General features: G+C 46.0%; 2 protein-coding genes and 1 long non-coding RNA gene across 25 annotated transcripts; 2 read left to right on the forward strand and 1 right to left on the reverse strand.

The window, feature by feature from the left end:
• The first annotated feature begins 11410 nt into the window (after positions 1-11410).
• On the forward strand, positions 11411-20632 carry LOC109736229 (protein CHROMATIN REMODELING 35). The gene is made up of 6 exons (XM_040398490.2): positions 11411-11575; positions 14297-14880; positions 15202-15501; positions 17343-17510; positions 18337-20173; positions 20268-20632. Exons 1-5 carry the CDS (start codon positions 11533-11535, stop codon positions 20098-20100), a joined length of 2859 nt encoding a protein of 952 aa, XP_040254424.1. The 5' UTR covers positions 11411-11532; the 3' UTR covers positions 20101-20173; positions 20268-20632.
• Positions 20633-35468: 14836 nt separating this feature from the next.
• LOC109736228 (uncharacterized) lies at positions 35469-40318 on the reverse strand. 2 transcript variants are annotated; one of them, XR_006669638.2, is made up of 6 exons: positions 39619-40318; positions 38613-38751; positions 38136-38197; positions 37514-37652; positions 36389-36635; positions 35469-35818 (listed from the first exon to the last, which is right to left on the reverse strand). XR_006669638.2 is itself a non-coding variant. In XM_020295437.4 (5 exons), exons 1-5 carry the CDS (start codon positions 40194-40196, stop codon positions 36498-36500), a joined length of 1056 nt encoding a protein of 351 aa, XP_020151026.1. In that variant the 5' UTR covers positions 40197-40318; the 3' UTR covers positions 36380-36497. The 2 variants fall into 2 exon arrangements, 1 of the variants encoding a protein (XP_020151026.1); XM_020295437.4 differs by lacking the exon at positions 35469-35818 and having other exon boundaries at positions 36380-36635.
• Positions 40319-43502: 3184 nt separating this feature from the next.
• On the forward strand, positions 43503-49973 carry LOC109736226 (uncharacterized). Of its 22 annotated transcripts, XR_012202106.1 has the most exons (6): positions 43503-46549; positions 47056-48358; positions 48656-48741; positions 49000-49138; positions 49228-49317; positions 49395-49973. It is a non-coding gene; the product is annotated as an uncharacterized lncRNA (long non-coding RNA). The 22 variants fall into 22 exon arrangements; XR_012202105.1 differs by lacking the exon at positions 49000-49138 and having other exon boundaries at positions 43507-46549; XR_005767296.3 differs by having other exon boundaries at positions 43513-45396; positions 45621-45708; positions 46426-46549; positions 48656-49973.
• The last annotated feature ends 22116 nt before the right edge of the window (positions 49974-72089 follow it).

Raw genomic sequence — 72089 nt, forward strand, 5'->3', positions numbered from 1 at the left:
GAGGGTCGCCGCGAAATGCATGTCGACTTCGAGGGTCGACTCGCCGACTTTGAAAGAGCAAACCTAGTCGCGCTACAACACATAGACGTGGTCGATCCTTGGGTGGTAGAGCACAAAACCTTTATTAAGAAGACGTACAATGACCGAGGCCAACAGAGGACGGACGGAGATATACTCAAAGAGCACAACTCATGTTTCACGCGTTGGTTCAAGCAAAAGCTTCTGTCGTACCCTTTACATGAGGATTCTTCCGCGGAAGAACAACTCATATTCGCCTTGTCACAGGGCGCCGAGCACAACCTGATGACCTATGAGGCGCGTACGATATCAACGGCTACACATTCTACACCGAGGCCAAGGACATGAAGAGCGATGGTTATCAGAACTCCGGGGTAACGATGGAATCCTACACCGGTAACGACAAGGACAGATACTACGGAAGGATCGAGGAGATCTGGGAGCTGAGCTACGCTGGAGAGAAGGTCCCGATGTTCCGTGTCAGATGGGCCAAGAGCGTCCTAAAAGAAGACCGGTATTTCACCACCATGGTTATACCCGAAGCCAAATCCAAGACCGCAGGCGCAAACGTCACCGCGAAAAATGAGCCATGGGTACTGGCTTCCCAAGTGGACCAATGCTTCTTCATTACCGACCCGTCAAAGCCCAGTCGTGTTGTCGTGAGGAGAGGCAAAAGGAAGATCATCGGAATGGATGGAGTAGCCAATGAGCAAGACTTCGACAAGTACGGCGACCCGAGAATCGAACATGACGACGATGATGAAGTAGCAGCATACACCACAAGAAGAAGCAGGACCACCCTACCTAAAGGACGTCCGTTCCACAGAAGAACTCCATTTGCGAAAAAGAAGGGCAAGAAGATTGTGAACAGATAGCTAGCTAAGATCGATTGTATTTAAATCGTAGCCTTCATTTCTCGATTGTATTTCATGGGCACTTTTTGAACTATCATGAATATTTTTAAATTTCATGGACACTCGATCTCGATCCCCCTCCATCTCGATCGCTAGCTATCCCACCTCGCCAGATCCGGTCCCCCTCGCCGCCGAGCACCCCCCGGTCCACCGCCCCCCCGCACCCCGCGCACCCTCCCCCGCTCCACCGGCATTACTGTTTGATGATATTTTAAAAAAAATTATTAATGTCTTATAAAAAATATTACTGATATGATTTAAACAAGTTTGAACATATTTAAACACAAATAAATATCAAACAGCATTTTAAATGCATAAAAAAATTGTGGAGCCTGGGAATCGAACCCAGGACCTCCTGGTGTGAGAACTGGCTGCTGACCAGTCGAGCTAGTAGAGGGAACTTGGTGTGGATCAGGTCAGGTGGAAGATAACCTGTTGGCTCGAGCAGAAATAAAAAAAAATACTAATGGCGCACCAGGGTGAGGTGCGCCATTAGTATGGATGTACTTATGGCGCACCAGGGTGAGGTGCGCCATTAGTATGGATGTACCTGTTGGAAGATAACCTATCCCCTCTCTCCCTCGCCCTCGCCCTCGATCCCCTTCCCCTCTCCTCTCCCGACGTCGCTGCCCCGCCGCCTCGACGCCGCCCCGTCGTCCTCGTCTCCGCCCCGACGCCCCGACGCCGCTGCCCCTTCCCCTCTCCTCTCCCGACGCCGCTGCCCCGACCTCCTCCTCGCCCCTCAACGTCGCCCTCGATCCCCTTCCCCTCTCCTCTCCCGACGCCACCGCCCCGTCGTCCTCGTCCTCGCCCTCCTCCTCGTCCGCGCCACCGCCGCGCCGCTCCGACCTCCTCCTTGTCCCCTTCGGCCTCCTCCGCCTCCTCAGGTACTGCCCCCACCTCTCCCTCCCCCTCCGGCCTCCTCCTTCCCCTTTGTAAATTTTAGGGTGTAGGGTTTGCAAATTTTAGGGTTAGGGCAATAAATTTTAGGGCAAATCTAGCACAGTTAGCAAAGTTAGAAATCTTTTAGGAAATTAGGGTAGTAGCAAAAACAGTAGCAATTTAAAAAAACAGTACCAAAAAAATTAGGTATAAAAACAGTAGCAAATAAAAAATATTAGAAAATATAGCTAGGGTAATTTTGTTTAGGTATAAAAAACAGTAGCAATTTCAAAAGAATAGTAGCAATTTTAAAAACAGTAGCAAAAAAAATAGGTATAAAAACAGTAGCAAATAAAAAAAGAGTAGAAAATATAGCTAGGGAAATTTTGTTTAGGTATAAAAACAGTAGCAAATAAAAAAAGCAGTAGCAAATTAAAAAAACAGTAGCAAAAAATTAGGTATAAAAACAGTAGCAAATATAGCTAGGGCAATTTTGTTTAGGTATAAAAAACAGTAGCTACAATTTGTAAAAAGCATGAGCAACTGATCTGATTCATCTCATCCTCTCTCGATCTGCAGGATACAAGTGGAACAAGGCAGGGGCGTAGGTGCTTGCTACTCAGGCACGGCGGCAGAGCCAAGCACACCCTCCTCTCCCAAGGTACCAACCCCTCTTCCTCTCCCCCTGTATATACTGCTGTCCAGTACATTTTTTTGCTCAATTTGCTGCTGTCCAGTACATCTTGTTAAAATTGTTGCTGACCAGTACATCTTTGCAATATATGGTGATGTGTACCATTCTTGATAGGATGTATCAATTGTAGTAGATGGTCAAGAAGATGTATAGAAAAGAAAAATGATGGTTAGGGTGGTGGCCTAGTTGTATAGGATGGTTAGGGTGGTGGCCTAGTTCTTTGGGCTGTCTTTGGCTGTACTTAGAATAATCCGCAGTTCAAAAAAATACCATGTCAAGTGTTCTTTCTCTGAGATGTTATTAAATAGACATTGAGAAAAAAAATGGAACTAAGTTACCTGGAATGATCATATTGGCCAACTATCTTGAAGTAGAGTATTCATATTGGCGAGCTAGCAAGTATATATGATTGGTTCCCTCTTTGCTTTACTTGGTTCAAATTTCAAACTCTGCGTCTTTTTAGTGACAAATCCCAATACGAAAGGCGGAGCGTGCATGCATATTCAGCTCATTACACTTATTCATTGTGGTTGGGGAGTTTTCAAGTGTATATGATGTGTTTACTCTTAGCAGAAATCATTGATAGTTTTATTAATACATCACTTTAACATTGGTATCGGAGAGAAAATACAACTAGGCCACCACCCAACAGTGAGAAATCTGCAATTCTCAGAAAGTAATGGTGGAGATTTTTATTCTTCTAGCCAGCGTAGCTCGAAACTTCCAGCGTAGCTCGAAACTTCCAACTAGGCCACCACCCAACAGTGAGAAATCTGCAATTCTCAGAAAGTAATGGTCAAGAAGATGTATAGGATGTATCGGAGAGAAAAACTTCCAGCGTAGCTCGAAACTTTTTCAATCTTCAATTCTTTGCATACATTGGCACACACCCGACGTTCGTGAAACATCTCGGATGCCACCAGCAGTAACCTGCGCGTCCCTGCTACTGCTACCTGCAGATTGCACAAGTCAATTTTCTGTTTTATTTGCTTTAACATAACGGAATAACTAATGGTGGCTGCCTAATGATGACAGACTAAGTTTCTGATTTATTTTATTATAGAAGTGTAGATTCATTGGTAGCAATTGTTTTCAGTGTCTCATGTTGCTTGTAGTGTTTTGTCCAAAATGTTGAATGATACTGCTTGGAGATGCATATATTGTTTCACCTCTTCACATGCCAATGTATTTTCCATGTTGTGATGGAGGCCTTTTTTGCCTTGTCCACCCGAGAGGCCCTTGAGTTTGCCGGAATGTCGATTAACTTCCGTTCCGGCAAATTCGGGTACTCCATATGTCCTATTTTTAGCAAAGGTCATGCTGAAATTTTCCGTGAATTTTAGCATGACTTTGCTAAAAATAGGACATATGGGGTACTTGTGACTAATGCATGGGCCGGGGTATCTTAGTAGGTAATTAAGTAGGATCAAGTGCCCCGGCATACTTGTGACTAATGCATGGCTTTTAGGGTGCCTCGGTGTCGATAAAAACCGAAATGATGAAAGCTTAGGCTTTTAGGGTGCCTCGGCGTCGAAAAACCCTCAATGATAAAAGCTTAGCTTTTAGGATGCCTCGGTGTCGACAAACCCTAAATGATGAGACCATGATCTTGTTCCTTGACAATAACCAACTTTTTGACCAAACTTTGTTCCTATTTAGAGAGAAACATGGCCAACAACGATGAGGCCGGGGGTTCGAGCGTCAAGCCATTCTGGAAGCTGTCCCAGGAGATGGAGGAACAACCTCACTTGTATGAGGACGCCGCCTTCCCCACCGATCCTGAGACCACTGATGGTACCGCCGAGGATGACCCCACTGATGCCACCACTGATGGTGCCGCCGAGGATGCCACCACTGATGATGGCGGCTCATGCACAGATGGCAGCCAACCGAAGAGGCAACGGAAGGACCAGCGCCCGACCGTGCTCCGCACCCTCAAGGAGGAAGTTACTGAAGTGGACTCCGACGGGAATCCAACGGCGCCCGAACGAATAGTCAAGGGGTACTCGCTTCAGCTCGGGTGCATTCTTCGGAGCACCGTCTCGATCAACACCGAGAACCTGAGGCATCCTGACCGAGGGAATTTGCGCAACCTCCTCTTCACGAAGCTGCACGAACGATACAAGTTCCCCGCTGAATTTGAAAACACAAGCCTCAAAGGGAATAAAGTGAACAATGTTGCCCTCACGAAGATGAGCAAGGCCCTGTCTACTTGGAAAAGCAATGTGAAGAGAATGATCGAGAAAGGTGAGAGTTATGAGAAGATCAAGGAGAAAAATCCTTCGATCACCGAAGATGACTACAACGACTTCAAGATCAATTGCTCGAGCACCGCAAACTCCGAATCAAGTAAGTGGGGGAAAGAAATGCGGGAGCTGAACTTAGGGGAACACACACTCGGTCCCGGCGGTTACAGAGTGGCGGAGCCTATATGGGACAAGGAGGAGGCGGACCGTGCCGAGCAAGGCCTACCGCCCCTCTTCGATAAATACGGTGACAAGCAGACCAGGAACTTTGTCAGGGCCCGGTACAAGAAGGACCCGAAAACAAAGGAGCTTACCACGGATCCGAAGACCAGGGCGCTTGAGCTTGTTCTGGTAAGGAATACACCCCCTCGTAATTAGCTCCATATGGTTGCATTCTAATTAATGAAGCCAAATTTCTAAATGGTTCACATTCCTTCCGCAGGCGACTGAAAGCAGTAGCGCGGGGTCGACTAAGAGCAACCCTTGGGACACCACTCTAAATAGGGCGTTGAATGTAATGAAGAACAAGGATAAGCTCAGTAAGCCAACGTCAGCTGGTCGTGTGGCCGGCAAAGGCTTGTCGACAAAATGGTCGTCATACTATGACACTGCTGGGCGAAAGGAGAAAAAGACCAGCTCGGAAAGCCAGGCGCGCGAGGTTCAAGAACTCAGGGCACAGGTGGCGCGGATTCCGGAGATTGTCCAAGAGCAAGTGCAACAACAACTCGGAGCGACGATCACCGCCATTGTGCCTACCTTGATCCAGGGGATTAGTGCGTGGATTGCGGGCGGCCAACAGGGGCCGCCCCCGATTCCTAGCTTCACGGCCAGCAACTCGCAGAACGCGATGGCGGGGCCATTGGTGTCTCCGGCGGAGGCGGCATTGGTGTCTCCGACGCCGGCACGGGAGCTTAATGCACCCGGGTGTACGCCGGCCGGCACCTCTGCAGCAAGCGGCCCCTCCGTCAATTGCACGCCCGCCGTTGGCGGTGCCTCGACATTAGCCGAGCTCGACGCCATCATCACGGTAACTAATTAAGCCTCTCTCGGCCGAGGACTTCATCTCCTTGCCTTTGACTGGGCATCCCTAACGCCCTACATGTTTTCGCAGGGCGCCGCCGACGTTCCGTGCACTCTCCTGCACTTCGTGAACAACGAGTTGGTCGATGTCGCCAAGGGCAAAATCGTTCAACCGGGCAACCCCTTGTTCCACGGTACCCAGATGCCACCCAACTTGTTTAGGGTTCAACTGGTTCGGGTGCTGCCAGGCTGGGACGAGGTGTTACCTCCGATTCGACCCATCGGGGCCGACGATGATGACGTGATGAACCTCAGCGCCTGCCTGAGCTGGCCCCTGCTTTGGCCGAAGAGCCAGATTCGTTTGGGGGCGGGGGACACCACCCCAAAGACAACACCGCCAGTCGTGCCGGCGCCAAGTCGGCCCCATGGCAAGACCGCCGCAACGGTGCCGGACATCCCTATGCCACTAGATCCAAACATGCATATGGCACAGGATCAGAACGACGACGACGACGATACATTTGCCAACGTCGATCAGTACTTTGCCGATCATGGGGACGGTGGCGACTTCATGGGGCCTCCTTCTCAAGAACCCAACCCAACAAAAGACGTGTGCGATCTAGCTGGTACCGCGGAGAAGCCAAGTTGCAACAGGCGTCGTCTGCAGTTCAGCTCTCAGGAGACGCCTCCAGTTGCCGACTTCACCGAGCCTCAGATAGGCGAGGTGCCAAATATGATCAGCCCCAACACACTCAAGAAGGCGGTCTGTGAGCAGAACTCGGTCCCATTACAGGAGATCAAGAAGAAGGCACGCAAAAGAAAGACTAACAAGGGTGCGGGCCAGCCGGCACCGAGTACGATCCGTGCTCAGGACGGGCCACCTTCAACTGCGGATATCTCGAGGAGGGTGCATGTGGCGGGTAGGCCGATGCTACCGAGAAATATGCTCGATGCTGCAATCGGTGCTATGCGGAGTCTGCATGACAGTGTTCTTTCTTTGGAGAAGCGGCGTCTCCGAGAGAAGGATGTGGCATACCCGGTTTTCGCGGCCAAGGTGCCAGAGGGCAAGGGCTTTGTGGATAACTCCATCGGGGGTACGATCGTCCTGCGGTTTGATGACATCCACGCTATGTTGAACCTTCATCCGCTGCACTACACCTTCGTTCGGCTATTTTCGCTGAGTATGGAGATGCGGATCATTCGCGACAAGGCCCCGGACATCGTGATAGTCGACCCCTTCTACATGCGTGCCAAGATCTTGGGCAGCGCTGGGGACCGGCAAGTCGCGAGTTCTTACCTCGAAGGCGTCATTCTGGCAAACCAAGATAAGGATAACTTCCTCGTGCCTTACTTTCCCGAGTAAGTCCTCCCCTCAACCGCCCCGTAACATATGAATTCTTAGATTTCGATCGTTTTTCTTTTAACATTCCGTGTTTTCTGCAGTGACACACATTGCACGCTCATCCTCCTAAGCCCCAAATATTCCATGGCCACGTATTTCGACCCGGACCGTCAGTCGAACGTAGACTACACAAATGTCAAGAAGGTTCTTGATGATAATCTCCCCGGCTACGTCAAATCTGGAGGCACCTTCACCAGGCCTATTCGTAAGTACGGCAAGCACGTGTTCTCCCACAATACGACGTTCTGCTGCGTCAAGCAGCCGCCTGGCGGTTAGAAGGGTGCCTACTACGCCATCCATCACATGCGGGCGATCGTACGGGACCATCATCAACTACTGCTACTGAGTAGACTCAAAGATTGGGCCGCGAGCGTGTCGGCAATCCAGGACGCGGACATCAGACAAGAATTCTTTCGCATCCAGTCGGAGTTTGCGGAAATCATCCATCAAGATGTCCTTCGTACCTCGGGGCAGTTCTACCTCAGAAATCAACCGTCCAACAGTGACATCAACACAATCCTACAAATGCAGGCTGACAACGCCCGTTGTTTCATGACTCCCACGATAGACGGCGGCTTCATCCACGCTCCAGTCCCTTGAGTCGAGTCGAAAGCAGTGATGCTGTGTCTAGTTCTGAAACATCGATTGGCTCATGTTGTAATTAAACTTTAATGAACTTGTAGTATGTCTCTTTGGTTTCGAGAGTCCTTCAACTTAGATGTAATCGATGCTATTAATGTCTTGCTTTTCTCTTCCGATCGTTCTGTTGCATACTTATATATTGCTTATGTATTGTCTGTGAATTGGTACTAACGTTTCGTTTGGCTACTGCATAGCGATGCCGTGGTATGTCGTGTACAAGGGTAAGGTTCCCGGAGTCTACGACGACTGGGAGGAGTGTCGGAGACAGGTTCACCGATTCAGCGGTAACAGTTACAAAGGGTACGCCACTAGGGCCGAGGCCGAATCTAGATACGCCCGCTATCTAGCGGCAGAGGGGAGGGAGCGTTGGAGGAACCGGATGAAGATGAGTTTCATCGTGATGATGCTCATCGTGATGACCGCAGCTCTCTTCTATGTGATGGTAGTTTAGATGATCGATATCGACTTGTAATGTGAAGACAAACTCGCGGTCTCGAGACTTGTAATATAATGTTCTATCTTTGTTCGGTCTTTTCAATTCGGAGACTAATATGATGAATTGTATTCGGAGACTAAAATGATGAATTGTATTCAGAGACTAATCTTCTATTGTATTCGATGAATCTGTTGTTGATGTGTGCTGTCTATATTTTGTCCAATTATACATTTTGTAACCTGTGCAAAAAACAGAAAATTAAAAAATAAAAAAACCTAATATTCATACTAATGGCGCATCACATCATAGTGCGCCATTAGTATGCCAAAGGATACTAATGGCGCATCACTAAACAGTGCGCCATTAGTATGCCGAAGTTACTAATGGCGCATCCTGTTGTTGTGCGCCATTAGTATGCCAAAGCACCTGGGTATACATGGCCCCCTGGGAGGCATACTAATGGCGCACTGTTGTATATACTAATGGCGCATCTGGGGTGCGCCATTAGTATACCAGATACTAATGGCGTGCTACTAATGGCGCACCACTAATGCGCCATTAATGTCCAAATTAGGTGCGCCATTAGTAGGCCTTTTCCTAGTAGTGTCCCCTTATATAGGCTAGATATGTTAGGGTTTTATAGGGGGAGATGCGATCTAGGCCGCCGCCCTTCTTGTCTTGGGGGGTCGTGGGAACATAGGTGGTTCTATGCCTCTAATATCTCCCTCGACTATCGTGAGACCTCAATGCCCATTTTCGTCAATGTCCCATCTTGGCAGAGGTTGGATGTTCGAGCTGCCAGATCCAGATCGAGATTTGAGCCATGAAACTCAATTTTGGGGTGGGATTGTGAGATTTTGAGTTTGAAATTGATGGGGGAAATTAAAAATGGGGCTAGGAAACCCGAGGGAAGGTGGATCAAATCCAACAAAAAATCACGAAAACAACAAATCACTCAAATATTGGTATGTCTATTTTTTGTGTGGATTTTCAAAATTGGCAAGAACGCAATAAATTTAGGCTATAAAAGTGAGGGGAAGGGGTTCCAATTCATGATAACCTTGCTCATGATACCAAATGATGTAGGGCCAAGCCCTAGTTTTCCTGATCTTCACCGATTGGAGGCGAAATTTGGGAGAGATCAAGAACAACACAAGGGGGAAACACATAAGAGGAACACCCTATTGGACAAGATCCACACACAAGCACTCAAATCACAAGGCAAAGGGATGAATCTCAAGCATTCAACAACAACAAAGGAAAAGATACAAATGTAGTTCATCAAATCTCTATGAGATATGGGTCTTGATGATTCACATGGGGAATCCTTCTCCCATTAGGAGGCCTTGGTAACCACGGATGGTTCTTCTCCCATTAGGAGTTCTTGTTCTTGTAAGAGGGGATATAGCCCACAAAGGGGAGGTACATGAGCTAAGCTCTATGGTTGGAGTTCTAATCTTAGCTAATCCTATAAAGGAGGTGGAGAGAGGTACATATAGGCTGTTCCACAAAAGGGGTAAGTGGGAAAGGGGCACATGGGCTTTTGGCCCAAGACTACACGTAGGAAGGGGCCGGATGCCCGGATTTTCAGGTAATGAAGGGTCGGATGCCCGAACCGACGTTCAGATGTCCGGGTAGGCTCTAGTGTCTGGTCTCCGTGGGGACGTGTTCCATGTGCCAGATGTGTGGACTGGTGGGGGATGTCCGGCTAGATGATTTGCTCTCTCGACTCCAACCGGATGCCTGGACTGGTGGCTGGACGTCCGATCACTGACTTGTAGTGCATGCATCTTCTTCCATTCCCGCTTCCACACTCCCCTCTTGGTTGGTTGTCGTCCTCTTGTGCTTGCACTCCTCGATACACGTGAAGCTCTCCTTAAACCCATACATGCATGAGAGGGGGTGAAGTAGTATACCATCCAAGAGAGCACCAAGTAGACACGCATAAATGATAAAATTCACCTTAGTATATGTGATGTGTGTCTCCCTTGATGAATGGAGCCAAGTCCATGGTGATGACCCTAGGGTGCTCCGCACCAAAAAGGAAGCAATGTTATTTGACCATGTATTACAATTATATTGACGAATTTTTTCTCAATATATATTATTTTATGGTAAACAATCTGAAAGTGAAATGGTGAACCGATGGCACAACAAGTGATCTTACTGGAAAATACTGGAACCAAAGACCCAAAAGATAGAGTTTAAAACCTAGGTCACCTAAGGAGTAGGCTGAAGCCCAACCTAGGCCTTATAACTATCTCAGCTCAACTCATTTGTTGTAAGAGAATGAAACAATGCTATTGAACCATGTTTTACTATTTGGCATACATTATTGCTCAATATATCTTTTATGGCAAAAAAATTGATAGCAAATCAGCAACACAACTTGTGAAAACCCAAACCGATAACCTCACAGGTTTAATTATCAGTCCATTTTCTTAACCTATGATCTAAACCTACTGTTGTCTTAGGACCATAAGTGCGCATGAGATGGTTGATCACACGAAGTGCAATGGCATCCATCCCATCCCTCCCCAAGTACCGTTGCATCTTTTTAAGAAACACAGAGTATAATATAGACACACACAACGACCACTGAAGACTATAATCACGGAGCTTTAATAATATCGATATCACCATTGTGGTCTTATGATAAAAAATGCATTAACAAGACATCAAATCGTCAAAACACGAGATTTGAGTCGTGGAGATTTAAGATCAATGAAATCACCACTGGCACCTTACTGTCAACAAAACGCTGCCTCATAATAAAAGAAAAGCCACATTAATGAGACAGTAAATCGCCAAAACATCGCCTTTCAATAAAAGAATAATCCGCATTGATGAGACAGTAAACCGTCAAAACACGGCTGTCCACGACCCACGAAATCAGCACTCGCACCTCGATGTCGACAGAAACATCACCTCGCAATAAATAATATCCTATATTACGGAGGTTAAATTCATGATGGACCACCCACCTAACCATCCAACTATGCTGAGATATTCTCACTCACTGAAAGTGACTGTTGGTAACTGACATGTGGACCCGCCAGGTGGCAGGCCCCACGTATCAGCCCCCAAAGTCGGGGCGCGCAGTACACTCGTCACAGAATGTGCGCCCCATCCAACTGAACCTTTTTATGCAACGGGGAAACCAATGCGGCCGAGCAAGGAGACAGTGGCGCCACCCGCCGCTTTCCCAGCCCTCTCCTCCCCTCCGCCCCGCTCCAAAAACCACCGCGCCGCGCCGCGCTTCGCCGTCGTCAGCGGCCATGGACGTCGCCCCCGGCGAGGAGCCCCCAGCGGCGCCCTCTGGTGAGCATCCTCCTCCCGCTCCTCCCCTCCCTGGACGTGACGTGATCCCACCGTGGCGGGTTCTCTGCTACGCCTACGCCGGTGGTATCGGGTCTGGCCTCGCGCGCGGCCGGTGGGGCTTTCGCGTCGGCATAAATATGGCCGGTGCTGCATTTGCGTTCGCGTTGTTGGGAAGAGGGGTTGGGCTGGGTGGATTGGGATTCATGGCGGTCCGGGATTTTGTCAGGGTTGGACGGGGCTGAGAAGATTGCGTACCACCATTTTTCACGGGGTCACTTTTGCTCCAAGTCCGGACAACAAAAAAGGGGTCAGTTACGAAAGGGATTTAATATCTTATTTATATAATTCCAAAAATATCCAAAAAAACGAAAGGGATTTAATATCTTTCTTTTGTATAAATAAAAGGGATTTAATATTTGGGTTGACTAGTTTGCGCTTCACATGTTTGGAGCGCAAATGCTCATTTCATCCCTCAAGTCTACTAGAAATGTTCCCCGTGCTGGATGGCAACTCTTTGTCCCAGTCTCCTGCTTGAATCGAGCAAAGTTCCTGGCAGTGTTTTTTTAGTCGGAGGAAATACCACTGTAATAGTTTACTGACACACAACTCTAGGAAACTCAGTTTCCATTTCCTGTACGTGTCATGCGCCCTAAATCGATGCTTCCCTGTTGTGCCAAACCATAGAGAATGGTGTATGCTTATAATTTGTATTTTTTTTTCTCATTCGAAGAGGCTTATGATTTCTATGGAGTGCTGAAATGATGTTAGCATCCCAATTTACCACTTGGGAACTCATTTTGACTCTTGGTACAAAAGCTCTTGCTTGGGCATGGTGTGCGCTTACAGTTAGCGTTCTCTGCAAGTACCATTTTAAGCCTGTTTTGGAGCCTGAAGTTGCTGTTTTTTTGGACTTCTTTTGTTTAGCTTGAGAGCCAAGGTGAGGGGAGAGGTTGATTGCCACTAAATCCATCCATTTGACATTGAAGTTTAGGTTATTTGGGACCTCACCTTGTTGTGTTTTTCTTTTCTTTAGTCGCTCTTTTGGCTGGGCATTCTGAGCATGATTAGAAGCAAAAAACTGTTTTTGAGTTTGTACTAATGCATACTGTAGATGTTTTTGCTAGTGTATGGCTACTAGCTTTATGCATCCTCTGTTCCTGAAATCACGGCGTAGATTTTCTTCTGCTTCCTTTTTCAGTGAAAGAAGGTGCAAGCTTAGTTTTGCACCACAATTTCTGAACCCTCCTGTCATGACACTACGATTATAGGCACGCGTTCCCGCATCCTAGTCTCCACTTATCCCCTGTCTCCTGCACTCTTCTACTTCCTACTTCCTTTTTAGATCCATGCTCATCGTGTTGCTCGACACCCTGCTCGGCTTGCTCGTTGGTGTGGGCACCTGACACCCTTTGTGGCCACTCTGCATCTGCCACTGGCAAAGCCTAGCTGGGTACACCCTCGGCGGCTGTCAACGCCAAGGATATTGACCTCGGCCAGTGTGCTCGTGCGAGCCCAAGGTCAAGTCCGGCGTGAAGTTCTCGCGCCGGCACTGCCACGGTCTCGATCCGGCGTGACCATTCAGCAAAGACAAAGGAGTAAGTGCCAAGCTCCATGGTTTAGGTCCATAAAGAATCATCATAAACAGAGTTGGAAGAGAATTAAGGAGTGGAACACTCTTAGTCAAAACTCCATGGTTTAGGTCCATGGAAGATTGGAGAAGAGAGTGGTGACCATGGTGTTTGGGAAGGTTGTTTTTATAGGTTAACTACAAAATTGGACTCGTATAATCAAATTGGCGCTCATACTCCAAATATTTCAGTGAAGCATCTAATCCCTCCCTTCAAATTCCTTCCCTCCATTTTCATGGAAATTTCAATACTCAAATTTGCGGTGAAGCAATGGTTTTAATCAGTGCCATAATGCAACGTGTAGCCAGTGCCTGGGCCATGCATGAGAACCAGCAGCGCGACGAGGGGTTGCATGGTGCGGGAGGGAGTTTGCGTGGGGCAGGCGTGGGATGCTCGCACGCAATCCTTTGCACGGCTAGCTGGCAGTATCAACGCTGGTGGAGACAAAGGAGCTCAAGCTTGTGTAGGAGGGAGGCAAGTGCGGTGAGATTAGCAGGGGCAAACGAGTCCAGATCAACAAAAATTTCCATGGCCTGCTCCTGTTTTGGTCTTAGTGCCAGAAGATGTGCGCCATGCTTTCAGGAATGGAGGGAGTAAGTTCCATTACTGTTGAATCGGATTGTATCGACTGAAATTCAGAGATCCGTGCCAAAAGTAAGGAACCTATGAGAAAGAAGTCACCCAAAGGTTTACCGGTCAGCACCATGGATATTGGGCTAGCCAGCCTGGGTTTGATCATCAACTCTATCTTAATTTGATTGATACCTAGCTCCTCCAACGCATCACTCTTTTTTTCAGTGTAAACGTATGAGTGATGAATAATAGTGCCTATTTGTTCATCGCTTACTATGCTTGTGTTAAATAAGTGGCGAGTTGGCTACTGCATAATGGTCACTGTATTTTATGATTATTGTAGTTATCCACATGAAAGTGTCTGTGCTTTTAATTATAATTTCCTTGTACGCACATCCTACAATTTCTTGTCCACCTTGGATGCGACTTATACAGAATAGCAGATGAGTATTGCTGATACCAATTTATTTCCTCTCTCTTGTATGATAAGTAATAAATCGTCTATCTTTGTACTTTATAGGCATGTATTACCACAGAAAAAGGAAGCCTTCTGACCCCATCAGTGGCATTTCACTTCCTAGTGCAAAGATGGTTGGCAATTGGGGATTTGGCAGTGTTACCAAGGACTGGGAAAGTATGCATGCTCGAAAGCTCGAATTTATGAATTTCCTTTCTACTCTGCGTAAGCCCACTCAGAGTTATGTGGCGAGTGCTGAAGCTAATATGATTAATAGCTCTGTCGAGCACACAGAAGAGAAGAACAGTGAAGTGCTAATAATTCTTGATTCAGATAATGAAGATGAAAGCATGGCAGCATACAAACAACTGACACCTGCGAAGAACAAACAGCTCCCATCTGAGAAAAACAAGCAGCTGATACCATCAGAACAGGCTGGTACTCTCCCAGCACGTGTGGCAAGCCAAGGAATTGCCGACGTAAATGAGACCATGCGTGATGGAGACCAAAACAGTCATATTGTTCCATATGGTCAAAGTGCAACTTTAATGAATCAGTATCATTTACCCCGCTATCAACCATCAGTTCAGTTTGAGAGAGTTGTATTGCAAGAAAGACCTGAGGAGGAACGTGTCCATTATCTGGCTGTATGTACTTCACTTGCAATTTATTTTACCGAACTTTTACTTCTACACACTGTATTGTTGTTTTTGCTATACATGCTTGTACCGACAAGCTAATCTATGGTATCAACGTTGCACTGCACATTGGCATCTCTGAAGGGCACTGTGAATATGCTATTTTGTCTTCAGTGTTTTCTTAATGCTCATCCATCTAATTGTTTAATGCATCTTAGTTTCACAAATAGCTGAACAATGGAGTACAAAAGTTTGATATTTACTGAATCTATTCCAATTCAAAGCTGAAAGTTTTCATCTTCTGGCCATAACTCTTCCTGCTCAATGTAGGTTGCAAGCCATGCGGAGAAAATGGCAGAAACACTTCTTTTCCCTGCTCTTCCTAAGGAGAGAAAACAACGGAAATATGACCCAAGTTCCCAGACAGACGGAGATGCTGAAGCTGGGCCAAGAAAAAGGAAAAGAAAAGGAAAAAATGAAGCGGGTGCACCAGTATTTGATTTGCCCTCAGAAACTTACAATCCTGTAGAGGAAGATGAGCCTATGGAGGAAGTGGATAAACCAGAAAATGAAAGCGATGGTCTCGATGGTTTCTGGAATGAGTATTCACTGGCTCTGGAAAGCTCTAAGGTACAAATTGTAATCACAGACATGATTTTTGTTGCTGTACCATTTTGAAATCTATCATATTGTAAATTAATAGTTCTGCTTATAAATGCATGCTCTGTCATTATTTTATCTGAAAATCGAACTGCTTTGCACAAGGGTTAAATCAACATAGCCCCCCCCCCCCCCCCAAACACAGACGCACACACACACACACACCACCCACCCGTCCACCCAACAGGACTCATGTGGTGCTCCCTACGTGGCATCCATGGTTCAACTGTCCAATACCGGGGAGGCTGAACTCGCGTTTTGCCTTGTGAAGCCGAAACGCGCGGCGCTCCTAGGGTTCCCCCTGCTCCGCCGCCGCTGCCGGCCCCCTCCCCCCACCCTCCTGCGCCTCCGGCCGCGCGCGCCGCGCCGCGCCCCGCCTCCCTCCTCCCTCCCGGCCCGCCCCCCGCGTCGCCTCCCCGAGCGAGGCGACCGGGGGGCCATCTCCCCGCCCTCCAGCGCCTCCCCCTCCCGTTCCCCTCCTCTCGCCGCCGCCGGCCTGCGCCACCGGGCCCTGCCCGCGTGGTGTTGGCGGCGGCGGCGGCCGTCCCTTCCCCGCGCGCGGTGCCACGGCTCGGGTGGTGGCGTCCCGCGGCGGTGCTCCTCGGTCAACGGTGATTCCGGCAGCGGCGGCTGCTCCTGGCGGCGCAGCTCCGGGTGGCCTAGAGGCGGCGGCGCAGCCCCTTGGCGGCGCGCTGGCGCGGTGGATGGTGGCGGCGCCCTCCCGGCCCAGATCTGGGCCCTTTTGGGCCCCATCTGGGTCTGGGCGGGCCTGACTCGGTCTCGCCTGCGGCGGCTCCGGCGGGGGCGGTGGTGGTGCGGCTCGTGCGGGGGGTGGTGGAGATGGCGGCACGTCTACTGCAGCTCGGCGACGGGTGCTTCACGAGCCCCTTTTGGGCTCGGCCGGGCCTCGAGGGCCTGGTACGCTCCCCTTGCCGCGTCCGGTCGGTGACCGCCGATGGTGGTGGAGGTTGTCTCCTCCGGCGTGGCTGCCCTCGCTGCCGTTCCTCGTTCCCGGCTGCTCCCTCTCGTCCTCGTCGGTCTCGCTTCGATGACCACGGTGAGGCGGCGGTGATGATGGCAAGTCCGTGGTGGCGCACGTTCGTGGGTGGCTTGTCTGGTGGTGCGTGTCGGACCGTTCGGGGTTGTGGGTGTTTGGCGGATGGGAGAAATCCGGGCCGGCTTGCCGGCACCGACGCGGTGACGCCCGTGGGCGCCATCGTTCCTTCCTAAAGGGCGTCGGGTCTTCCCCTTCCCCACGCCCCTCCGCGTACCGGGGGAAACCCTAGGACCTGTCCGGGCAGCAGCGTCGTCGTCGTCGTGTTCCTTCCTGAAGGTGCTGCTTGGTATGCGGAGGTTCGAGGTGCCTGGAGCGAGGTGGTACATCTCCGGTGGGCGCAACGGTTTTGGGTTATCATCGTTTTCGTCGATCCGACGCTGTGGACATTATTTTCTCTCTTCTTTCTCTTTTGTTTCTTTTGGGCATGCTTGTGCTGTTTGCCCCAGCATTGGACTCTTTGTTGTATCGGGCGGTTGCTATATCAATATAGTGGGGCGAAAGCCTTTTTCGTAAAACTGTCCAATACCGGTGAACAGAACAGCTTGGTCTGTGTGTGTGGGGGGGGGGGGGGGGGGGGTGTTGGATATAAATGGTCTGAGAATAGGTGAGGGGGGCAGATTACCTGGTTAAATGAGCTCAGCTGAATAGCTGGCAAGCAGTGTAAGAGAAATATGCATTACCTCATTTTTTAGTTCACTTGTCAATCTTCATTTGTGTTGTTTGCCATAATGATTTAGTTATATTTATTGGCCAGCTTGACACACCTGAAGAGGCAGACAGTGAGAAAGAAGTGGGTGAAAAGGAGGTGGACAATGGCTGCAGTCATGACATACGGATTCATGAAGACCTGGGCCATGTATGCCGCGTCTGTGGTATGATTGTGAGAAGGGCTGACATGATCTTTGATTATCAATGGAAAAAGGTATGTTATTTATTTATAAGATAAGTGATGCTTCTCTAACTCCGAGCTTGTCAATGTAAATCGTTCTCTACATGCACGTGGTTTAGATTTTTGGGAAGTTCTTACCAAGTATCCTTTTTAGCAACTAGCAAAGTGACCTGCGAGCACACACATGCGTCATTTTTTTGTGCTGAATCTGCTTTGAGATACATTTTTTATTTCATTTTACATTGTTTTGAACAAAGACATTGTTTTGTAAAAGCCAACCACCTAAGCGGGCACAATATGCCAACTGTATCTGAGAATCAGTCCATACCATCTTAACCGACAAATGTACACATTTGATCATGCCACACAGCCAGATGATGCACCTCATGGGCTATTATTTTGATCACTCTTATATTTCCCCCATGAAGAAACTTTTCTAGTATAGCACACACAGTTGTTATTTTCTGATCTTCAGTATCAACTGCTCTGCATTATAATTTATAAATTTTCACAAATGTCATGAATGCTGCATGTATTGTCTTTGTTTGGCATTTCGGCCATGTCTGTCAGAACGAATTATAAAATCCAATGGATATAATAAGTTGATCTGTTTGACAAATGGTTTGATGTTTTGCATTTTTGTTTGAATTTCTAGTCTACATTTCTATTTTCTACCCTAGTGTGCCTTCGGTATATACTAAATAGATGATTTAACTGTGGAACATTGCACAAGAGATGGATTTAGCAACAAACATGAAACTTAGATATCCATCATTATTTCTAATGTTTTACATGGCAATCGTGAAATTCAAATGTATGATTGGAGCAATCAATTGACATTATGTTTACCTCTTGTCAGCCATCAAGGTCAAGATCATATTTCAGTGAAACACGCTCAAAGGATTCTGATGACATTGTCATTGGTGATGTTAGAGTCACTGAAGAACTCATGGCTTTAGACGTTGCCATTCATCCAAGACATGCAAAGCAAATGAGAGCACATCAGTTGGCAGGTTTCCACTTTCTGGTGAAGAATCTAGTCTCTGACAAACCAGGAGGTTGCATTCTAGCTCATGCCCCTGGTTCGGGGAAAACATTTATGCTGATTAGTTTCATTCAGAGCTTCTTGGCAAAGTACCCCTCTTCAAGGCCCCTTGTTATACTTCCTAAAGGCATATTAGGTACATGGAAGAGGGAGTTTCAACGGTGGCAAGTGGAAGACATACCACTGTATGACTTTTATTCTGTCAAGGCTGAGAAGAGAGCAGAGCAGTTGGAAATCCTCAAATCTTGGCAAGCCAAAATGAGCATCCTATTTCTTGGATACAAGCAGTTTTCTCAGATCGTTTGCAGTGATGGTGGTGGCAACGTCGCAGCTGCATGCCGGGACATGTTGCTTAAGGTCCCTGGCCTACTGATAATGGATGAGGGCCATACACCTAGGAATCGGGAGACTGATGTGCTAGAATCATTGAGCAGAGTCCTAACTCCACGTAAGGTGGTCCTATCTGGTACACTTTTCCAGAATCATGTCAGTGAAGTGTTCAACATCTTGAACCTTGTGCGCCCAAAGTTTCTCAAGTCGGACTCATCTCGTCCTATTGTTAAACGTATAATGAGTCAAGTAGCAATATCAGGTGGCAGAATTTCAAAAGGGGCTGCTGATAATGCATTCACTGAGTCAATAGAAGAGACCCTGCTGCATGATGATAACTTCACGAGAAAAGCACATGTCATTAGAAGTCTCAGAGAACTAACAAAAGATGTGCTTCATTACTACAAGGGTGACATCTTAGATGAACTACCTGGCCTAATAGACTTCAGCGTCTTCTTGAAACTCAGTCCCAAGCAGAAAGAAATCGTTCATAAGTTGGAATCCTATGAGAAGTTCAAAAGAAGCGCCGTAGGAACTGCAGTGTACATGCATCCTTGTCTGTCAGGAATGTCAGAAGTTGACGCTGCAGATAGGGCTATCAACCTGACAGATGCAAGCATTGATAGTTTGGTCGAGTCTATCAACGTGACAGATGGTGTGAAGGCCAGGTTTTTCACTAACATCCTGGCGCTTGCGAATTCTGCAGGAGAGAAGGTGCTTGCTTTTGGTCAGTACATACTACCCATGAAATTTTTGGAGAGGCTATTGGTGAAGACAAGGGGCTGGAATGTAGGGAAGGAGATCTTTGTGATCAATGGTGACACTAGTCAAGAAGAGAGAGAACTGGCCATGGACCAGTTTAACAACTCTGCTGATGCAAAAGTTCTGTTTGGCTCTATCAGGGCGTGCGGGGAGGGCATCTCCCTCGTGGGCGCATCAAGAATTGTCATCCTAGATGTTCACTTGAACCCCTCTGTTACTCGTCAAGCAATCGGGCGGGCTTTCAGGCCTGGGCAGCAGAAGAAAGTTTTCGTGTACAGGCTCGTGGCCGCCGACTCTCAAGAGGAAAGCTTCCATCAGACTGCATTCAAGAAAGAAGTCATACCGAAGCTGTGGTTTGAATGGAGTGAGCAGCACTGCACGTCGGACGACTTCCGGCTGAACAAAGTCGATATCGATGACTGTGAAGATGAGCTGCTGGACAACAAAGCGATGCGGCAGGATATCAAGGTCTTGTATAAAAGGTGAAAGCAGGCTGGCCGCTGTGCGCCATGTACATATGCATTGCCGATCTTTCGAGGTCGGCATTGCTCCGAATGAAGTAAGCGTCCCTCTAGAAATCATTTTTCGCATGATGATACCTGTTTCTCCTTGTTTTTCACGTGATTTTACGACCGGTTGTTTTTCTGCTGCAGGGTGTTACAGCCGCTCCGTCGTGGTGGAACGCCAAGCCAAGGGTTTGCTGCCAGCAAGGGTTTTCTGTTGCCGGTGCCATTGCCCCCACCTATGTGTATCCATCCGGTGGCCTGTTTCGTAGTATGCGCCGACGACTTTGGACAGAAATTAGCTAGGGAACTGATCCTCGTCGCGTTTCTTGTTCAAGACTTCCAGGACTAGCAGCTACGTTTGCTTGTTTTTACCTTTTCGCGAAACAATAATATCCAAATAATATGTTACTGTACTTGATGTCGCCCTTGGGCTGCACTCTGTTATCTAGGGTTTGCACCTCTGTACTGATAAGTGTTTGCCGCGGACAGAAAACACAGGTACTCTTTTTGCTTGTTTGGGTGCATGACTGAATGGTGGGCTATCAGGGGTGCCCCTCAGGGCCTCTCATGCTGTCCATTGCTGTTGTTTGGAGTGAGGGGTATGGGTGGGTTTGCTGTGCGTTTGGTTATATTGTGCTTGTGTGTTGGCCTGGTTCGTGGCGTGTTTACCTGCTCTTGTGAGCGGGGCGCTTTGTCACTGATGTTTCTGAACCTGATGTTATGTCATATCTCTCTGGTGAGATGGATGGCCAAGTGAATGCTATCCAGAAGTTTATTTCCCTTTGATTTCATCCAACCAGTCTTGTGCTGGCCCAAGATGTTGTAATATCGTTATATGGCTGCCCATGATCTGTTTTTTTGTTGCGGGTATGGCATTCTTTTCTGTACTCAGCACAAAAGCAATCTGAGTTAAGTAGACGGTGCTATGTTCAGTCACCAAGCTATAATGGAGTTACATGATTCACAGGAGCATTTCTTTATTAGGGATGGCAATGGGTAGGGTATGGGCGGGTAAAAGCTCCTTCTGCCCAAACCCATACCCATGGAAAATTTACATACCCACCCACTTCAATACCCGTGGGCATAAATTGGCACCCATGCCCATACCCATCGGGTATCCTATACCCAATGGGTATCTAGTGGGTACAATATATAACATTTAATTTTTTTTAAAGGTGAAGAAATGAGTTAAATTCAAGTGACGATGGGCGAGCAGTATAGCACTGATGTGGCCTCCTCTGATTGGTGGCCTCTTGGAGGCATCAAGGGAGTATAATCAGCTGTTGGTGGAATCCCAATATAGTGAAAGACGGTGGTGGGAATGGGGGATCTCTAGGTCGAGAGTTGGACAGCAGTTCTGTCGTGAAATAGTCACGGCAGATGCCCTTGTGAAAGGACTTAGTCGTGGAGCCATCGCAACTAGGAAGCTTAAAGGGGTTAAAGCGGGACAAAGGACACGAAGGTTATACTGGTTCGACCCCTTACGGTGAAGGTAAAAGCCTACTCCAGTTGAGGTGGAATTACTAGGGTTTCGATGACCAGGGAGCGAATCCGCTATGCCTGGCTACCGATTTTATGTTACCTGTCCTAAGCCGCCGGCGGGTCATCCCCTTATATACACGGGCTGACGCCCCGCGGCCTACAGAGTCCCGGCCGGCTTATAAACAGTATCCGGCTCGGTAACTAGTTAATCTTGCCTTACAACACAAGTCACGCCATTACGGCGGTTTATCACTACGGGCCTTAAATCACCTACGGGCTTTAGGCCCTTTATTGAACCGCCATCTTCAAGCTTTGATATTGGGCTTCATATGATGAATTACCATAACGTAACCCGGCCCCTCCTGGGCGGGTTACGCCAGTAGTTATATCCCCAACATTAGGCCCCAGATTGATTTGAACTGGTTCATGTCGATCTTCAATACCTCAAGAAGAAAACTTCTGGCTTCTGTCTATGCAAAAGTTATGACCCGCCGTGACGTCATCTTCTGGATTTCTGATAACCCGCCATGACGTCATCTTCCATTAAATTCATTTTTTTATTCTGTCATATCCCAACGGATCTTTATCTTAATAACCATCCCGAAAATCGAGGCGTCGGAGCCGCTGGGTAATCAAGTTTTCAGCCTCCTCGTTTTTCGTGCCCACTTATCAGTCCTCCCTTATAAATAAGCACGACCAAGTCTTTTCTCATTCTCCCCCTTCCTATCGTCTTCCTCCTCTCTCGACCTTGCTGCCGCTCGAGCTCCGCCGCCACCGCCGCAACAGAGCACCTCATCTTCGTCGATCTTGGCCGCTGCATCAACCTGAATCGACCAGAGAACAGCGGCGATTCTCCGCAGTGAATCTGCAGCCGTAAGTCTCCTCCTTCTCGAACGTCAGATATGCATTAGGGTTTCCAAGTTCTTCCCTGTTCTTCGTGGTTCATCACGGTTTCTTCGTAGTTCTTCCACTGCGGCCTTATTTGATCCAAAAGTAATATGGAAACTTATGCGGTAGTTATTTCGCGTCCATTTTTAATACTGGCAGATCCCTTTCCTTCGTGCAGAGGCCTCACTAGAACTCACGAACTCATCTGTACCTGTTTTTAGGTCTAGAATATCTTCCTTTCTGAACAACCATTTGATCCAAAATAACAGCTGCAACTTGTGAAACTTGTTTGCGCGACACTTAGGCAAAAACTGTATCCGTTATCCATGACGGCTCTAACCGCCGGCTTAACGAGGCAATGCTCAATGAACGATCCTGATCACTCATAGTGGATTTAAATAATCTAATTGCTACTGTTTCCCATGGCGGCTTAAACAATCTGACACAATTAGCCATATATCATTAGGCCCCTTCATAAGCCGCCATCTTGAATATGAATTGAAGTATTTTCTCCGGCTTAAATTTGAATCGGAAATTTTTATTTTGTCATAGGCTTCCATCCTTCATAATGCCGCCCAAGGCTCCCAAAGCACCCATCACATGTAACTTGGTTAAATCCACCGTCACTGATAGCATCTTAGCTGATTTTGTAAAGACTGGTTATCTGCCGAAGAAAGAGGTCATGTCCTATCATGCTCCTGATCCGTCAGAAGAAAAACCTCAACCCAAGGATGGGGAAGTTGTCATCTTTACTGATCACATGAACCGGGGCTTTGCTCCACCCGGCTCAAAAAAATTCAGAGACGTCCTGCACTTTTTTGACCTGCGACCTCAAGACATCGGACCCAATTCTGTGTCAAATATCTGCAATTTCCAAGTGTTCTGTGAGGTGTACCTTGGAGAAGAACCCAGCTTATTACTCTTTAGAGAGTTATTTTATCTGAACCGCCAAAACGAATGTGCCAATGGGCCCAGCTTGGAACTCGGCGGAATCTCAATCCAACGACGGAGAGATTGTCTCTTCCCTTATGCTGAGCCGCCATCTCACCCTAAAGATTGGGACCAGACATGGTTTTACTGTCAAGACACTTCTCCGGCTGATGAGAACCCTCTGCCCGGCTTTCGCGCCCTGCGACTGGAGTCAAATCACCCCTTGCCAGATAAATTATCTCCAGCTGAACGTCAACCACTTGCTCCCACCATCAACAAGATCAAAGCTCTTCTGGGGAACGGCCTAAATAGCATTGATCTGGTCCGGGTTTGGATTGCCTGGCGGGTTATCCCCTTAAGCCGCCGCCCCGGCTTGATGTGCGATTACACTGGCCTGAACAATGATCCTCTACGGCACAGTCCCGACGACTTACCCGAAGACGTTGTTGATGACATGACCAAGTCTCTTCTGAACGAAAGCCTGGCCGATTGCGGGAAAATGGGCTTAAGCCCTTTCTGCAAAGCTAACCCAGCTCCGGCGGTAAGCCATTGACTTGAGCATTTTACTTCCCACCTTGATAATGTTGTCTTTACTCAAAAACCTTTGTTGTAATTTGCAGGCTGATGACAAATTTTGGAAGGTCAAGTATGACCATGAGGCTGCAAAGAGAGACAGAAAAGCTAAGAAAGCCACCAGGAAAGCCGCTCCCCGTAAGAAGGAAAGCAAGCCTAGCGCCTCGGATATGTTTCATCTGGACGATACCTCCGAGTCAGAGGTAGCTCTTGACTCTTTAGGTTCCTTTTTTAACCATCTTATTGACACTGATTATCAGCAGGAGGATACAGGAGCGAGTACTGCAATGATTGAAGAGGTAACTATAATTTCCTCCGACTCCGAGCCTTTGCCGAGACAGAAAGTCCGAAGAGTAACCCGGAAAGTAAGATTTTCACATCCTTTAGCTTATCAAGATCCTCAATTTCTTTTGAAGCGACAGATTCACGAAAGTCGGAGGCAGACCCGGACCAGCAAAGATGCAGACCTCTCCTCCGGCTTACCTGATGCAACAAGAAAACGCCGGACTAAGGTTACTTCCGACTTACATTCTTTGTATCCTTTAGCGGGTTTCACTCGTCAATTACTCAATTTTTCTGACTCAAACTATCAGGGGACTCCACCTTCTTCCGGCGACTCAATGCAATCTAACATGCCGGCTTTCAAAACCGCCCCAGGGTAATGATAATCTGTTTATCTTGTGTTTATCTTACTCATGTTTTTGTACTAACCCTTTGATTCCCAGTGTTCAACTGAAGCCCAGCAAGAAGGCAAGGAGAAGTAAGCTGGCCGAAGAGCCGATCTTGGCTGAATCGGAGCTCAGAACGGCTGCTGCCGATACTTCCGTTCCTGAGCCGCCGCCTGAACCGGCTCATGACGCTCCAACTTCCACCACTGATCCATCTGTTGAACAAACTATGGAAGGCTCTGAAAACCCGGAGATCCCCAGCTCGGCCATGATGGATGACCGGGAGGTCGAAATCACCCGGACGGACTTTGTTGAACCGGGGAGACCTACCGCGCTGGCCAAATGTTGTGCCAAAGAAGAACTTCTGGAACGCCGCAAAGCCAAACTGAACGTTACTAATTATGCTCATCTGAGTATTGGAGACATCGTCACTGGCTATCTGAATCAAGTGCACAACAGCCGTGACTTGGAAATTGACATGGTGAAGCAGATTCACCAAAAATCTGAGGTATAATTCTCATTGCTTATTCCTTAGTTATCTTAACTCTACCAGCCCCCAAGTCTACTGCTTATGATCAAATATGTTGTAGACTTAACACCAGCTTAGTAACTACTGCAAGAAAACCGGCTTATCCGGTAGCGCCCAAGGTCCGGCTTAGATAGCAGATTTGATCCAGCCCTCACCGTGTTTTAACCAAGTATTTGAACAGCAATATGCATTAGCCCCCAAGTGCCAAGTACCTTTGCCTGCAAAATGCTTGGGACTTACTTTCATAAACCGCCACTGTAAATAGAGCTCTTCAGCATACATTAGCCCCCAAGTGCCAAGTGTCTTTGCTTGCAAAGTGCTTGGGACTTAATATTGCATTATGATCACCCTAACTGTGACCCGGAATTTATACAGGCCGCCATTAATCAATTTGAGTCGGAGATCTCTGAACTGAAGACTCGATTGAAAACTCAAGAGAATGAGACCCAAAAGGCAAATTCCAAGTTTGAATTCAGTGTATCTGCTCAAGAGAAACTGAAAAAGAAGTTTGAAGCAGAAAGAAAGGCCTGGGCTGATGAAAAGGCCGCTTTGCTCAACCGAGCTGAACAAGCGGAGGCTACTCTTGCAGAAACAACCGCCGAATTATCCAGCTTAAAACGCCATGTATCTCAGATGGTCTCAGCAATCTTTGGTAAGTTACTCTGCAAGTGTTAGCTATTTTAAATATTTTTCAACAAGTATCTCAATTGTCATTAGCTCACCTGACTTTGCAACGCAGGCCCCAGGAGTTCCAATCTCAACCAGAGCATGCTGACAAAGCTGAAGGCCGTTTATACCCTGGTGGAACAACTCTACACCGGGTCACAACGTGCTTTAGCTGTCGTGGCTCTGTCAAATGAAGTTCCCACTCATCTGGCGGACGTGCTAAGGCGGCTTGCCGTGCTACCTCAACGATTCCAAGAACTGAGACGAGCTTCTGCAAGAGCCGGAGCCATAGCTGCATTAAGCCGGGCCAAGGCGTGGCTACCGGAGCTAGACCCGGCCGACATCGCCCTTGGGTATCCCAGCTTGAAGGAGGACGGCACTCCATTTGATCAGAAGGACTTTGCCGCTTGCGTGAAGGACATACGCCCTGTGGCCACTCTGATTGGCAACGATACAGATCTCACCAAGTATCAACCGGGTTATGATGCCGAGAATCAGAGAATTCCAACCCCGCGTTATGAAGCAATCAGCCTGATCCCTCCAACTCGTAAGCATACCTTCGCCCCTGAAGTTGACCCGGCCGAGTTAATTGATGATGAAGCTGAATTTGAAGCCTTGAGTGGCATTGACTGGAAATCATCAACCTTCCAGGACAGGGAAACAGCCGGAGGATCGGAAAGGGATGAACCGGAAGCTTCAGCCCAACAACACCTTTGATCCCTCAGGCGGCTCATGGTTATGTCTTGATAAAAAACAATGCCTCACTTTTTGGACTCGGGGAGTCATGTAATAGAGTAGGAAAATACTTAATTTTGTCGTGCCATTGCACATTTGTGTGGCGCTCAACACTTCTTAAGCCGCCATCTTATATTCACCCGTATTATACTGATCCTCTGCTTTCCTTGCTTTAATTGTCCTGCATATAGAACAAATCACAAGTACCTTGGCGGCTTACCGCCTGGAGGGTCATATATTTTACATATAACCCGGAGTAAGTAACAATCATAAAAACCGGTTCGCAATCATATCTCTGAGACATAATCATAACAGCATACCTGTGATCCTTCGATTATGCTGCCGGTTTATGCAATCCGAACAATGAGGTTGAGAACCCAACCCCGGTTTACCAGCACATATGATATTTATTATGTGCTATCAACGTTATTGATCAAGGTTAAGCCGGTGGAATAAAAACCACCCGTGAACACTTTAGATATGATCAAAAAGAACGTCAAGTAAAATCCAAAAAATTGTTTGCAAGAAGAAGTTTCAAAAAACCTTAAGGCCTCTGGTTCGAATACGACCAGAAAACCGTCCCAAAGGGGTTAAGCTAAGATTCGAATACGATCATATAGCCCCCAGTGGCTTTGGCGTTGCCGATCAAGAGGGTACCGACAGCTATGTTCTCTTTGGTTCGAATACGACCTATGTTGAACAGGAAGCCCCCAAATGACCTTGAGAGTTGTTTAACGACGCTGATTCGAATACGATCCACGTCGGTTCTCAAAAGGGGGTTGAGCTATGGTTCAAATATGACCAAGAAAACTCCCCAATGAGCTCGGCAGTGTGCCGATCAAGAGGGTATCGACATCTATGTTCTCTTTAGTTCGAATACGACCTATGTTTGAACAGGAAGCCCCCTAGTGATCATGTGAGATCATAACGGAAATAACAATGACACCTGTTACCTTTGAGGGGAAAAAGGACAGAGGTCCTGCTTTATTATTTATCATAATATATACATTGTCACGGAAGTATGTAGATTATGAGAGCCGGTGGCTCAAGTGTAATAAGGCCGAAGCTGAGCTATATTCCACGGCCGGCGGGTCTCCTCCTCCGACTTACGTGAATCTTTGTGCTCTCGAACATCGATGAGGTAGTATGACCCATTGTGCAAGTTCTTGCTGACCACAAAGGGCCCTTCCCAAGGTGGGGATAACTTGTGTGCATCTGTTTGATCCTGGATGAGCCGGAGCACCAAGTCACCTTCCTGGAAGGTTCTGGACTTAACCCGGCGGCTGTGATAGCGGCGCAGGTCTTGTTGGTAAATCGTCGAGCGAGCTGCTGCTATATCACGCTGTTCATCCAACAAGTCAAGAGCATCCTGACGCGCTTGTTCATTGTCCGTCTCAACATAAGCCGCCACACGAGGCGAGTCATGACGGATGTCGCTAGGGAGCACTGCCTCGGCTCCGTAAACCATGAAGAAAGGCGTATAACCCGTAGACCTATTAGGAGTAGTATTGATGCTCCATATCACAGAGGGTAACTCCTCCACCCAACAACCCGGCGTCCGCTGCAAAGGGACCAAAAGCCAGGGCTTGATGCCTTTCAAGATTTCCTGATTGGCTCTCTCAGCTTGACCATTGGATTGGGGGTGAGCCACTGATGAAACATCAAGTCGAATATGTTCTTGTTGACAAAATTCTTCCATGGCGCCTTTAGACATATTGGTACCATTGTCAATTATAATGCTGTGTGGAAAACCAAAGCGAAATATCACTTTTTTCATGAACTGAACCGCCTTGGCCGCATCACACTTACTAACTGGCTCTGCCTCAACCCACTTTGTGAACTTGTCAACCGCCACCAAGAGGTGGGTCTTCTTATCCTTGGACCTTTTGAAAGGTCCAACCATATCAAGCCCCCAGACTGCAAATGGCCAAGTGATTGGAATCATCCTCAACTCTTGAGCCGGCACGTGAGCACGTCTTGAGAACTTCTGACAACCGTCACATTTATTGACTAAGTCCTCTGCATCAGCATGAGCCGTCAGCCAATAAAAACCGTGGCGAAAAGCTTTAGCCACAAGGGATTTTGAGCCGGCATGATGGCCATAATCCCCCTCGTGAATCTCTCGTAAAATTTCTTGCCCTTCCTCAGGGGAAACACAACGCTGAAAAGCCCCAGTGACACTGCGATGACGCAACTCGCCATTGGCAATTATCATTGACTTAGACCGCCGGGTTATTTGTCTGGCCAAAATTTCATCCTCAGGCAATTCTCCCCGGGTCATGTAAGCCAAGTATGGCACTGTCCAATCTGGGATAACATGAAGAGCCGCCACCAACTGTGCTTCAGGGTCTGGAACAGCCAAGTCTTCCTCTGTAGGTAACTTGACAGAAGGGTTATGCAGAATATCCAAGAAAGTATTAGGCGGCACCGGCTTTCGCTGAGAGCCCAGCCGGCTTAAGGCATCAGCCGCCTCGTTCTTTCTGCGGTCAATGTGCTCTACTTGGTAACCCTGAAAATGTCCGGCAATGGCATCAACTTCACGGCCATAAGCCGCCATGAGGGGGTCCTTGGAATCCCACTTGCCTGATACTTGTTGGGCCACCAAATCGGAGTCGCCAAAGCACCTCACCCGGCTTAAGCTCATCTCCTTAGCCATCCGAAGACCATGGAGCAAGGCCTCGTACTCAGCTGCATTGTTAGTACAGGGAAACATCAACCGTAGTACATAACAAAATTTGTCACCTCGAGGGGAAGTTAACACGACTCCAGCCCCCGAGCCCTCCAATTGCCTGGATCCGTCGAAGTGAATAGTCCAGTATGTGTTATCTGGTTTCTCTTCAGGCATCTGCAGCTCTGTCCAATCGTTGATGAAATCTACCAATGCTTGTGATTTGATAGCTGTGCGTGGCACATACTTTAGATCATGAGGCCCAAGTTCAATGGCCCACTTAGCGACTCTTCCTGTGGCTTCTCTGTTTTGGATGATATCTCCTAAAGGAGCAGAACTAACCACAGTGATAGGGTGGCCCTGGAGATATTGCTTAAGCTTCCGGCTTGCCATGAATACCCCATAAACAAGCTTCTGCCAATGTGGATACCGTTGCTTGGACTCAATAAGTACTTCGCTGACGTAGTAAACCGGCCGCTGAACCGGATGTTCCTTACCCGCCTCCTTGCGCTCCACCATGATGGCCACACTGACGGCTCGTGTGTTAGCAGCTACATACAATAATAAGGGCTCCTTATCAACAGGAGCTGCAAGAACTGGCGGTTCAGCTAACTGTCTTTTCAAATCCTCAAAAGCGGTGTTGGCAGCATCACTCCAGACAAAGTCATCTGTTTTCTTCATCATCTGATACAGCGGTATGGCCTTTTCACCCAACCGGCTTATAAATCGACTTAAAGCAGCGATCCGACCTGCCAGACGCTGGACGTCATTTATACACGCCGGCTTAGACAGAGAGGTGATTGCCTTGATCTTCTCCGGGTTAGCTTCAATGCCTCTATGAGAAACCAGAAAACCCAAGAGCTTGCCTGCAGGAACACCGAAGACGCACTTGGCCGGGTTAAGCATCATATTGTAGACCCGGAGATTACCAAAGGTCTCCCTCAGATCATCTATCAAGGTCTCCTTCTCTCTGGATTTTACCACAATATCATCCACATAGGCATGAACGTTGCGCCCAATCTGATTATGAAGACAATTCTGTACGCACCGCTGGTAAGTCGCCTGGGCGCTCTTGAGCCCAAACGGCATAGACACATAACAGAAGGCTCCAAAAGGGGTAATGAACGTCGTCTTCTCTTGGTCCTTAACTGCCATTTTGATCTGATGGTATCCAGAGTAAGCGTCCAAAAAACTTAAACGCTCACAACCCGCCGTAGCATAAATAATTTGATCAATACGGGGGAGAGCAAAAGGATCAGCCGGACAAGCCTTGTTTAAATCCGTATAATCCACACACATACGCCAGGTGCCGTTCTTCTTGAGCACAAGCACCGGGTTAGCTAGCCATTCTGGATGAAAGACTTCAACGATGAACCCGGCCGCCAAGAGCCGGGCCACTTCCTCACCAATGGCTTTCTGCCTCTCCTCATTAAACCGCCGGAGAAATTGCTTGATTGGCTTAAATTTTGGATCAATATTAAGAGTGTGCTCAGCGAGTTCTCTCGGTACACCCGGCATGTCAGAAGGTTTCCATGCAAAGATGTCCCGGTTCTCACGGATGAACTCGATGAGCGCGCTTTCCTATTTAGGATCCAGATTGGCATTGATGCTGAACTGCTTAGATGAGTCGCCTGGCACAAAGTCAATAAGCTTAGTCTCATCGGCCGACTTAAATTTCATTACCGGCTCATGCTCCGTGGTCGGCTTTTTCAAAGACGTCATATCTGTCGGGTCAACATTATCCTTGTAAAACTTTAATTCCTCTGTCGCACAAACATATTCAACATAAGCAGCGTCACCTTCCTCGCACTCCAAGGCTATCTTTCGGCTGCCATGAACCGTAATGGTCCCATTGTGACCCGGCATCTTGAGCTGCAAATATACGTAACACGGCCGTGCCATGAACTTGGCGTAAGCCGGCCGCCCAAATAAAGCATGGTACGGGCTTCTTATTTTGCCCACCTCAAAAGTCAGTTTTTCCGCCCTGTAGTTGTACTCATCTCCAAAGGCTACTTCCAGCTCGATCTTACCAACTGGATACGCTGACTTACCGGGCACCACACCATGGAAAACAGTATTGTACTGGTTGAGGTTTTTATCAGTTAATCCCATACGACGGAAGGTCTCATAATAGAGGATGTTGATGCTACTACCTCCGTCCATGAGTACCTTAGTGAATTTATACCCACCAACTTGAGGAGCCACCACCAAGGCCAGGTGACCTGGATTATCAACCCGGGGAGGGTGATCTTCCCTACTCCATACAATCGGCTGTTCAAACCATCGCAAGTAACGTGGAACTGCCGGCTCAACAGCATTCACAGCCCTCTTATGAAGCTTCTAGTCTCGCTTGCACAAACTGGTAGTAAACACATGATACTGTCCGCTGTTGAGCTGCTTTGGATGGGTCTGGTATCCCCCTGCTGCTGCTGCTGATTACCCTGGCCAGATTGCTGGTTAAAACCACCTTGATTACCTTGAGAATTCTGAAAATTGGAATTTGAACCGCCGCCCGGGCCATGAAAGCCGCCGCCCTGCCCATTGTTACCGTTGAACATGTTGGAATTCTTGAAAGCTTTCATGATCGCGCAGTCTTTCCATAGATGAGTGGCCGGCTTCTCCCTAGAGCCATGCCTTGGGCAGGGCTCATTTAACAACTGCTCAAGCGTCGGGCCTGACCCGCCAGACCGGGGAGGCTGTCTCCCCTTTCGTCGGAGATTGTTACCCTGCGTGTTGGTGTTGGCTACAAACTCCATACCATCGTCAGCCTTACGCTTATTACCTCCCTGATTCACCGGGTTATGCTGAGGGCCCTTGCCGTTGCCATTCTTCTTTCCCTTCCCTGTCTTTTCCTCATCAGACGCGGGATCCTTGGTACTATCAGAGTCGGCGTACTTGACCAGAGCCGCCATCAGCGTACCCATATCGTTGCAATCGCGCTTGAGCCGCCCAAACTTCATCTTCAGGGGCGCAAAACGACAATTTTGCTCCAACATTAAAACCGCAGAGCCGGCGTCCATCTTATCAGACGAATGTATTATTTCCTTGACCCGGCGTACCCAATGGGTCGTAGACTCGCCTTCTTGCTGCTTGCAGTTAGTCAAATCCACAATTGACATAGATTGCCTACATGTATCTTTGAAGTTTTGGATGAACCGGGCTTTCAGCTCTGCCCATGACCCGATGGAATTAGGTGGCAGTCCCTTTAACCAAGTGCGGGCAGTCCCATCCAACATCATGGTGAAGTATTTGGCCATTGCCGCTTCGCTGACCTCCAGCAACTCCATAGCCATCTCGTAGCTTTCAATCCATGCTCCGGGCTGTAAATCAGCCGTGTAATTAGGTACCTTCCTAGGTCCTTTGAAATCTTTGGGCAGACGTTCGTTACGGAGAGCCGGCACCAGACAAGGGACACCTCCGGTCCTCGTAGCTATGCCTGCCTCGATAGAAGCCGTCGGATAAACCGGGAGGGGTTGGTAAGCTGTCAGCTGAGCCGTCTGCTCCGCCTCTTGACGTGCTCTGTCTTGGTCTACCGCGTTAAAGGCTCTGTTATGCGCCGGGCCGTGGCCAGCTGGCAAGTCACGGCGCCGGACGTTGCTTGAGCCGGTCGCTGAAACCATGTGTCTGCTATAACTTGGGCTCCGATCTGGACGAGGGGTTGAATGAATCCTGTCCCGGCTATATGAATATGCCTCCTGTTGTGCCAGAGCCGTCTAAAGAAGTTCTCTGACCCTGCGAGTTTCGACCGCCGTTGGAGAGTCACCCTCGACTGGGAGAGCCGCCAGTCGCGCCACTGCAGCGATCATGTTTTCCAACGGATTAGAATAATGATCCGGTGGTATCGGCACGTATTGAGGTGGGGCAGTATTCACACGGGGAGGCCCCATCACTTGCGGCTGAACCGGCATCCCAGCCCCGGGTGCCGTGATTTCTGGCGGGTTACTGGGCCCTGCACCGGGCGTGTTGAAGAGGTTTCGAGGATCATAAACCGGAGGGAGCCGAGATTGAGCCTTCTGATGCCTCCTTCTCATGACCTCATTGGATGGATTCTGATCCATCGTGAGCCGGAAAGACTGCGCCTGAATCAGTTGAGTCTGGGCGTCCAGAGCCGCCCGTTCTGCAGCCATCCTGATTCCCTCTGCTGCCAGATCTTCCTTGGCTCGTGCTATATCTAGCTTTAACTGTGCCACCTCCGCATCATGCTGAGCTTGATCCGCTGGGACGACCGTGGCGGTTAGCAGGGCAGTCATTTTATCCGTGAGATCCATCAGCACCTAAGCCGGCGAGTGCACAGGGCCTCCTGCCCCAGCGGCGGAGTTTTGAACAGGTTGCGTGCCGGCCATGAAGATTCCAACCCGGCTCGACGGCTCAAAAGGGTCCGGAATACTGTCGCCATCGGAACAACCCCGAGCCTGCCGTCTCGAAGTTGATACAACGAGTCCGTCTCACCTGTGGATGATTCATCATCAGAGCAGATTGCCGTCTCATCGCTAGATCTAGATCCTTCAGAGAGTCCTCCGTGGATGCATCCCACGAAAGCACGCTTCAAGGCGGGCAGAGTCCGGGCGGGTCTCGCACGCTGAGCCGTCTCGGTGAGGTCGGTGCAGATGTCCGGCTCAGGGCCCGGCTCACCGGTCTTGCCAATGAAAACGTGGATTCCGTCGAAGGGGACCCGGTACCCGTACTCGATTGAGCCGGTGTCGGGGCCCCAGCCTGCGTCGTTGATGTAGAGCTTGCCGCGACGACTCTTGGTCATCCGGCCCACAGCGTATCCCTTGAGCCCTTCGAAACTGCCCTTCAAGAACTCAAATCCACCGTGCGCTGGCCCCACGGTGGGCGCCAACTGTCGTGGAATAGTCACGGCAGATGCCCTTATGAAAGGACTTAGTCGTGGAGCCATCGCAACTAGGAAGCTTAAAGGGGTTAAAGTGGGACAAAGGACACGAAGGTTATACTGGTTCGGCCCCTTACGGTGAAGGTAAAAGCCTACTCCAGTTGAGGTGGAATTACTAGGGTTTCGATGACCAGGGAGCGAATCCGCTATGCCTGGCTACCGATTTTATGTTACCTGTCCTAAGCCGCCGGCGGGTCATCCCCTTATATACACGGGCTGACGCCCCGCGGCCTACACAGTCCCGACCGGCTTATAAACAGTATCCGGCTCGGTAACTAGTTAATCTTGCCTTACAACACAAGTCACGCCATTACGGCGGTTTATCACTACGGGCCTTAAATCACCTACGGGCTTTAGGCCCTTTATTGAACCGCCATCTTCAAGCTTTGATATTGGGCTTCATATGATGAATTACCATAACGTAACCCGGCCCCTCCTGGACGGGTTACGCCAGTAGTTATATCCCCAACAAGTTCGATAGCGAAGGGTCAAGATTTCATCTTTTTCAAGGAGTCGCATAAGACTTAGGATGAGTGGCAAGCAGGTGATAATGGGCCTATGAGCTATGGCCGGTTGAAGGAATACGATATTTAGGATGGGCCACAAGATTTAGATGTTGACCTCACATGACATAAAAGTTATTTTCATTTATTAATGTTTTATGGGTATCCATTGGGTTACCCATGGGCATAATTTCATACCCATGCCCTACCCATATATTTTGCGGGTATGGATACCCATTACCCGTGGGTACAAAATCTCTTCAAGTCTTGCCCATGCCCGTTGTTTTCGAGTAGGGTACCCGCGGGTACCCATACCCATGGGCAAAACTGTCATCCCTATTCTTTATCAGCATAGAGGCCGTCCCGTGTGGCCCTAGCCTTTTGTTGTTGTTGTTGTTGCTGCAAAGACCGGGAACTTTATTGATCAGTTAACAGTGTTACAGTTTACAACCACAAGTCGGTTGAATGCTCCCTCCCCGAATGTATAGCCAAGAAATCTGCAACCTATTTTTTGAGTACGACTAATCTTTACCAGCTTCAGCTCCGTTCTTCAGGAAAATATCTTTGTCCGGTGATATTTTCACGAACTACACGGAAACCTATCAAATGGCTACACCTTCAAGACAAAGGAGTACTCAGTGAAAACCTATCCAAATTAATCGCTTACTACCTAGTGACTACATCAGACCGTTTATATATTATTTTTTCCAAAAGAAAACACCCCAAACTTTGGGGTAACGGTGAATTACTGTGCGCTCAATGGCGGAGACAGTGGGGACTGGCAGGAGCCATGGCTCCTATACCTGTGTATATACTTGTGTCAGAAAACGTCTTATATTAAGTTATGGAGGGAGTATATGCTTGTTTAATGTTTCAATCTCTCAAATTTAAGGGAAAAACATGTATTAGTGTGATTTGGCCCCTGTTATCAAAAGTTTGAGCCATTTGGGCTCCCTCATCTATGATCCTGGCTCCGCCACTGCTGTGACCCAAAAAAAATTGGCAAGCCAAATCATGTAGAGTACATCGTAGTGCTTTAGGTTTGAGCAATAGGCTGCATCACCAAAGACACCAAAGTCCTGTCCCTTGATTCTGTTTGGAATCAGCATATTGCAGCACCCTGATTGCCGAGCAGTATGATCGTTCCTTTTTCAGAAATAACCTTCATTAAAAACAGCAAAATCACATCTCAGATCACTGTCTGCAAACATTAGCAGGATGAACGCCTAAAAAGGTGGTATAAAGGGGGTAAGAGAGATTTAAAGAACATATTGCTGCCTCAAATGGATGTCAATATATATGGATGTGTAGATAAGGGATGTCGATAAAAGTCAGCCATTACAAGGAAAATCACATTCTAGTATATAGAGTAAGGCTATAGCCTATACGGAAGTGGACCATGCTAGTTAGTACTCCCTCAGTCCCTTTGTTCACAAATATAAGATGTTTTGGATGTTTCAATATGGACTACATACGGACTGAAATGAGTGAACAAACACACTAAAACGTGTCTATATGCATCAGAAAAAAGTTAGAACATCTTATATTTGTGAATGGAGGGAGTATACAGGAAGGGTATTGCAGCGACCAACAAATTGCATGTCGCAACCTTTTACCATTTGTTTCTTTTAGAACATTTAACATTTTTTTACCCGGAAAAGCGGGAGAGGCTCCCGCGGTAAACTTCCTATTGAATTATGGGGAAAAAATTTGGATAAGCATGTACAAGAACCTTTTAATATTTGATAATAGTGATGATATGACCAGATGGTTCAAACAAAAAGAGCAAATCAAAAGGCACAAACTAGCTTGCACATGTTTCTTCAGCAGTCACTGCGATCTCAAAGTTTGGCCACCAAATTATTTGCCTTCCTTTTGGCATATTCATGAATGACGGTAGCTGTGCTCTCTCGATGACGCAGATAGAACTCTGCCAGCAATATTCTATTTTCTTCAGGCGTGAGATCACCATTCTGACCCTGTAATTGAAACTGGAGATAAGACGCTGCAAGTTTACAAAGGGCTTACAAGCAGTTTTGTGGTCATCAATTCCCTTACTTGAAGGTAACTAAGCAGCATGGTCAGAGAAAATAAATGCATGAAAGCACACATGCAAGTTTCTGTATTTTTCAACGCAGAAGATGGTCAGACAATCTTTTAAGTTTATTAATGAGCTGAAACTTAATGGTGCCGGTGACAATTCAAATCACTCTGATACACACCCTCAATAATCTAGATTGAAAAGGTTGTTACATGTTTGTAGGCGAGTTTGGAGTTTAGGTCAAACCATAAGTACAAACTGAATTTGGTGGTTATGCTTTGTGCTAATAAATTTAGTAGCAACACTTGAGACTTGCTATGTCTAGCTAGAGGTACGCAGCTTACTCACAAGCCTGCTAAGAAGCCAGCTTATCCAGTTTATAATTTATAAACCCATTAAGCTGGTATGCGAGATGAGATGCATAAACCATCAGGTGGATCTAATTAACTCAGACTGCACTACGGCCTCTGCTATCTCCAATTATCTCAAATGACTGAATCAAATTTAGGACTACAACTAAAAAATAACTGACAGTATGGTCCTAGTTTAAGTTAATGATGGTGACCAAAACAAACTTAAGATGAGTCAAACATGTTCTTATCGATGCGCAAATGGTGATGTATACTATAATCATCATAAGAATCCATCAAATGTAAAAGTTGGAATCAAAATAGGTGGTGGCAGGTGCTTTCTCGTTAGAAGGTGACTGTAATTCTGAAGCAGCCTTACGATAGCAGGCGAAAATTTAATGTTTGGCCGTATCAAGTCTTATTTCAAGTTAAGAAGTCTTCACAATGGAAAAAAAATTGTACTTACAAGGCGGGAAACTCTATCATAAACAGCATGGTGCATAAGGATTCCAGCTGCAACAGATACATTAAAAGAATCCACCATGCCTTTCATTGGAACACTACAGTGCATGTCCGACAACTTCAGAGCGACGTCGCTAATACCCCTGTCACAGAATAATTACTTAATATCCACCCTTAACTGTAGAATGAAACATTAGCGTACCGATAGCCTTGCAAAGACTTTGCTAAAAAAATGCCTAAACCCATGCGTAAACTTTTCAAAGCATTAACCCATGGTATTCTTTACATGATAACAGCTATGATATTCTAGTTTATAACCCAAGAGCAACAAAAATAATCAATCTGTATAACACATGCGAAAATAGTATACTGCTTTTAGTTGTTGTGTTACAACTACTCTGTTCGCCAACGAACATGTGCAAATCCTCTTGCAACAGGAGATATTCAAATACCTCACCAGAAAGCTGTAAATAGATCTAAGATTACAAAGATTTCTTGCATTAGTAAACAGGTGCCATGCAGATACATTAGAAAGCAGGTAGAAAGCACGAACGCAGGAACAGGAAACTTATTACAGCATAACTGTGGCAAAAGATGCATAGCTGGAGAGAAGGGAGAGAACCTACATAGTCTCATTGCCCACAACGATAGCCGTTGGATGAGACCAATCCATGTCATACACAGAAACCTACAAATCCATCAAGAATATAATTATTTCCTCACACGTTTCAACTTTCAACTATTCAGAGCATCATAAAAACATCTTTTGATGAGAACCGCAATCCTGATGAATCATAATAAATAAAGAAATAAGGAAAAGTTATTGAGAATATGGGCAACCTGCATGGATGGTTGGACGTGGACCATGCACCACAGACATACTACAAATTTAAGGCGTTTACCGTATATTTAGAACAAACACGTCTCCTCTATTTAACTAGCTGCAAAATTTTCTTGTTTCCCTTTGCAGATCAAAACACTTTGTGACAGCAAACAACAAATCAAAGTGCATTAACTGAGATGGAAAATGCAAAGTCTGCATTTATAGATTTGCTAAAGTATATCCATACTGTAAGATCAAGTGAGCGAGAGCAAGAGACTACCGAATCACTTCCCAAACTAGTACATGCAATGCGATAACCACGCTTTTTCAAAGCATCAAAACATTCTGCAGGTGAGCTCCATAGCTCGATGTCCAGCCATTTCTCGGCACCCATACTCACGTGCCTGTTATCTCTATACCTGCAATAGTCAAGAGGCATCTTCATTGACAATATACTAACTTCAATTGATTTATAATTAACTTCTATTGATTTATACTAATGAACTGACATATACTCCCTCCGTCCCAAAATAAGTGTCTCGACTTTGTACTAGCTCTAGTACAAATTTGTACTAAGCTCAAGACACTTATTTTGGGACGGAGGGAGTATTGTGTTAAAGGATGTGAAACCTATGGAGTTTGATACAGATAATGAATATATAATTTATGTGTTGTTCTTGATGCATAGCCTCAAAAAATTTGTCGGGACACCAAATCAATGTAACATGCTAGAAAGTAGAAACTAATATTAAGTGGTATATTTATTCTTGAGTGGAATTCTTCACGTTCATCCGAGTTAACAGCTAAGGAGTAGAAGTACTACTCCAGTTGCCAATTGGCAACCATAAACATGGCCGACCATTATCTTCGTGTGGGATTATTTTTCAACAATTATACAGTGCGACGTAAACCATTTCTTTCTAACTATTTTCCCAGAAATTTGTGTGGTTCAAGCTAATCCTCTAATGAAACAAACAAAATAAAGCGCACAATCCAAAAACTAAGTGTGGACTATTTGTCACCTCAAATAAGTACACACAAGAATACCATCTCACATAAACTACTGATTGGAGAGTAAAAGAGCAAATTAAGAGAGAACAATAACCACAAACTACACTATGGAAATCATTTCATGAGGATTGAGCCTAGCCCATTCGATCCCAAAACAGTGCCGAAGTTCAGATCAATTAGAGTCATCCACTCACAATATGTCAGCTGATTTGGCAACTAATCGCAAGTAAATACCGAGATACTGTAGCATTTTGGGTTCCTTTTCACCTCAGCACCTTTTGTTGTCCTCGCAGGAGATGACGTGCACGGACTGCACGCCGAGCGCGTCGGCGGAGCGGAACGCCGCGGAGACGTTACCAAAGTCGGTGAGGCCCTCCACGACCAGGCAGACGGCGTAGCTCCTGCTCTGGACGGCGCGGCGGATCCGGTCCCGCCGCGGCTCGAGGATGTACGGCTCCAGCACGTCCACCACCTCCTGGCTGGTCACCTCCACGCCCCCCGCCCCCCGGAACGCGTCCAGGTAAGGGAACCACCTGCCCCGCCCCGCCGCCGGGCCGTCGGCGTCGGCGCGGCGCTGCATCTTCATGAGCCGGCCCATGCGTACGCCGACCGGGGAGGTGGGCTTTGGGGCGAGGAGATGCTCGACGGTGTCGACGCCCTCGTAGGGGTCGGCGTCCGCGTCCGCATCAGGGGCAGGGGCAGCGGCGGTGGAGAGGGTGGAGGCGCGGAGGAGATGCCCGGAGCTGAGGTGGAGGCCGAGGAGGCGGAGGGGAGGGTGCCGGGGTCTGGAGCATGCGGGGAAGGGGGCGAAGGCGGAGGCCAGCGAGGAGAAGGATAGCGTTCTAGAGGCCATTGCTGCGTGGGGTGCTCGTTTCGGGTTTTGGTTGAGGGTTCTGATTTCTGAACCGAGACGCGAACGGGAAGAAGGTCAAGCCTCCTGTGACTGTGAGAGGCTGCAAAGCATGAGAATCAAGCCTGGCCAGATGGGCCGGCCCGAGCCGGCCTGGGCTAAACATGCCTGCACGGCACGTATATCATACGGGCCGTGGCGTGCTGCCCCATTTGCCCCCAGGTCGAGGCACGGCCCCCTGTATTAAATGGGCCGGACCGGAGGCACGTTTGGCCCGCTGGCCAGCGTATTATCCAACCTTCTAGGCTATTTTGGGCCTATAGTCAGCCTACTGGGCTGCACAAAATAAAAGAAATCAGGAAAGAAATTAACGGGTCGTGTCATGCTTGCACACGGGCCTAACCTCCCAGAACAGGCATGGCAGCGGATTGGCAGTGTCGGGTGCCGGCACAACCAGTTTATAACAGTGACGGGTTGAGCATGCGTGCTCACGGGCCGACATGTGGCCCATGACCCATCTGGCCAGCTATACATCCACGCGGCCGGGAGGATGAAGGGAGCTCCTAACCGGTGCTCTAAGCGCCGGTTGGCGCTCCATGAGCTCGCAGACAATGCATAGCAGGCTGGCCTAACACCTGCTCAAAAAAAAGAAAAAAGGGCAACGTGAAGGAAAATAGGGAAAGCTGAGTTTCGACCTCTGCATCACACGTCTTTTTTTGTACACTAACGCAAGAACCACTGGGCCAAATACATTTTGTTGTTATTCTAATCGAAAGAAGTACTCCCTCTATCCCAAAATAAGTGTCTTGAGCTTACTACAAATTTGTACTAGAGCTAGTACAAAGTTGAGACACTTATTTCGGGACGGAGGGAGTACTAGTTAACCTTTCTTTTAGTGGAACATTAACATAAATCCGAAAATTAGTTGAAAAGTTCATTTTTTTGAAAAAAAATCATTGGTTTTGACAACTAGTTCATCAATTTTTGTAAAAGTTCACAAAATTGAAAAGAGTTTCACCGATTTTGAAAAAAAATTAATTGATTTTGAAAAAAGTTCATGGATTTTTGAAAAAAAGTTCATCATTTTAGAAAAATGGTTCACGAAGTTGAAAAAAAGTTCATCAAATTTGAAAAAAAGTTCATCCAATTTAAAAAAAAATCATCAGATTTGAAAAAAATTCATCAAATTTGAAAAAAGTTCATCAAACTTGATAAAACTAAGTTCACGCATTTTCAAAAAACATAAAAGAAAAAAGAACAAAGAAAAAATGAGGAAGAAAAATAATAAAGAAGGAAAAAAAAGAATATAGAGAAATCGCTTCTTTTTGTACCGTTCTATTTAAAGAAGGAAAAAAGAAGTTACATAGTCACAACACGAAAGGAAGCCAGTTGGTTACCTCACTCCCTAATAAACGTAGAGGTTGGAAGTTTGAAACTCAACGGGTGCAAGTTTTTTGCAGTATTACCAAAAGAAAAAAAAAGTCTAAATGGGCCGGCCCAGCGCGGTGCGGGGGTGTGCGCCAATTTGGCTGAACCGAAGAAACGGGCGCCTTAAGCGCCGTTTAGGATTACTCAAAAAAAAAGCGCCGTTTAGGATTTGCCGAGGATGAACGCCTCTGCTGCTGACGTTTTGAGAAAGGTAGCATGTACTCCATACTCCCGCTACTCCTAAATCGCGTGACATAACAACCTCGCCTAAAGGTCACAAATTTAAGAGAGGAAATGACGATGCAGATACAATGTGTATCTAAATTTGAAACACCCCACATAAATGAACTACAAATCTAGCTATGAATCTGTACTTACCAATAAAGGGAGGACTATTTCTGCCCGTCTGTCATGCTTTTTACATAAACCCCTTGTAGTTTCTTGAAATCAACTCACGGTCATGTTTTAAGTGAGTATAGAAAAATGTTTTGCTTTTTTAGGAAACCCTCTGATCTTTTCGTTAATCAACCCGCGGTCTTGTTTTAAGTGAGTCTAGAAAACGTTTTGATTTTTGTATGACCCCCCTGATATTCCTGTTAATAAACCCGCAATCCATCTAGAAAATAACGATATTTTTTGGTAGATTCAAATGCATTTTTAAAATACCCATATCTTTTAAACCATAACTCTAATTTTGATATGTTATGTATAAAGGTTGATTAGAAAAATGTGTAGAATCTGAATATAATATTTTTATATGAGTTAAACATTTTCAAAATACTATCTGAGGTGCAACTTAATCAATAGCGCATGATTCTTTTTTCTTTCATATATGTGCAGAACCGGATTGAAAATCAACACCTCAACAAAGAGAAACGAAAGAAACCATCTATATCCACGCATGAACGCCTCGGCAAAACCTCGCGGGAAAGAGAAGAATATTTCTCATCTTATGCAGAGAGAGACACCTTAGAATTGACCACATTCAAACAGGTTGTGATTGTGTGAGCACTAGGGTCACCATCACCGAGGTTGGAAAGCGGGGTAAGTGGCAACACAGATGAGATACACGTGGATCTATTGGGGGTCTTGAGTCATGATTATTGGGTTAGCGTGCGTGGTATTTTTTTCTCTTGTTGCAACGCACAGGCTCTTTTGCTAGTAGTGAATATGGCTGGTTAGACATTCATGTGAATTTGGTCTATTAACACTATCAATTTTGAATTTGCTATGCGAACTGATAGATGGTTAGGAGCCCACCAGGGTTCCAAGTTCTAAACTTAACATCGAGGCTCATTTCCCCAATTTTAGGCTTCTAATGACTTCGTTCAGTGGGACAAGATGCCCGTCGACTACTACAGGCGTAGTGGTGACTTTGTCGATCTTAAAATGCACGATCAAACAAATCAAGTACAAGTATCATCCCGTTGTGAGCCATTGTTGAATTATCCTCTGTAAAAGGAAAATGAAAATAAAATGGGAGGAGTATACCCTGCATGTAGTCATCTCCTGTGTGTGAGAAATGTGACATTTTATTTTAGTCTGAACAATGTGACATTTTTTTGAGTCTGAACAATGTGACATGTAGAAAAGCAGACCAAATGTGCCCCCAAAAGTAGCGGGCCGGTCCATCTGAAACATGTAATGGGCCAGCGAGCCATCAGCTATGCTGATCTCTGAGCCCAAGTTCAAACTGGCCTTACGTGGGCTTAAGCAATACGCACTCGTATGTCGCCAAAGAAGAGAACAACTTAGACTCGGAGAAAAAGAGAACAACTTAGACTCGGAGAAAAAGAGAACGACTTGATCATCATAGTTTTGTGAGAATGATTTTTTTCTTGTTTTTTGGTCGTGCCATGAGATTAGAGAGTTTTCTGTCCTCGCAGATCCGATTATTCGGATCTGATGAGTTTATGTTGGTCTGTCAAGCATTTTTTGCTGGTCTGATTCTTTATGGATGTGAAATCTTTCATCGACACGATGGTGAAGATATAGTGATTCGACGACCTGCATTTTTAGGGGATTATCCCCACTCCAAGTACGTTCATCGATAAAGGCTTCCCATCTTTTTGGATGAGCGACTCAAGGCGCTTTAAAAGATCATCTCTACTCCTAATGGACGAGTTGGTTGAATAGTTCCCCCACTTTCGTCTGTTTTTTTTGACTGGTTTTTTTTCGTCATCCTCCCCCACCCTCACCCCATCCCACGCAGCCAAAAAAAAAACCCAAACCCCACACAAAAAACGCTTCTCTCGATCACATCTCGATCTCCGAAAGAGCTTCGTTGCCCCTGCCGACGTACGGGAGAGCTTCCTTGCCGCCGCCGACGTACGATCTGCCGCGATCTCGTTCGATCTACCCGCTGCCGATGTACGAGATCGCCGACACCGAGATACGGGATCGCCGCCAACGTACGATCTGCCGTCTCTCGCTGCCGCCGTGGTACGATCTGCCGTCTCTCCCAGAGGAGGCGCCGCCGCGGACGTCCGGGATCACCGCCGCCGACCTGCCAGAGGAGACGCCGCCTCCAATCTCCTAGAGGAGCCGCCGCCGCCGCCGGTCTCCGACGGGAGACGCCGTCGCCGGTCTCTGACGGGAGACGCCGACCTTTGAGGGGAGACGCCGCCGCCACCTGCGCTGAACCCCAGGGCAGGGTGCGACGATCGTCGCAAGGAGTACTTGCCGGCCGTACACAGGTATTCTGAACCTTACCATCCTATTCTCATCATTCACAAATGTGTTCAGATAGTTGTTGCTTGTGTCGTTCCTGTTACTAGAGGAGGGCTCCACTGTGGCCATTCGCCACTCTGCCTGCAAGCTCGACGCCACAGTTTGACAGGGCCAAGGTGGTAGTAGACGATGACGAATATGGCGCCCTGGCTGTCTCAGTTCATGAGATTCCCCTATGGTGGCCGAATTTGTAACACACCAGGCTGCTCCCCTCGTATTGCAAATCAGAGCTAGCTTATATATTCATCCATAGGTCATGGCTGACTCCAAAGGCAACACTCCTCCTGTGCGTGATGGCAAAGCTATGCTACATGATATTATCACGTTATCATATTGCTCACCAAGTCACTAGGCCAGCTTTTGCTGTACTTTTTCTTCATTTTGTTCAGATTTATTTCATGCCCCAATGTTCTGTTATGTGCAGCTATGTGATTTTATTTGAAGAACCATGCAAAGCAATTTGAGATGATGCATATAAAGCATATTCGATTTATTAAGTGTTTTCAAGTATTCAATTTATTAAGAGTTCACTCATCATTGCCGACCGTACACAGGTATTCTGAACCTTACCATCCGATTTTCAGAATAAGAGTTGTCTGTATAATTCATGGTGGTTAAAACAGCAGCATCTGTAGAATTCCCCTTTGTCCATGTTGTACCTACAATTTACTACTATATTTGTAGTGCTACTTCATTTGAATTTTGTAACCAAAATAAATGCAGGCGAGCGATTCAGGGTTATTGTTCGAAGTGGCTATAATATGTAGGGGTTATTGTTCGAAGTGGCTATAATATGTGGCTGCAAACTTGCCGAGGCCAGCATAAGGAGTGATGGAGTTATCTTCTACTTTTATTTGTTCATGTTGTCTCAACAAACTGACTTGTGTTTATGGCGACTTTTTTATGTGTCCATGGATCAGAGAGGATGGATGATGCAGTGGCCACATCAAGCGCCCTGTGCTCGACGACAATGGAAATGCAGTTTCTCAGAGCTAGCAGGAAGGAGGCTGATGGCTTCCCGTTGTAGTAAGAGACAACACACCAGGTTCTATTTCTTGTTTTTTGAAGATCATACTAGGTTATATGTGAACAAAATCTGAACTGTGATTTTTGATGTTTGAGATGTCTATAAGTGTACAAATAGAAAGGCGCCAATTAATTGATCATCAAATTCAGAATAGTATGTGTGCAGTAGCTTCTATCTCAATTTGGTTTTTATGTTGTTTGTGTTTGAATTAATTAGCACCCCATACCATCGTGTTTCTTCAGCCTGCAAGGTGATTAGCACTCAGCAAACTATTGGAAAGATGTTGCTACCTTGTTTTTTTTCAAACTCGACATGCACGTGCAAGAATAGGTATGGCTACATGCTTTCTATATCTATCAGGTTCATAAAGCATTTTGGAGAGGTGCATCTTGTTGGAGAGGTCTGGTATGCATATTTAATTGAAGAAAACAAAAGTTTTTGATAGAATAAAGATTGATGAAAATTTGGACTTACTCTACCAGGGACAATTTTCTCTACCAGGGACAATTTTCATGATAAATTATACGAAGTTTGTATCTTGGGGACATCTTCATGCCGACTTACGTTAAATATTGGGATATGTCCCCTCATGTGCCAGTTTTGAGATTTTGTTAGAAGTACATGATCTATTCTTAGTTCCTGCATGTTTTTTCACCTTTGTAGATTTGAGTATAACTTAAAGTTCTAGATGCATATAAGCTTGTGAGTTAACTAAAGCTCACTTGATGGTTCTAACTAAATTCTGCAAAAATATGACCATCATGGGATGCCTGCACCAACAACTTTATAAACTGAACTACGTTTTGCTAGATGACTCAAATTTTAGAACGCGGGCATTATTTTTTTGGGATGCAGTTAGCAATAGAATCAAGTCAAGCTGAAAACAAGAGATTGATTGTTCGATATTGAATTTAATTCCTTTCTTGCAAAAGCACCTTATGAGTGAGGAGATTATTCAATATTGTATTTTATTCCTTTCTTTTACCCACTGTTCTATATTGCATGCTTGCACCTGATCAGGTTTCTAACTCAATTCATTTTTGTTAGATCCGTTGATGAAGAAAACCACACATTTCACGATATGATGATTGGTACTTCCAGTTTTGTTGTACTCTCTCATTTGCCTTTGTGGGAACGACACTGCTCTATTGCTTGCTTATTTAAGATCATGGTAATCATTTTTTTTCTAGCCTATGTGTATTCTAATTTTCTTCCCTTTATTTTTGGTGGGATAGTTGGAATACTATGACTAGATATACAATGGTAATGTTATCAGTGTTAGGCCCTTCCATGATTTCTGTGTAGCATGTCTAGACTATCAGCGTTAATTTGAGCCTCTTACTAAATGGAGGGGCTCTGATTTTGTAATAAAAAGAAATGGAACATATTTAACTGGTAGAAAACTGCGTCGCAGCCCCAACTAATGCATCAACTTGGAACCAAGTTCCACCCTCTAATAATCAGGTAGTTTGAGGAAGCATATGATCATCTTACTACTATAAATCCTCAACAACCTCTGCATCTGGGAATGCTGGCAGGAAAGGGTTATCTGATATGGTCATGAATGTTGATTTAACATGAATACTTGCATATATGCCACATGTCACGTGTCAGCATATTTGATCTAATATGATATTTGATTTAACTGTAAACGACTGTTTTTTCACACGATTGCAGCATATATGCCGCATGTCAGCCTCATGGGGATCAAACAGATGAGGAGAAGGAAGCAGCAAGGAAGAAGGTAGAGGAGATGGACACCTGATCTGCAAGTTCCTGAATTTCAACGTTTATTGCGTGTTGCTGTGTTAATATTGGGTGCAGCAATTTCACAACTCTGGGAAGAGCATCTGCTGGAGGGCGTCACCTGCGGCATCACCTGCATCGACCTCTCGCTGATTACCATCCCAAGGATGCGCGACTGACTGGCGAAGCAGGGCTTCAGTGATAAGTTCACCGATTTGGTCGACTCACCGTTCCCTTCCTCTGTCCATGCAATGCCGCTCGTTGTTGTTAGGTTGTTAATTCATCAGGCCCCTTATTGCGCTACATAGTTTGTTCATCTCACATGCCTTCTTAGGAGAAATCATGTACTAAAGATAAGCTATTCTTTATTTACATTTTATTTATTTTGCTTTGGAAATCTTCTGACTACTTGCACGAATTTTAGTTCCTACTTGTACAGTTGCCTGCATTTTGTGTTTGAGAAACATCTGCTGATTAAGTGTAAAATAATACTTGCAAGTTCTGTTTGTTGACTGCGCCATGATAAGCTTTAGGCCTTTAGCTGTACAAAGCTGCTAAAGTAGGTGAGAACCACCTGCAGCTCAATCCTTGTTTTTCTCAACATTGACAAGGTAAAGTAAATGCGGAGCCAAGATCGATTGTTGTAAGCCTTTTACTGACTATGAGCAAGGGGATCTAGAGAGGAGCACTGCAATATGACAATGCCCTTCGTTAGCTCTGATTTTCCCTTTTTGTAACACTAGCTTAGAGGGATTTCTGAAACGAGTAGAAGATTAATAACTTCTACGACATCAAAGATCTCTGAGCTTTTAGAGTATGCAGCTTATTGATTTACTTATCGATTTATTCACACTCTTATCAGATTTGTCTTGAACGTGATACTTTATTTATTGTACTGAACAGTGGAAGCTAACTGTTTCTTTATACAGAATTAGCCTGCACCATTTCTGTATAAGTTCGCCTTGATACCAATTTGCATACTTGCGCTACTAGGGCCTTTGGTCAGTTTGCAACTGGAATTCTAGACACATATACTGAGTTCATGATGGAAATATGCGAGTATTCTGAAGGTTTGGAAAATGTTTTAATTACTACCAGCCGGAATTTGGGAATTAGTCTTACAAAGAGAAGAGACAAGGAAACATTATATGTCAATGGTTCTTTATTTTCCTGTGCAGATAATGAAACTAGCAATTCTGTAATTCACGAGTTTGCGTGAATACGGAAACTTAAGGTAGTATGATAGCATAAGTGAAAATGTTCTTCATTTTATATCTTGGTTCGACCAAACTATATTATATCCTAACGTATGCATGATCAACATAATATTTTTACCTTCTGATTAGCACTACTCTGATAACAATTATGCCTACTATTTAACATTTTGGTGTATTGTTTGGTCTTAGGCATTTTAGTTAAATACATCAATAATGATTTTTTAGCATGCCATCTTCTTTTGCTGTAGTGGAGATGTGTGGTTACCTGATAGAAAAGAAAATGGTGTTTCTAATATGTTATGCTTATTTTCTAGGTGCTTCCACCTTCCAAACTACAAGGTCTGCAGCCTTAGATGAACAACTACAGCTTTATTTGCCCGAGGATGATTTGATTGTGCAAGTAAGCCTACATAATTTCCCTTGTGATTTATATTTATCGGCGAGGTCTCTGTGGCTTGCGAGAAATCATGTATTGACATAAATGAGAAGAACCTACAATAAGTAACTCCACTGAATTTGTGAGATATCTGTAGCCGGTACAACATACAACTTGATGGAGTTTGTTAGATCAACCGTAGAAGTTCTATATGTGTGTTCAGTGCAGATAACTAGATATTATTATAATATTCTCTCAAGTTTAAGCTTATCCAATTAGCAGAAGTCTTGAGAAAATTCAAGACATACGTAAGATGCACATGGACCACGAGTCTTTCAACATGGCAGGGCGCGTAGTGGCATGCGACAAGCAACATATGTTGAAAGAGACCATTGATCACTACTTGGACCTAAATTTTTCCGTCAGTTATTATTGTTACAATCATGTATCATTGTTTTCACCATGTTTGCAAATATTTTTTTCCTCTGACGATTGTGTGCAAGTTTGCAGGGAATCCAAAGCAATGCATAAAGTGGGATATTTTTCTTTTAATTTATGCACTCATGAAATGAGAAAGAACTAAATCAACCAATTTGCAGGGTGACTATTCATTGTTTCATAATTTTATATTCTTCCATGTTAATACTCCAAGATGACGACTTATAATGCTCATATAGGATGGTTGCGAGCTAAGGAAGTGATTTTTGGTGCACCTTCTCGTCTGCTCCCGCGAGCGGCGAGGCGAACCCTAGCGTGCCTCCTCCAGCCTCCCCCCCTCTCTTGCCGGCGTCGGTGGCGGCGGGGCATCTTCCCCTTCCTCATGGTGGGCCGGCGCGGGACGGCGACTCGAAGCGGAGGCGCGCAGTTCTACAGGACGGTGCGGCGGCCGGGCCGGCACGATGGTGGCGTCCTGGGTTGGCGGCGCGGGCGGCTGCTCATCGGGGGCGTGGTGGGGCGTGCCTACGCGGGTGGCGGCTCTGAGCGTCCTGGCCAGATCTGGATCGGGCGGGTGCTCTGGCCGGCAGCCAGCACGCGGCGCGGGCTGAGGCGGCAAGGGCACATGCATGCCTCCCACTTATATTATGCGGTAGGGGTTAGTCTGTTTAGTTATGTCTGAGCGGAATAATTTTCCTACTCAAGAAAACGTGGCAACTTATGTTTCATTAGAGATGGCTTTGTAGCAAATTGCATGATCGAGCGATTCATATTTTTGTCATCAAGTCGTATAATTTGTTTGGTTAGGATAGAAAAGTAAATGCATTGGTTGGTTGCTTCAAGGGTTAATAACGGACACAGCGGACCGTGGCAATGGCTCTGGAGACATCGAATCTGTCTCCTTGGCTTGGGGGCATCATGGTTGGCGCACGCCTCCTCCCCCTTGATAAAGGCCGGAGGATCGACACAAACACGTGGAGAGGGGATCATGGTGGAGAGTGGGCGGTTGGCGGGGGACTCCTCGGCGGTCCGTAGGGAAGTACTGTGAAAAGGAGAGAGGACGCCATGGTGAAGGTGAGGTGGAGGTCATCCAGTTTTAAAAGGAGCGGGCTCCAGCAAGAAATGTCCTGCTACGGTGGGAAACGGAGCGGGAAGGGATGGGTCAGGTAGCAAAAAGAGAAAATGCATCATAGGGTGGGGTTTTTGTGTTGCTCCATTCATTTGTCGTTCGGGATAATTTCCGATATAAAGAAACAAAAGAGTCAAAGAAAGCATAGAAAATGTTTCCCGTCCGAACAACCACGTATTTCTTCACCTATGGTTTGGATTTGGGGCAGTCCGGACTGTCCAGACGGTTGGATTTCGGAGAATCCGTTGGGTGCTCATTTGATGTCCGAACACGTCCGGATGTATGAGGGATAAATGAGTTTCGGTGTCCGAACACGTCCGGACGTATGAGGGATAAATGAGTTTCGGTCTTGGAGACAACGTTTATCATTTGTTTCCTTCATTTATATATATTATAGCCGGTAGCAACAGACAAATGAGTTTCGGTCTTAGAGACAATCTTTATCATTGTTTTCTTTATTTATATGTATTATAGCCCGTAGCAACGCACGGGCATTCTACTAGTTATTGGTAATGTTCGTACGGTTGAAAGACTGACAACATCATTGCTTCAGTCCAATTGCAGCCTCTTTACCAAAGTCTTTAGAGTATTTCTTCGAGTAGAGATTGATACTGCGAAGGTGTTTTCAAGAAATTTCATTGCAATTAATAATTATAGGAGTTACTTTGTATTTTTTTATCTTAGGTTTAAATCAGTGTACCTGTAATTGTTATGAGTATGAATAAAGTTATAGGTGTTTCAAAAAAAGAACGACTTGATTTCTTTTAACTTAAATTTTTTTTTGGAAAAAGAGAACGACAGCTGAGATACGGTCTGCATAACGATCAATCAGTGCCTTCCTTGCACAAACTCTCAGCGTCCCGGCCAATACCACACGCTCTGAGTCGCCCGACGCGTGCATGCAAATGCAAGCAATCAAATCAAGCAGGTCGACCGTCGACGTCGATCCACATCGCCGCACACGTACGCTCGCCTGCACTCTACCTAGCGTGCTTATGTTGACCATGCATAACAAACGTTTGACCGCTGCCTCGTCACGTATCGCCCCCACCCCAATGATCGCACGCGCGTAACATGTGTGCTTGCGACGCCTCGATCGCCTGCATCGGGACACACAGAGCCGCTGCTATCCGGCCGCGCGTCGTCTTTGGCGTTTCACGTGTCGGGAGGAGACGTTTTCATTGACTAGAAAGACGTTTTAGTCTTTTTAAGATGCTAAAGTTGCAAGCATGATTAAAAAGACGCTAAAACTAGTTTTGAGACTAAATTTTTTTAGTCAGGGGTACCCCTACTAAAATGTGAATTAGTCCTCTCTCTCCTCATTTAACTCCCTTCCTTTAACATATGCGAGTTCTGGATTGAAGGGTTTGAAGGATAATAAATGCCCATTAACTTGATTTTAGTCTCTTTAATATTTGGATCCAAGCATGGGTGAGGCTAGCAAGTTTTAGTCCCACTACTTTTAATCATGAGACTAAAACGTATCAAGCACCCTCTTAGAATGACTTCTACAATCTTTAGACTAGCCACAATGGATGGTAACATACAGTAGTAACATGGGCATGTTATTACTCTATGTTACTACTTCTATAGTGAGGAGCAACATATGTGTGGTAACATGCAACACTTCATTTATTATGCTATAGACTTATCTTGCCTTGATATGTGTGATGTTACTCATACTAGTAGTAACTAGCTATGTTACTACATGCCTCTCTTTCTTCATTTATTACTTGTCACATCATCTATTTTATCTAGATATATGTGATGTTACTACCTATGTTACTCTCATTGTGGGTAGTCTTAGATGTTGTCCTCGCTTAGTATCTTGAAAATGATCATAAAAATAGAATGTGAGTGCATGCGTTTATATGAATGAGGGTATGTGCATGTACGTGGACACTTGCGTTGTAGTTGTAGTAAGTACCATGTTAAAAAAACAAACCAAGGAGCATCCATCAAAGTTTTTTTTTCAAGCGTCCATCAAAGTTAGCCGGACGCATGTGCCGCTGATTGCGACGACGGGAAGGGAACAAACGACTGAGCGAAGGCAGATAGATCATTCGCAACAGCACCGTCGTCCCGATCACTTCTGTCTTGTCGCGTACGTATATGCTTCTGCTATGCGCTGTGCATGTGCTCGCGACCAACCATGCGCGTGCCTCGATCCAACAATCATTCCGTCTCTGCTTCCCGGATCTAAACGGATCATCCATCACTAGACAGGAGAGCTGTTGGTTTCTGGCGTCTTCACGGCTCTGTGCCAGACGTAAAGCACCATGTTAATTGTGCTGTGACAAGGACATGTGGAGACTGCACGTGCAGCTCAAGCCACACGCCGCCGGTTAGTTAGCCAAGATCCTGTCCGCCGCGCGGCGCGGCTAGGTAGGTGTAACTTCTCACCGGATTTTGTGCGTGTCTCTTCTAGAGGCCAGGGGGAGAATGTGACACGCTGTTCATCATGTGTTCATGGCGACCTAATTACTTCAGCGTAATTTAATTTCGCGTCGCGTCGCATCCCACCTAACCCGAAAGAAACAAGGGCATACGCATACGTGCAGGTTAGTTTTCTTTTCGGTCAAAAGCACGAGTTCTCCCCGCGGAAAAAGAAGCAGCACGCCACGGGTTCAATCCAAACCCCAAGTAATCGCTGGAGAAAAATGGTGCCTCCGTACGGGAGGATGTTTACGCATGCGCGTTAGTCAGACGACGAACAGTTTTCTTCAAAACCACGCCATGCACGCATGCGTGTAAACTAATGTGAAAAATTGTTGTTCTCGCATGGATGCATGCATATGCTTGCACGTCGCCATATGGCCGGTTGGAAAAGGCGCGTGGAAACATTAGGGTTTTTGTCAGAAAATGAGGAGCCGATATTACGTACCCCTCCTTAAGGAAATATAAGAAGCTTAGATCACTAATAAAGTAGTGATCTAAACACTCTTATACTATTTCTTTACAAAAAAAAATGCATGCACGTCGCCATATGAATGGACAAGTGAAGTGGTACACAATATCACACCACTCTAGTCTACGCTCCTCCCTCTGAGCGTACGCCCGTGCGTCACTCCGACACTACGTCCACCTCCTACTGCCGTTAGCCGCTCAATCTAAGTTGGACACCTCCCTCTCCCTCTTCCTGCCCCGTGCTGAAGCCATGGCCTCGAGCCCGAACTCCATGACCGCCCCTTCTCGCAGGGCTGGCGACCGGCCGGTGATTTCTGGGTTGTGTATCTCCTCCTGCTCGAAGACGCCTGGTGTCCGCGGTGATGGTGCAAAAAACTGTCAGATCCCTCGGTAGGGGTCCAAGCCCGGCTAAAAGTCTTAGAGTGGAGTTTACACGAGGTTTTTATCCAAGTTCGGGCCTTCAGAGAGTAATACCCTACGTCCTGCCTGTTCATTACAAGAAATATGTCAACTAGTGACCTTCTGTCAGTGACCCTGGAAGAATTGGTCATAGATCTATGACCATTTCAGACCAATTGGTCAAAAGCTGTTCGGGGGGCTCCAAACCCTAAACTATAATGCCATTTTGGTCAGAAAGGTCGTAATTTCCTTATACGAAATGGTCATAAAGCAGATAGCACTGGTCCGCTGCCTTATTTCTAGCTGATCACGACCAATATAGATGGACATAACCTTGTAAATTGTGGTGGGTTGCTATGACTAGGCGCCACCTCATCAGTTTTGCCTATGTGTCATGTCCATGTGGCATTTTTTGCCCCAGGTTGTGAAGCAACCTATATTTCTGTCATTCCCAAAATTCCCAAAAAATCCTCATAAATTCTTTGGGTCATATCTTCGTGAAATATGTAAAAAACCTTCCTTGCCTAGTTAAAAAATAATTCAACAATATTCATTTTCATATTCTGTTCAGAACAACACTTTGTGAAGGAAGTACCACTTTGGCATGTCCAAATAGTATCCATTTTCTACAGTGCTTTCCTATGCCCAAATAACCATCCTCCACCAAATGCCAGCTCAATCCATTCATTATTTTGAGCACAGCTTCAACATTCGTATTTATGTCCAATGTGGTACTTTGCAAAGCAAGTACCACCTAGGCTCCTCCTTTTGAGCTAAAAATTTGTGAAGACGGTCTTCTTAGTAACTGATCATCCTCAGCCAAAACTCACGCCCATTAGCCATGTACATTTCCCGTACCGCTAATCAAACACTTGGCTGCTAATTCATGTTTGAGCATCGATCGGTCTCCTCGTGAGAATCTTATGTTGTAATTTTCTTCCTAGCACCTACCTGGGGAGTGCCCAACCCACTAGACATGCCTAGGCCGCCCAGAACACATGGCAACGCCACGGTCACGCGGTGACCACGCGGCGGGCATGCGAGTTTATGCGATCTAGAGTTGGGGCCCTCGGCCACCGCCCAAACCTCGACGTATCGCCATCAAACCATGTATTTATGGTTAAATAGGTACTTATGTAACTAGAAATGATTTTTTTTAAATAAATAGCAAACTATGAGGCAGCCGCAGTTCAAATTTGACCCGCTTCCAACTGAATGGGCGGAAATTTGTCTTTTTCACCAGAGGTGGATCAAAACTTTTTACACCCAATCATTTGGTCAACTGTGCATTAAATATGGCCTAATATTTTACAAAAATGATTTGGTCCCATTTTGCAACAATTATTTGGGAGGTCCTTCACAAAAAAAAACTCCTTTTTTTGAGGAACCAGGACAGTGGGAAAAACCTCCCACTGACTTTTATATTAGATGTTTAAAAGGTTAGGAGTTTATAATTACAAAAAAACTCCTTTTGGGCACTCGAAAAATGGAAAATGGTTTTTTCGTCCAAAGAAAATGAAAACTTCCTTAGGCAACATTGTTTGCCATTCCAATATGCACCCTTGTGCACAATATGAGATCAATTGAACAAACTATGCCATGAATGTGGCCATAAGATTGATCATTTGACTTGAAAGCCATTGATCTCCACACATGATAGCTCATTTCTGAGAACACTTTTTAAAAATAATTGCCGTATTACAAGTTTGTTACTTTTCCTGGGAACTTGGCCACATATAATGACACAATGCGAAGGTTTTCCAATTTTTTGATTTTTTTGAATTTTTTATGCCCGTTTCAAAATGCGGTCAAAACGGCGGGCTTGACCGTTCCTAGCTAGTGGTTGAATCTTGGAAAACTTTTGATGTTTCTCTGATTAAATAGATACTTATGTACCTAGAAATGATTTTTGGAAAAAATAAAGAGCAAACTATGAGACAGCCGCAGTTCAAATTTGACCCGCTTCCAACTAAATCGGCAGAAATTTGTCTTTTTCACCAGAGGTGGATCAAAACTTTTTACACCCAACCATTTGGTCAATTGTGCATTAAATATGGCCTAGTATTTTAGAAAAATGATTTGGTCCAATTTTGCAACAATTATTTGGGAGGTCCTTCACAAAAAAACCTCCTTTTGGGCACTCGAAAAATGGAAAATGGTTTTTTGGTCCAAAGAAAATGAAAACTTCCTTAGACAACATTGTTTTCCATTCCAATATGCACCCTTGTGCACATATGAGATCATTTGAACAAACTATGCCATGAATGTGGCCATAAGATTGATCATTTGGCTTGAAAGCCATTGATCTCCACACGTGATAGCTCGTTTCTGAGAACACTTTTTTTAAAATAATTGCCGTATTACAAGTTTGTTATTTTTCCTGGGAACTTGGCCACATATAATGACACAATGCGAAGGTTTTCCTTTTTTTTGATTTTTTTGAATTTTTTATGCCCGTTCCAAAATGCGGTCAAAATGGCGGGCTTGACCGTTCCTAGCTAGTGGTTGAATCTTGGAAAACTTTTGATGTTTCTATGATTAAATAGATACTTATGTACCTAGAAATGATTTTTGGAAAAAATAAAGAGCAAACTATGAGGCAGCCGCAGTTCAAATTTGACCCGCTTCCAACTGAATCGGCGGAAATTTGTCTTTTCCACCAGAGGTGGATCAAAACTTTTTACACCCAACCATTTGGTCAATTGTGCATTAAATATGGCCTAGTATTTTGTAAAAATGATTTGGTTCAATTTTGCAACAATTATTTGGGAGGTCCTTCACAAAAAACCTCCTTTTGGGCACTCGAAAAATGGAAAATGGTTTTCTCGTCCAAAGAAAATGAAAACTTCCTTAGGCAACATTGTTTGCCATTCCAATATGCACCCTTGTGCACAATATGAGATCATTTCTTTGAATTTTTCATGTGAAAAAGTAGAAAATGACCCCCCCTAAAAACTCATTTCTCATAACAATTTTTAAAAGATATTTGTCTTATTCCAATTCCAAGTTTGTTAGTTTTCCTAAAAACTATGTCACATTTGGTGACACAATGAGAATGTTTCTTTTTGAATTTCTCATATCATAAAACTGTTTATATGATTCAACACCTTTTTTTTTGAAAAAATATGGTTCAACACCTTATTTTTAGTTGATTGCGACCAATTTAGAAGGTCATAACGTGTACTGGGTTCTGATTGGTCCATGGACATGTCACGCGGATCGTGCTCAAACGCCGTCGGATGCTCTCGGATCCGACGGCAGCCCTTTCTCCCTCACCCCTCCCCCTCTTTGTCTCAAAAAAAAGAAAAAAGAAAACTCCCTCACCCTAGCGCTCCCTCTCCCTCACGCGCTCCCTCTCCCCTCGTCTCCCACATCGCCGCTGCCACCCCGCCGATCCCATCCCTCCCTGATTCAGATCCGACCCCGCCGCCCGCGCCCGCGCGCCACCACCCGCTCCTCCTCGCCTCCCGGATGACGTCCTCCGCTCTTCCTCCGCCCGACCCGGAGGCCTCAGTCGGCGCCCTCCGCCGCAGGGCCGCCGCGCTCGTCCCTCCCGCCGCAAGGGACAACATCCGGTAGCGCTTGCGCCCGCAGCTGCCGGCCAACTACTTCGGCAACGCCATCGTGCAGGACCTCGTGACGGTGCACGTGGGGGACGTGCTGTCGCAGCCGCTGGGGTTCGTGGCGGAGCGGATCAAGCGCGCGGTGGCGCGGGTGGACGACGCGTTCGTGTGCTCCATCATCGACTACCTGGAGCTGGAGTCTATTGGTCCCCCCTTCGTCTCAAGGTAGGAACTCCCCGATTCGACCCTCCTCTATTTGGATTTGATTTGGTGCTGCTTGACGAACCTTCTGTTGGTGCTACGCAGCGCGTGGCCATGGCTGCCTGCCTTCGGTCGCTGGCCACGGGGCTTCTCCAGCCGGCGCGTCCTCTCAGCGAGCGGATCTTGCACCTCACGCCGATGGTCTCCGTCGTCTTGGCGGAGGACTGCTACCTTCAGGGCCACTATGGGTTTCTGAGTGCGCCTATGGACCTCGTACCAATAGGGTATTTTCACTTCGTTTCCTCTTATGAATGGTCCAGATTCGGTTCGTCCTAGTTGTTGGGGAAGTAACCTGAACGGTTCTGCTGTAGGTCACCGTCTTTGGGTGAGGTGCTTCGCGAGGCTGGCAAGAGGTTTTCTGCATCTGTATTTCCCGACGAGCTCCGCTTGGCCTTGCCATCGTTCCTTGATGAGGCGAGCCCTCTGCCATTTGCACCCTAGGAAAATTAGCTAGCTATGAATGATTGGAGTGCTGCACAGATATAGTGACATGCGGAATTTGTTGGACTGAGACCCATGGGCAAGGCGCGCGCTGTAGATAGGAACGGTCGTATCTGGCTATTTGATAGGCCCCTTGATCTGGTGACCTGCCATGTGGAAGACATGCACTGTGCATATTTCTTGTTGTATCTGGCAATTTGTATATGACATGTGTCCTTTTGAACGGTTGGTACCCCAGATTCGTGTTTCGTTTGCTGAAAACTATAGTTGTGTTTACTGTAGAGTGTAGACTCGTGACATGTACTCTGACAAAATATTTGAAGGGTTAAATAATGCTGAAATGCCCTGCTGCAGTGTAGCTCTACTGATGATGCAGATTGACAGATCATTTATGCTTGTGTTTGATTTGATGTCATGTCGACTTGCTTGCATAATCATGAAGTAAATTTCTCGGTGCAGTTATTTTCTCTTAAAAAAATTGCAGTGTATGTCATCTAAATAAAACTGCAGGCAGTGATCTTCTTGTATGAGTATATATGTCTGCATTGCATGTTGTTTTTGTGAAAATATGATGATTACTTCCTAGGTACTGCATATTGTGTTTAGCTTGAGGTTTTGTATGCACTAGTATTACTCTGTTTAGCTTGAGGTTTGAAGCACTAGTATGCTTAGAGTGACTGGTTTCGTTAGTCTCTTAACCGACAAGTTAACTGCACTAGTATTTACTAGTATTACTGTTTTGCTTTTACAAGAATTAATTTGTTCTGTCTCTAATTGATGCCGACGAGAGCACAAGACGAGGTCCATAGGCAGACGCCGGTGTCCGTGACCGCCTCACTAGAGCACAAGTGTGAGGAAATTCAGTACTTGTATTTACTAGTATTTACTAGTACTATTACTTGTATTTGCATGTTTGCTTGCTTGCTTGCTTGTAGCACTATCAAGTGTGAGGAAATTCAGTACTAGGACGTGTGGAGCTGGGACGCTGTTGGATCATTAGCACTTGTAGCACTATCAAGTTTGTACTGATTGCAGATAGAAAACCTTGTAATTTTGTTTCCGTAAGCTAAACTTTGTGATTTAATTTCTGGAAGCTAAACATTGTAAGTCTATTAAGAAACTTGAGCAAAATCAGTCCACAAGTTAGTTGAAGTCACAAGTGCCTTTTATTGACAGAGTCTTCTGCCAGGGCGAACGTTATATTCAAAACCACTTCTGATCACTTTGTGTATTCTTTTTTAATATTTTGTTGTGTCTTGCTTGGTGGGAATTGATCGAGTTAAGTGGCTGACTGGGAATATTATGCTGTCAAGTTCGTGTCTTAGTGCGTCTGAGAATGTTGTTTCTTTCTTTCTTCCTTTTGTTGCAAACCTGAAAAGAAAGTGCAATGTGAACCTAGAAGGTGCATGTACTGCTGTTACTTTCATGTGCCAACTACTATACTAGTTGGTTTGTGATGATCCAAACAAGTCGACAACAGTAGTACTATTGGCAGTTGGTGTTTAATTTCATTGCTGCCATGGTATTTATTCTTTCGGCATGTCATGTATATGCTTGGTTCCATGATGGGTGCACTTTCTAACACGCGCAGGTGCAAGACAGAGACACGCCACCATGCAATCATTCTTCTTCCACTTGCAGGCCTCCCACTCCAGTAACTCCTTTTCTGCTCCAGCATAGCATAGCTGGTAAGCAACCGCTCCTCTCTTTTGCTCTCTCTTGCTCTATTATCTTGCTCTGCGTGTGTCCACGACCATACACCCATTCTGCTAAGTTATGTTCTGGCCATGGTGATTTCTGCCTAGTGCTAATGATGCTTTGGACTTGTAGTTTAGTGATGCCAAGTGTTGCATCAATAATATTTGATCAAAACCACCCAATTAAGTTGAACAATCGAAGAGAGCCTGCTGCTAACAGACATGTTTCCTTTCCTAATAAAGATTGGATTGTTGTCCTGGCTCTGAAACATGCAACTTTTTTACCTTTCTATAAGTCTTGATCAAATCCAGCTTGTATCTACTTGTAGATGTAGACTGTTCTATATTTTTTGTCGATTAAAAACCTGCTTGCATGTTGTTGGATATCAACCATGGTTGAACCTAAAAATGGCTGATTTGATATCTTTTCTTTTTTCTGCACTATACTAGTCGTCGTCGCCGCTGCCATAGTTCGGTTCGAGTCGTCTCCGGCGCTGCTAAAGATCACCGTTGACACTATAATCCACAGGCATCTCTCTCAGTTCCCTTTATACCCTCCTACCTTTGTGATGTTAGTATGCTTGTGCTGACTAGTTTTGTTAGATCTTGCCGGTTGAATGGATGGTCGTGTTAGTAGAATGGTATTTTTTTAGGTGCAATGTGTTGCAGTGAAGTTTTTTGCATGACTTGCACTTGAGCCGTGCATATTCATATTCTGTATCTGTTTTCTTGTATGTATGGGTATCTCATTTTAACTAGTTGGAGGACAAAAAGCATGGCACTAGCTCAATTTGTGTTATCATTCTAAATAAATGTCATTTTCTTGAATGGTCTGTTCATAATATATTTGCCCCAATTTTTCTTATTCTTCTCTCATTCATGTAACAGGGTGACAGAGGAAGCCATGTTGCAGTTTTGTTTGTTGCCAGCCCTGACTTCGGTCGTCCAGCGAGTCTGGCATGTTGTTCATCTGACTACGGTCATCCAGCGAGTCTGTCATGTTGTTCATCTGACTACGGTCGTCCAACGAGTCTGGCATGTTGTCATTTCTTGTAAAGCAGTACTGTATTACACTTGTAGAACTCATTACACTTGTAGAGCTTGAAAGTACTGTATTAGACATGGTCATGTATTGGCACGTATAGAGCTTGTTATTGTGATTGCCATTGTATTATGTGATCTGGTTGCTCTTATTTGAAGTATCATGTGTGCTTTTTGTCTGGCAATTTAAATACTGGTTGAAATATGAAGAATATGGGCCTGATCGATGGGACCCACTTACCAGAACATGAAAAATGGGACCCAGTTACAAGAACCTGACAATTGGGACCCATCTGGAGCCATTTAATAAAAAAAAGGAAAATGAAATAGTTTAGACAAAAAGTCCATGGCCCAACAATAAAAAAGCTGCAATGTTGGGCTTGGCGCATGAACCCAACAAAAAATTGATGAAAAAAACACAAATAGGCTGAATTAATGGGCTCGGCCCATGTAAAACACCGAATCGGACCGGGCTGAATCTTGTCAGTGACCTTTTCAACTGGTCGCAATTTTGCCACGTCGGATCCGACGTGGCCTGGGCAGACAGCCAATGACCAAAACAAAAGGTCATGGGTTCGACGACCTTCTGTTTTGGTCGTAAACGTCTACGACCTTCTCACAGAGAAGGTCGCTAATTTCAGTTTACGACTACCAGCTTTTGACCTTCTGTTTTTGGTCACAAAAAGCTCACAAATGAAAAACTATGACCTTTCAGTGGTCAATAGTGAGGGTCACAAGTTGACATATTTCTTGTAGTGGTTTTGGTTATTTATGATGGAGAGATATCTCGCGCGAATGCTTGCACCCAACTAAGGCAAGAGGGTTGTCAATCCCCGTGTTCTCGCCAATTGCAAGTATTAAATCTGATAGTGGTAGATAGATAAAATAAAATAAAAATAAACTAAATAAATTAGAACGAGTATTTTAGGGTTTTAGTAAATATGGAAGATGAACCCCGGGGCCATAGCGTTCACTAGAGACATCTCTCCCATGAGCATAGCAATGGTGGGTAAACAAAATATTGTTGGACAAATTGATAGAATAGCTCATAGTTATGATGATTCTTCATGGCATTATCAATATATAGGCATTACGTCCATGATAAGTAGATCGACATCCATCTACATCTACTATTATTACTCCACCCCAAGACCGCTATCAAGCATGCACTACTGCAGGAAGGTCCTAAGACGACACATGTATCGGAGACCATTTGACCAAACTATGTGTGATGCATGAATCACAAACGGCATGGTAATAAAATCTTCTCCAATAAATGAACTATGTGCCATGGTTGATCCATCAAGCACGATTCAAATAAGAGTTGCGTGTGATACGTGGCATACAATTGATATACACAAACTCTTTGTGACTAGCCAAAATTACACAAACGGTTACCCAGATCCAAATATGTGCGATAGATGGCATACAGGTCACCCGGATGAACTGTTTGCAATGATTCATAAGAACATAGACGATTCGGCGTAACAACATGTGTGTGATAATTGGCAAACACCCGGATAAACTAATGTGAAAAATGATGTTAGAAAATCATTTTTCACACGCCTTTTCCAACCGGCCGTGCACGCTGCAATATGGCCGGTTGGAAAAGGCGTGTGAAAATATTGGGGTTTTTTGTTAGAAAATGAGGAGCTGATATTATGTACCCCTTCTTAAGGAAATATAAGAGCATTTAGATCACTAAAGTAGTGATCTAAACACTCTTATATTTCTTTATAGATGGAGTAAGAAAAATGTTTGGGCATCCTGCACGACCAGGTTAGCGAAAGAGTCACCCCCTCCTCGGCACGCGCGTTTCCCTGTATCCCCAACTAGGACCCGTGCGCGACCCATGGGTTTGACGCTGTTGAATTTCAAGGAATGGACGAGTGAAGTGGTACACAATACACACCACTCTAGTGTGCGGTCCTCTCTCTGAGCGCTCGTGTGTCACTCCGACACAAGCGTCCACCTCCCACTGCCGTCAGCCGCTCCGTCTACGTTGGCCACCTCCCTCTCCTTGATAAGAATCAAGTAGGGATGGAATTCGAGTCGAGTCGATCCATCTCGGCTCGACTCGCTAAAGCTCGTTTCGTTAACGAGCTAGCTCGACTCAAATCGTTACTATAATGAGCTCAAATCCAAGATTGGCTCGACTCGTATAACTCGTGAGCTAGCTTGTTTAGCTTGTTACGCTCATTATAGGTATGAGCATAAAACCTTAAGAATATGATAAAAAATATATTAATTGAGAATGTAACATGTACATATTAAGCATGTACGATGTTTACAAGCAATTGTAAGTAGCTTAACTTACAATTGTCAATACCATCAACATGTCAGTAACATGTACATGACCACAATTCCACATACAATGGTACATGACCACAATAATCAGGAAGTTAGTAACATGTACATGAATCGAGAGGTGGGCTTACGCGGCAGTGCCGCCGTCGCGAACTCATAGTTCAAAAACAAAGGAGATAGGAGAGGAATCGACAAACTGGTTTCTCGCTATTTCGCTAGGGATGGAAGGAGAGGACTCGGGCCGTGTGTCTCACGGGCGGTTAGGCCTAGTGTTATGCGGATGGGCCTTGTGTTGTGCCTATGCGACTAGCCTGGGATGCAACTTGGTGTCGGGCGGCTGATTGTTATACCGAGCCTAACGAGTTACACGAGTACTCGTGAACTCGGCTTGTTTAACTTGGTCTGTAAACAATCTTAAAATAAAGCTTGGCTCGACTCCTTATTCTTCGAGTTCAAGTCGATCCGAGCTAAGTCACGAGCTACTCGTTTAGCTCGTGATCTTCGAGCTTTTTTCCAGCCCTAAGTAGAGATCCTATGGTTTTTGGCCCAATTTTTCATGGCGAACGATGGAACCAATAGATAACTTTGATTCTTGAGCAGATTAGTGAAGGAAATATGCCCTAGAGGCAATAATAAAGTTGTTGTTTATATTTCCTTATATCATGATAAATGTTTATTATTCATGCTAGAATTGTATTAATCAGAAACTTGATACATGTGTGGATACATAGACAAAACACCGTGTCCCTAGTATGCTTCTACTAGACTAGCTCGTTAATCAAAGATGGTTAAGTTTCCTAACCATAGAAATGTGTTGTCATTTGATGAACGGGGTCACGTCATTAGGAGAATGATGTGATGGACAAGACCCATCCGTTAGCTTAGCATATTGGTCGTTCAGTTTTATTGCTATTGCTTTCTTCATGTCATATACATATTCCTTTGACTATGAGATTATGCAACTCCCGGATACCGGAGGAATACCTTGTGTGCTATCAAACGTCACAACGTAACTGGGTGATTATAAAGATGCTCTACAGGTATCTCCGAAGGTGTTTATTGGGTTGGCATAGATCGAGATTAGGACTTGTCACTCCGAGTATCGGATAGGTATCTCTGGGCCCTCTCGGTAATGCACATCATAATGAGCCATGCAAGCAATGTGACTAATGAGTTAGTTGCGGGATGATGCATTATGGAACGAGTAAAGAGACTTGCCGGTAACGAGATTGAACTAGGTATGAAGATACCGACGATCGAATCTCAGGCAAGTAGCATACCGATGACAAAGGGAATGACGTATGTTGTCATTACGGGTTGATTGATAAAGATCTTGTAGAATATGTAGGAACCAATATGAGCATCCAGGTTCCGCTATTGGTTATTTACCGGAGAGGTGTCTCGGTCATGTCTACATAGTTCTCGAACCCGTAGGGTCCGCACGCTTAACGTTCGATGGCGATTTTATATTATATGAGTTATGTGATTTGGTGACCGAATGTTGTTCGGAGTCCCGGATAAGATCATGGACATGAAGAGGAGTCTCTAAATGGTCGAGAGGTAAAGATTCATATATAGGAAGATAGTATTCGGACACCGGAAGTGTTCCGGGGGTACCGGGTACGTATCGGGTCACCGGAAGGGGTTCCGGGCTACCCCCGGAAAACTATATGGGCCTAATGGGCCAAGAGAGGGACAGACAAGCCCTTAAGGGGCTGGTGAGCCCCCCATATGGGATGGCCATATTGGAGTAGAAAAGGGGAAAGAGGAAAGGAAAAAGGGAATAGGATTCCCCCTTCCCCATGTTCCCTTCCTACTCCGAATAGGAATAGGAAAAGAGGGAGGCCGAATTGGGAGGACCCCAAGTAGGATTCCTCCTACTTGGGGAGCCCCCTTGGCTGCCTCTCCTGCCCTCCAACCTATATATATATATATATATGTGTGTGTGTGTGTGTGGGGGGGGGGGAGGCACCGCTAGAACACACAACAAACATTGTTAGCCGTGTGTGGCGCCCCCCCCTCCACAGTTTATGCCTCCGGTCATATTCGCGTAGTGCTTAGGCGAAGCCCTGCGCGGATCACTTCACCATCACCGTCACCACGCCTTCATGCTGACGGAACTCTCCCTCGACACTTTGTTGGATCAAGAGTTCGAGGGACGTCATCGAGCTGAACGTGTGCAGAACTTGAAGGTGTCGTACGTTCGGTACTTGATCGGTCGGAACGAGAAGAAGTTTGACTTCATCAACCGCGTTGTCAAACACTTCCTCTTTCGGTCTACGAGGGTACATGGACACACTCTCCCCCTCTCGTTGCTATGTATCTCCTAGATAGATCTTGCGTGAGCGTAGATTTTTTTTGAAATTGCATGCTACATTTCCTAATAGTGGCATCCGAGCCAGGTCTATGCGTAGATGATATGCACGAGTAGAACCCAAAGAGTTGTGGGCGATGATAGTCATACTGCTTACCACCAACGTCTTATTTTGATTCAGCGGTATTGTTGGATGAAGCGGCCTGGACCAACCTTTCATGACCACGTTCATGAGACCGGTTCCACCGACAAACATGCAGCTTGTTTTGCATAAAGGTGGCTGGCGGGTGTCTGTTTCTCCTACTTTAGTTGAATCGAATTTGACTACGGCCAGTCCTTGTTGAAGGTTAAAACAACAAACTTGATGAAACATCGTTATGGTTTTGATGCGTAGGTAAGAATGGTTCTTACTAGAAGCCCATAGCAGCCACGTAAAACGTGCAACAACAAAGTAGAGGACGTCTAACTTGTTTTTGCAGGGCATGTTGTGTGATATGGTCAAGACATGATGTGATATACGTTATTGTATGAGATGATCATGTTTTGTAAAAGTTATCGACAACTGGCAGGAGCCTTATGGTTGTCGCTTTATTGTATGAAATGCAATCGCCATGTAATTGCTTTACTTTATCACTATGCGTTAGCGATAGTTGTAGAAGCAATAGTTGGCGAGACAACAATGACGCTACGATGGAGATCAAGGTGTCAAGCCGGTGACAATGGAAATCATGACGGTGCTTTGGAGATGGAGATCAAAGGCACAAGATGATGATGGCATATCATATCACATATTTTTGATTGCATGTGATGTTTATCTTTTATGCATCTTATTTTGCTTAGTACGGTGGTAGCATTATAAGATGATCCCTCACTAAAATTTCAAGTATAAGTGTTCTCCCTGAGCATGCAGCATTGCGACAGTTCATCGTGCCGAGACACCACGTGATGATCGGGTGTGATAAGCTCTACGTTCACATACAACCGGTTGCACATGCGGAATACTCGGGTTAAACTTGACGAGCCTAACATGTACAGACATGGTCTCGGAACACTGGAGACCGAAACGTCGAACGTGAATCATATAGTAGATATGATCAACATAGGGATGTTCACCATTGAAGACTACTCCATCTCACGTGATGATCGGACATGATTTAGTTGATATGGATCACGTGATCATTTAGATGACTCGAGGGATGTCTATCTAAGTGGGAGTTCTTAAGTAATTTGATTAATGGAACTTAATTTATCATGAACTTAGTCCTGATAGTATTTGCATATCTATGTTGTAGATCAATAGCTCGCGTATAGCTCCCCTGTTTTAATTTTGATATGTTCCTAGACAAAAATAAGTTGATGCACCGCTAGGTGACAGACCTATTGCAGGAGTAGATGCAGACATTATGAACGTTTGACAAGCTCAGTGTGATGACTACTTGATAGTTTAGTGCGCCATGCTTTACGGCTTAGAACCGGGACTTCAAAAACGTTTTGAATGCCACGGAGCATATGAGATGTTCCAAGAGCTGAAATTGGTATTTCAGACTCATGCCCGAGTCGAGAGGTATGAGACCTCTGACAAGTACTTTGCCTACAAGATGGAGGAGAATAGCTCAACCAGTGAGCATGTGCTCAGAATGTATGGGTACTACAATCGCTTGAATCAAGTGGGAGTTAATATTCCAAATTAGATAGTGATTGACAGAGTTCTCTAGTCACTATCACCAAGTTGCTAGAACTTCATGATGAACTATAATATGCAAGGGATGACGAAAACGATTCCCAAGCTCTCCGCGATGCTGAAACCAGCGAAGGTAGAAATCAAGAAAAAGCATCAAGTGTTGATGGTTAACAAGACCACTAGTTTCAAGAAAAAAGGCAAGGGAAAGAAAGGGAACTTCAAGAAGAATGGCAAGCAAGTTGACACTCCCATGAAGAAGCCCAAAGATAGACCTGTTGGAGATATGCCCTAGAGGCAATCATGTGATGATGATATTTCCATATGTATTCATGAGTCCTTTGTATTGTCCTTGAACATCATCAATGATATTGTCGGTGTTCTGGAAACGGGGGTCCCCAGACTTGCCTGCCTGCGGCCCACGGCGTGGCTATGCTAGCAGGCCTGCACGGCCCTTCTTCATCAACAAGGCATTCAAGACCCTCGCAGGGGCCAAGCCTCGCGAGGGGGACGACACAAGACCTCCTAAGGAGCGGCCTCGCCAGGCAGGCTCACGAGGGGCGGAGAGATCAAGGCAAGGCAAACCTCGCGAGGACCTCATGACGCGAGCCATGACGATCGAGACCAGGCGGGCGCCAGCGCGCGCATCGTCCTTGTTTCCTCTTTGGTGCCAAGGGAGCAAGCGCAGGCGCAGAGTACCGAGGCATCAAGCAAAGGTTTCCATATTGGTGCAATGAGACCAAGACGAGCAGGATGGCAAGATGGAGTTCACCATGGAGCCCAAGACGGCGTCATCACCAGAGCCTTTTGCAGGCGAAGACTACTTTTGTCAGGATAAGCTGTACTAGCTGTCCCCTTTCAAATTGGCCGTTGTTGGCTCCCTTCCCGCTCAATATTTGGGGAGAGGACCAGGGCCTCTATAAATAAGACTAGCCACCACAGTAGTTGGCATCGAATCCTCGCCCACACAAGCTTACCAAGCACAAGAACACCTCACCCTCAGGAGGCTGTTCTTCCCCTTTGTACTGTTCGTCACCAGCCCAAGAGGTAATCCACCACCACCACACTTGTAACGCCCACGATGCGGCTATATCTCCCACGTGTCGAGGCACGACTTAGAGGCATAACCGCATAGTGGTTTTGTCGCAAGAAGGGTCATCTTCACACAATCCCATGTAATGAACAAGAATGGGATAAAGAGTTGGCTTACAATTGCCACTTCACACAATACATGAATAAAAATCATACATCATCCAAAATACAAACATATAGACCGGCCACGGCCAAAATCCAGATGAAAATAAGACAACCCCAAATGCTAGATCCCCGATCGTCCCAACTGGGCTCCACTACTGATCATCAGGAAAAGACACATAGTAACGACCATGTTCCTCGTCGAACTCCCACTTGAGATCGACCCCATCATCGGCACTGGCATCGTCGGCACCTGCATCTGTTTTGGTAGAATCTGTGAGTCACGAGGACTCAGCAATCTCACACCCGTGAGATCAAGACTATTTAAGCTTACAGGAAAGGGAGGTGTAATAAGGTGGAGCTGCAGCGGCAAAAGCATATATGGTGGCTAACTTGCGCAAATGAGAGCGAGAAGAGAAGCAACGGAACGGACGTCATCTAGCAATGACCAAGAAGTCATCCTGAACTCCTACTTACATCATACATAACTCAGACCGTGTTCAGTTCCCGGACTCCGCCGAGAAGAGACCATCACGGCTACACACGCAGTTGATGTATTTTAATTGGGTCAAGTGACAAGTTCTCTACAACCGGACATTAACAAATTTCCATCTGCCTCATAACCGCGGGCACGGCTTTCGAAAGATAATACCCTGCAGGGGTGTCCCAACTTAGCCCATCATAAGCTCTCACGGTCAACGAAGGATAAACCTTCTCCCGGAAAAATCCGATCAGTCTCGGAATCCCGGTTTACAAGACATTTCGACAATGGTAAAACAAGACCAGCAAAGCCGCCCGAATGTGCCGACAAATCCCGATAGGAGCTGCACATATCTCGTTCTCAGGGCACACCGGATAAGTCAAGCTACGAGTAAAACCAGACCTCGAGTTTCCCCGAGGTGGCCCCGCAGGCTGCTCGGTTCGGACCAACACTCGAAGGAGCACTGGCCCGGGGGGGTTAAAATAAAGATGACCCTCGGGCTTGCGAAAACCCGGGGGAAAAGGCTTAGGTAGCAAATGGTAAAACCAAGGTTGGGCCTTGCTGGAGGAGTTTTATTCAAGGCGAACTGTCATGGGGGTCCCATAAATCACCCGACCGTGTAAGGAACGCAAACTCGAGGAACATAATCCTGGTATATCAGTAACTAGGGCGGCAAGAGTGGAACAAAACACCAGGCATAAGGCCGAGCCTTCCACCCTTTACCAAATATATAGATGCATTAATTAAATAAGAGATATTGTGATATCCCAACATATCCATGTTCCGACATGGAACAAACTTCAACTTCACCTGCAACTAGCAACGCTATAAGAGGGGCTGAGCAAAAGCGGTAACTTAGCCAAACAACGGTTTGCTAGGAGAGGATGGTTAGAGGCTGACATGGAAAAATGGGAGACATGATATAGCAAGTGATAGGTAGCGTAGCATGGCAATAGAGCGAACAACTAGCAAAGCAAAGATAGAAGTGATATCGAGGGGTGGTCATCTTGCCTGCAAGGTTCTCAGAGTTGTCGAAAGCTTGATCCTCGTAAGCGTACCGAACAGGTTCCTCGTTCACGAACTCGTCTCCCGGCTCTACCCAAGACAAGAACACAAGCAACGGAACCACAATCAATTACGAGAAATGCACAAGCAACATGATGCAAACATGTATGATATGCAAGATATGATGTGCGATGCATATGCGTGCTCCGGAAGGAAAAATGATGAACATGGCAGTAACTTGGCAAACCAAGCATGCCACTGGAAAGATGAGATGATTTCGGTCGAAATCGATATAAAGATCACCGGAATCGGATGCACGGTTTGCAAATGGCAAGCAAAACAAGAATGACACGAATCTGCAATTAACAGCATGATAGCACTTAAAATGCAATAAGTAACAATGCTACAGCACTCCAACATAGCAACAAAGCACATGGCAGTAATCTACAGGAGATGCTTGACAACAGATGAACACTGAGCTACGGCTAGTTCACAACATAACAAGCTCAAACAAGCATGGCAAAAGTGCAAAAGATAACAGCACAGACAGTGAAAAACTGGACATGGCAGAAAACAACATCAGGTAGCAATGTTCAGAGCACGAAATAAACATGCTACAGGAACTTACCATAGCAAAACAAGGCATGACAGTATTCTACCAAATGCATATGACAAAAGTCCCTTACTGACCATAATCCAAAAAGGACCAGAAGATATGATGGCAAGCATGTAAACATAGCAAGTTTCGTTATCAGGTTTTAGACTTTGTGAGCTTGATGCACTCACTACAGAGCAATTCATGACAAAACAAGCATACCTACAGCAAGATGGAATATTTATGAAGCTATCCATGGCAAGAACAATTGCATAGCATGTATGGATCAACTACAATAAGCTTGGTAAAATTGCATATCATGTTAAGAATCTGCCAGAAATATTTTATAACAAAATTAGAGCAAGATTGAGTCATGCTATGGCACTCCATAATTGCAAACAAGGGCAGGAATGGATCAATTACAACTATAGCTACAAAACATCCTTACTGAACATCTCCAAAATATGCATGGATCTCTCGGTAGCATCAAATTTACATGGCAACAAAATAACAGCAGACGAGGACTTAGAGAAATCACTAAGTCCCTGAAATCAGAAATATTACGGAGCCTACTTTGCATGCTTGTGCTAGTCACCACAGAGATCACAAAAATACATGGACTACAACACTGGAAAGATGGCATGGCATACTTCAAAACACATGTAGAGCTCATGCTCATAAGATGCACAGATTAAATGATACAAAAATGACAAATCCCCAAGTTCTGATAAGAACCAGAGGATAACAGCAACTAGCCCTCTTCCAACAGAGATTTGGGCATCAAGATGAACTTTAATGAATATGGTGCAATTGAACAAAATGAGGAGCATCACGAGACAAACAATTTGACATATTACACGCGCGAATCGGAGCTACATGCAAGGAGTTATAGCATCACAAACAGAGGCATATGCTATGAAAATATCAAAGACTTGGTGGAATATAGGGTTTCGGGAAAAGTCAACCGTACACAGTAACTGGATCCAGATTGATCGAGGGAGAGAGGAGCTTGAGGGCCGAGCTCGGGCTCTCGCCGGGGCGGCGGACGGCTCGCCGGCGGGAGGAGGAAGGGGCGGCGGTCGCCGGCGGAGGGAGGAGGGCGCCGGAGGGCGGCGGAGCACGGCGGGCGCGGCGGGGCCGGCCGGCGGGCAGCGGCGCGGGCAGGCGGCGCGCTGGGCGCGGAGGCGGGCGGAGGCACGGGCCCGCGGGGGCCGGCTGCGGGCTCCCCGGGCCGCGGCGGTACGGGCGGCGACGGAGTGACGTGGTGGCCCCGGATTGGCTGCGGGCGCGGTGGCGATTTCGTCCGGCCGGAGCGGATGCGTCCGGCGCGGCGCGGAGGGATTTTTAGGGTTTCCGGAGACTGCGAATGTATTTCGGGATGCCCACATATTTATAGGTAGAGGGAGCTAGGAGAGTCCAAATGAGGTGCGGTTTTCGCCCACACGATCATGGTCGAACGACCTAGAGCATGGAAGAGAGTTTGGTGGGTTTTGGGCTGGTTTTAGAGGGGGATTTTGCTGGACACTCAAATGGACTTTGCAGATGCCCGGTTAACCGTTGGAGTACCAAACGACCTCCAAATGGAACGAAACTTGACCGGTAGTCTCCGGGTGGTATATTAAGGCCACTTGACAAGCCTCGGTCCATTCCGAGAAAGTTTGACACCCGCACACGAAAAAAAACAAGAGGGATGCGCCAGAGGAGATAGGAGCGCCGGATTGCAAAACGGACAACGGGGAAAATGCTCGGATGCACGAGACGAACACGCATGCAAATGCAATGCACATGATGACATGATATGAAATGCATGACATGACAAAATGCAAAACGAAAGACAAAACCCGACCATGGAGGGAATAACATATCACAAAGCCGAAAATGGCAAGAGTCGGAGTTACAAATATGGCAAGTTACATGCGGGGTGT

The sequence above is a fragment of the Aegilops tauschii genome, chromosome 2 (assembly GCF_002575655.3).
Source record: "Aegilops tauschii subsp. strangulata cultivar AL8/78 chromosome 2, Aet v6.0, whole genome shotgun sequence".
Taxonomy (NCBI): Eukaryota; Viridiplantae; Streptophyta; class Magnoliopsida; order Poales; family Poaceae; genus Aegilops; species Aegilops tauschii.

Excerpts from the sequence above, each read along its gene's own strand:
- LOC109736228 (XM_020295437.4), bottom strand. The coding sequence starts at position 40,196 with ATGGCCTCTAGAACGCTATCCTTCTCCTCGCTGGCCTCCGCCTTCGCC. Across the intron at positions 37,653-38,135 it reads GTTGTGGGCAATGAGACTAT|GGGTATTAGCGACGTCGCTC; the intron begins GTAGGTTCTCTC and ends ATTCTGTGACAG. Across the intron at positions 36,636-37,513 it reads ATGATAGAGTTTCCCGCCTT|GGTCAGAATGGTGATCTCAC; the intron begins GTAAGTACAATT and ends TTTCAATTACAG.
- LOC109736229 (XM_040398490.2), top strand. The coding sequence starts at position 11,533 with ATGGACGTCGCCCCCGGCGAGGAGCCCCCAGCGGCGCCCTCTG. Across the intron at positions 11,576-14,296 it reads GCCCCCAGCGGCGCCCTCTG|GCATGTATTACCACAGAAAA; the intron begins GTGAGCATCCTC and ends TGTACTTTATAG. Across the intron at positions 15,502-17,342 it reads TGGCTCTGGAAAGCTCTAAG|CTTGACACACCTGAAGAGGC; the intron begins GTACAAATTGTA and ends TTTATTGGCCAG.